Here is a 71,714-nt window from a genome sequence, read left to right as displayed (position 1 = left end):
CTAAACCAATACCTGAGCCACTAACCAGCATTTTGCTGACTGCTTCAGAGCCAGAAGTACTCCACACATGATGGCCCAGCGTATTGATCTATACTACAGAAAGTATGGCAAGGATCCAGCTTTGGTTCATGTCAGGACTTCTAGGCTTGGAACTGATAAAATGAAATCTGACAACCTACAAAGGCCAGGAGAGGGCATCAGAGCCCCTGAAACTGGAGGTAGGTGTGGTTGTTATACACCACGTGAACGGGTGCTAGAGACCAAAATCTGGTCCTTTGTAAGAGCAGCCAGTGCTCTTAACCGCCAAGCCATCTCTCCAACCCCAGTCTTACAGTCCTTTGTCATAGGAGGCCGCTGTCCCATATGCTGTAGTGTAGCTGACAGCTGTGGGTTCTGCCCTGTACATGCCAGCAGTATTTCTGTCTTCTGACAAATAAAAATGTCTCCAGTCTTTTGCCAAGGGCCTTCCAGCTGTGAACTACTGCACTGGATAAGCCTTCCCTTCTGATCTTATCTTTTCAGACACAAACTACATTGGTTCAAAAAAAAAAGTTTGCATGGTGCACCCCTCCCCCACCTCATTCACTGCCTTGAATCCAAAGGGCTGCTGAGATTTGCCTTGGGATAGGATCTATTTTCGTTCTCTCCGATCGTGATCAAAGCCATCTTACTGTGGCCTCACTGTGGCTGTGCAGTGGATCAAGCACCACACAGTTACCCAGGAGCCTGTGCAGGCAGCTTCTCCCTCAGCACGTGCAGCAGGCTCTCCTCTAGAGGATCACATGACTGCCAATGTCTCATCATCCTTTCCCATTTACAAAGTCAGCGCTGGGGACTGAAGCCAAGGGCTTGCGCAGGCTACACCTCCAGTCCTGTTTTCTTGTTTATTTGTTGAGGCAGGGTGTCACTCTTGGTCTTGAACTTATCATCCTCCTGTCTCTACTTTCCTAGTGCTGGGGTCAGAAGGATGAACCACCACATGCAGCTAAGGACTGCATAGTCTTTAAATAAAATTTTACTGTCAGCCCACCCAGGCAACAGAGAGGAAAGCCCCTGGTGCAGAATCCCCGACCAGCATTGACCTTAAAAAAGTCAGTCTTCATGCCAAGGGCAGTTCCCTCGTGTGCTTTATAAAGCTGTTCCTCCCCATCTCCTTTCTTCAGAGTTTCATTTCCCCTGGTGACATCCGGCCCTCCCGTTACTCTCTTACCCTTGATATTCTCTTGCCATCTCCATACACGGACCCACTTTGGCTCCGTGGAGCCCCGGGGCAGTGGCTCACTGGAGTCTCTTGCAGCCTCTGCCCTCACCAGCTGGTAACTGCAAAGGCTCCACCAGTTCCCAAGCACCTTCCATGACCCTTCAGGTGTGATTCCTACCATACCTAACACTGAGCAGGAGGAGGTAGGATGATGGAACAAAAGAAAATGGGGGTATCAGGGGGCTGAAGGCTGCTCACTGAGAAACGTCCACGGAAGGCCTGTAGGATTGCTGGCCCCACGCACTTTTGTGACCCTTTCAAGTGGGAAGCCTATTCTATTCCAGTAGCTGGAAAGGCTACCCTTTTTTTGTTGCATTGTTCCTGCAAGGGCCAAGCCCAGTTTTTATCTGACAGACTGAAGAGTGCTTTACCCCACCCCTCTTTGTTGTCATGCAAATGTTTTGCTAATAGCATCATTTTCTTCCTCCAGTAGAATTGTCTTTGAGAGGGACCTATTTCTACAGACCCTCCCCATTCTGAAGAGATCTGCTTTGATGGCAATTTTTCTTTCTTCAGTGAAAATGCTATCTCCTGCCTGGCAGCTCAGCCCTTGCTTTCCACCAGCCTGCTGCAGTCACTGGTTGGAGACTGTCCCGCTTTAGCTTGGCATAAACACTTCCTGGAGACCCAAGTCTTCACACACAGCTCCATCTCATCCCCTGACCATCTATCTCACCAGCCTGATGTGGGTGGGAGCTTGAAGCTACACTGTATGGGAGCTAAGTGGCCCTGCCCACAGGAAGAGCACCAGAGAAATTTACATCCATACTGGAAAAGGCATCCTGCCTGTCCCTTTGTCCCTTTGTTCCTTTGTCCTTCCATTGCTTTCCCATGGGATTTCTCTTGCCAAGGTCTTGGGCAATTGAAAGTGGACCTCCCTGCAGCACATTCTCTTTATCTGGTTGACCTCTCTCCTTCCTTCCTTGGCATCCTGAATAGTATCACGTTCTCACCTACACCCAAGTCTGCAGGTTTCTTACAAGATTGGGTGAAATTCGGATCTGCCTAAGGTTTGAGACATACTCAGGAGAGAGGGAAAGGTGAAGATACAGAAAGACAAAAAGATGGCTGGAAATAGACAGCCCTGCAGGAGATCCAGAACGTGGTTGCCATGAGCAGGAATAAGGGTCTTCAGAGATGTGAAGGCCAGGAGGAAGGTGGGAGTGGTGTGGACAAGCTGGACACAGGACAGTAGGAGCATTTTAAGATCCTCATCTGGCTCAGTGGAAGGCAAAGTGACACGGGGCTTTGGGTCAGGCATTGATCAGTGGTACTTGGTGACCCCAAGTTGGGTGGAGGCTCTGCTGTTGGTGGAGTGAAGTCTGGGGACATGGAGATCGTGTTTTGGGCCAACAGAATGAAGTACAAACTAATGGCCAATGGTATCTAGACTGGGCAAGAGGGAAGGAGAGCAAAAGAGATGAGGAGACACAGATTGAGTGTTTGACAAGAAAACCAAGAGCTAAATATTTATGGTCTAGATTTGAGGTTGAAGTACGATTCTAAATTTTCACATTGAACAAGTAAAACCTTCCTTTAGAAGCCCTGCCCCAAGAACAACTCTTGAGTGACCTGGGCCCTAAGTTGTTCCATATCCTGTCTCTAATGACCCTCCCAGCCACTGAGTGCCAAGCTCCACTTGGCTTTGCATCCCTCATCCCTCCCTGGATGTCTTGCATGGTTTTGCTCCACTGCCAGGTGATAGCTTTACTTGTTCCCAGCACCAATTCAGCCTTTCCGGCCTGGTATGACATCTTTAGATGCCTCAGGTAAGCCCTCTCTCCATCACCCTCTTTCCTCAGAGCACACTATTGATATCCAGCTGACTGTGAGTGAGAAATGCAGGAGCCTTATGGACGTGAAAGTGTTTTCATGGAGAAGAGCAGTTCTCAACCTGTGGGTCAAGACCCCATTGGAGTTGAACTACTCTTTCACAGGGGTCAGATAGATATATCTTATGATTCATAACTGTAGCAAAATTACAGTTATGAAGTGGCAACGGAAATAACTTTATGGTGGTGGGGGTGGGGGTGGGGGTGGGGTCACCACAACAGGATGGACTGTATTACAGGGTCGAAACATTAGAAAGGTTGAGGACCACTGATATAGAAGATGTCAGCCATTGGGATGAAGAGGAAACAGGAAGGCAAGTTTGAAATGACTGTGGGGACCATAGAGAGTGTCTTCTCCTCCTAGAAGACTCTCCTGGAGGCCAGGCAGGAACGTAAACATGCAAAGTAGCCAGGACCATGTACAGCTGCTGTTTTAACTGCTGTCCATTAGGAAGAAAGTCTTCCCTGTGTGTAAGCATGAAGTACTTGAAACCCATGTAGAACCCTGTCTTTCCATGTGGCAGTTTGAAAGCTCAAAATTTTATACCAAAGTCTAATCTAACACAAACCATGAGGTCTGTCAATGGGGTTATCCTACTAATAACCTTCTGTCCATCTTCTTTCCCATCTGTCCATTCAACACTATTTTTATTACACATACACAGTATCGCACCTATTAATTACATATGCAGTATTACACCTATTCTCCTGTTTCTACTATTTCTTTCTTCAATTTACTTGTTATTTATTTTATTATAAAAATGAATGGGTGAAGATGGAGTTCCCACCATGCATTGGGCTTTGGGTTAAGCACTGTTCATATTATGTCCATATCTCATTTAATCTTCACGAGTACCCTTATCAGCCAGGTGCTGTGAGTAGCCTAGACATGAAAACTATGAAGCACAGAAAGGTTAGGTTGTTTGCTCAATATCACACAGCGAGGAAATGGAGGAGCTGGGAATTGAACCCTAGTGTATCTGTTTTGTTCCTAGACGTTGGATTCCCAAAACCGCTACCTTCTACTACTCACTCTACTTATTGGCTGACATAGTAAGGAATAAACAGGACTCTTTTGTCCTGGTCCTCAGAGCAGGCGTTGACATCCTTGAGGCACACAGCTACCTCCTTTCTCTGTCTGACTCTGCTGCTTTTGGCTGAACACCATGGCAACCCGAGGTAACCTCCGGCCTTCTGGCCCACATTCTTGCCATGCTTGCCAGACCACTATGTCTCAGTTATACAGATTACATCATTATCCCGGTCTTGAGCGGAGAAGTCAGAATACCTTCCCTTTATGTGTAAACCTTTCCGTTTGTCTGTCTGTCAACACGAGCTTTTCTTTCACTTTCTTGCACCTCTTCTCCATTCAGGTCTGCTGTAACTTCCCATGTTTCTTCTGGAGCCTGCTTTCCCTTTGGACTTGGAAAACCCAAGGCCACCTTGGACTTGACAACCATGCCACCCCCCAGCCCCATTCACTTGGTCCTCCAGCCCATATCTGAAGATATTCTTCCTTTTCTCTGGGATACAGGATCCCCTTTCTGAGATTGCCTGCTTATTGAGAAATTGGAAATATTCTCTATTCATAGACGCAGTGACCATCTCTTTTCTTGTCCTTCCTTCTCAAAGATCTAACCCTCTTCCTGGCAGGCTTGGTCTAGTGACATCCGATCAGGCTCACACAGGCAACAGAAGAAGAGCAGTGTGCTGGATTATTGTGCCGGATTACTACATGCTCGGGGCAAGGAGTGGGATGCCTTCTGGGTACCACTTTGCAGATCCTCTCTGAGTGATGGGTGGTTATTTCTTCCTCAGCTCTCCAGTGTTCTGTTCCTCTCCTCTGGTAGGAAAAAGCTTATGTTCTCAAAAAAGTTCCTTTCCATGCCAAAGAGCCCTTCTCAGCCGCTCTGTTCCACTTCTAAACTGAGGACAACTGCCTCGGTGGGAAGGGAAGCAACCAGGAGACCAAGACTGAGGACAGGACTCTGAGGTCTAGCTATATGCTTTGAGCAGTCACCCTGAGCCAGAAGTTCCCATGTTAAATGTGAGAGACAATTCAACATTGCAACGTAAAGTGACTTAGACTCTAGTCTTGGATCTCTAGTCTCTAAGCCCATGCCACAAAGTCTTCCCAACCTTGACTCCTAAGGGGTGGATGCTAAAATGTACAAACAAGTCGGTTTCTGAATTGAAGCAGCTTTAGTGAGAAGGTGGAGGTCGAGGTGTGGGACTGCCTGGCTGTCCCCTCCCTCCTCGGGGACAGTCTCAAGTATCTCAACCTTCAAAGCACAATGCAAATGCCATTTCAACACCTCACTTCCACCTCCCACTCAGGCACCACTTTTAACTCCCTTCTATATAGAAATTCTAAAATCCCACTAGACTGGGGCCTGTTACAGTGTAACTGAGCAGTTTAAAAGTCAACTGATGCATTACTAACAAGTGTATAGGAAACAAGTGAAATGCCACATTCTTAACAAGTATATAGGAAACAAGTGAAATGCCACATTCTTAACAAGTGTATAGGAAACATTTACATAAACAGTATCCTTTCAAGCATTCCAAATGCCCTCTGTGATTGTAGGTTTTAAATGTCAACTGGCCCCAAACCAGAAAGCTCTCAGAAGAATATCTCTGTTGAGGAGTGATCTAGAACAGGTTGGCCTGTGAGCATTTCTGGAGGCGGGAGGATTGTTTTTGAATGTTGACAGAGGTGGGAAGACCGAGCCTGAATATGGGAGGGGCAATTTCACAGGCTGGACCTGTGTTAAGAGCAAGGAAAGCAGGCGGGGCGTGGTGGCACATGCCTTTAATCCCAGCACTTGGGAGGCAGAGGCAGGTGAATTTATGAGTTCAAGGCCAGCCTGGTCTACAGAGTGAGTTCCAGGACAGCCAGGGCTACACAGAGAAACTCTGTCTCAAAGAACAAAACAAAACAAAACAGAGCAAGGAAAGCTAGCTGAGCAGAAGCAACAGCATTAGGCAGCGTGGGTGCGTTCTTTTCTTATTGCTCAGCTGTGGATGTGATGTGACAACTGCTTCACTCCTGCCTTAACTTCCCCTAAACTAAACAAAGCCCTGAATCCCCTAAGTTGCTCTTGATTAGTTTTTTTTTTATTATAGCAACAGAAAATGAAACAAAGATAACCTCTTTCCAAATGTGTATGTGTATATAGCATTTATAATGGTTCTCAGTAGGTTTTTATTTGTTTCTTGAGCTTTCTTCACAGCGGGAAGAGATACATTCCTATATGCCAAAGTCAAAGGTTAAGTTTGAGTAAGGACTGGATATGAGCGAGGGCACTTTTGACTTCAAGAGACAGTAAACCTGACAGAGCGATCGAGCCATATGGATGGCTCCCATCGATTTCAGAGTCCAGAGTTGATTTACAGATTGCAAAATGTCACCATGGACATAAAGCTTCCTATTTTCTCAGCCACCTTCTTCATGCTGGCCTTCTCCTTGTATGTTTTACCTCGTGCCTCTAATATATGATTGCCCTAGATATAGAGCCTCTCATGCAAAGAACCCAGTGAGAAGGAAAACGAAACAAAAAAGACACCAACCCTCTCTTTCCCCATAGACTTGCTCAGCCAGAAGGGAAATCCTCAGGGGAGCCCTTTACAAACCTTGCGTTGTTTTTGCTAGTGTAGCACTAGATGTGTTTTACCTCTAGTCCAATCATAAGCAAAGGAGTCAGAGGTATTGCAGCCCTAGGTGGCTAATGGGTAGATAACAGCATCAGCCACAACAGTGTGATCACAATGCAGGTTTATATAGAGCAAAGACTGGGATTAGTGGAAACATACAGCCTTCGAATGTAGACTAGAGGGATGTTTTATTCATGAGCTAGGAAATCAAACAGAAATGCATGGAGATGTGCTTAGAAGGCATATGTAGCTCAGTTGGCAGTCCCTGGGCATGTTTATGAGCCACTTTGAGCAAGTGAGACTTTCAATCACAAAAACAAAGAAATTGACCATTGATGGCTAGATCATATGCAGAGTCCTCTAGAGAGCAGAATTACCATGATTGCAATGGTGGAACGGTAAGGGCATCTGCTTGGTGTCCATTCTTTGGGGGAGGGGGGCCTCTACCTGACTCCTCCTTTTGCCCAAATGAAGCTCTGTTTTTGCCGATCCCATGACTTCAAATGTGTAGCTTCTAGACTGGGCCTGTCATCCTCCTCTGGCCCAACGGATTCTCTCTTCAAAGCATGTGAGTGGAAACAGACAAATGCAATCCAATTTCATCTTCAGCCACACTTACACGAAGAATCCTTAGAAGTTCCTGTTATTGAGGCTCTGAATTTGCAGCCATTCCTGGAACTTACATTTTCAACTTTTTTTCCACTCATTGATTTAACCTGTATATCTTTCTGAGAATGCTTGGTAAACATGGCACTATTGGAATTTCTGCAGATAGAAGAACAAAGGAGAAGAAGGAGGAGGAAGAGGAAGAGGGAAAAGAGGAGAAAGAGGAGGAGGAAGAGGAGGAGGAAAAAAAGAAGAAGGAGAAGAGGAACGTCCCAGTGGAGTACACAGTCTAACGAGGGAAACTTTGATGATAAAAATGTCAATAAACTAATTACAGGCAACAGAACTACTACAGGACAATGGGCATGGTGGAAAGATGGAGCCCAGCTGGGCAGGCCTCCAGACAGAACAGTCAGGGAGAGCTCTAAGCTAGCCTGGCTCCAGCAACCTTCCTGTCTTAGTTTTTCCATTTCTGTGAAAAGACACCATGACTCTTATAAGGGACAACATTTAACTGGGGCTGGCTTACAGGTTGAGAGATGCTGTCTGTTATCATCATGGCAGGAAGCATGGCGGCATCCAGGCAAGCATAGCAATATCTGAGAGTTCTACATCTTGATCTAAAGGCAGACAAGACTAGCCTCCAGGCAGCTAGGAGGAGAGCCTCCAAGCCCACCTCTACAATGACACACTTTCTCCAACAAGGGCACACCTCCTAATAGTGCTACTCCCTGGACCAAGCATATTCAAACCACCATGCTTTCCTTCTTACTTTTTAAAGCCAAGGCCAGTTTCTTTTGCGTGCAACTCAACCCTCTTAACAGTCGCATCGGACAAAAGAGAATCATCAAGAAACAATGGCCTCCAAACCACAAGCCTTTCTTATTCCACATCCACACACCCAATCTCTTGATCACCAGTGTGATTTGCCCATGTCTTAGACAGGGTTTCTATTGCTGGGATGAAAAAGCGTGACCAAAAAGGAAAGTTGAGGAGTTAAGAGTTTATTTGGCTTACACTTTCACATTGCTATTCATCACTGAAGGAAGTCAGAACAGGAAGTCCAAACAGGGCAGGGACCTGGAGGCAGGAGCTGATGCAGAAGCCATGGAGGAGTGCTGATTACTAGCTTGCTCATCGTGGCTTGCTCAGCCTGTTTTATTATAGAACCCAGGACCACCAGCCCAGGGACGGCCCCACCCACAACAGTCTGGGCCCTCCCAGACTGATCACTAATTGAGAAAATGCTTTACAGCTAGATCTGAAGGTATTTCCTCAACTGAGGTCTCCTTCTCTCTGACACAAGACTAGCTTGCGTCAAGTTGACACACAAAGCCAGCCAGTATAACCAAGAACCCTGAGAACATATTAATAGACCTGGGCCACCGATCTAAGGGAAAGGTGTACTGGGATAAAGATGGGAGTTGTCTGCCTTGTCATGGCCGACTAACGACAGAGCTTTCCCGTATAAATCTGACTTGTCTGAGGCAGAGCAGCATGAGTCAGTTCTTCCAAGGCTCTGATGTCATCCCTGGATGAGATGATAGCTCCAGACAGACACAGCTGACCAGCCAGAGCTTGTGCGAGGCAGTGTAGCAAGGTGCCACCTCCTGGAACAGCTGCCCTGGGGAGTCTGCATATCTTACCCATCATCTTTTAATTCTGGGAGCTAAATATGAAGTCATATAAACCTCATCACAGTAAGAAGGAAAAACTAGACCCAAGGTGTGGCCCACAGGCCTGGCTAGAGGTTACACAACCTTTTCGCATTTGGTACCTGCCTGAGACTCAGATGGGCAACTCAGACCCAGCCTGGGTGAAGAGCCTGTGTATTTTCATTTGGGGGGCCTTGACAATGAGCCCAGCTATTGTCGTGGGACAAAACACTTTTTTTTTTCTTTTTTTCTTGAGACAGGGTTTCTCTGTGTAGCCCTGGCTGTCCTGGAACTCACTCTGTAGACCAGGGTGGCCTCGAACTCAGAGATCCACTTGCCTCTCCCTCCCAAGTGCTGGGATTAAAGGCGTGCACCACCACTACCCGGCTGGGACAAAACACTTTAAGATAAAATGTTTTGTTAGTTTAAACCCATGATGGCCAGTACGTTGCACTCTGGAATAGATGGGGCAGGAAAGACAGGTTTGAATGGAATGGCAAGGATCTTGGTGTCTTGTAATAGAATGTGGACTTGTTCTTGGGAACTGGGTGGTACAGAGGATCTCAAAGCAAAGGAAGTTAGGTGATCTGAGCCTGGATTTGGTGGTGGAGAGAAACTGTTGGTGGAATCAAAGCAGAATCAGAAGGTCTAAAATGAACCAGGTAAGAAATGACAAGAGCTCTATTCGTGAATAGATTAAGGTAGGCATCCTGGCAGAACAAGGACAAGGACAAGGACAAGGACCTACTCTGTGGGTGGTCAGATAGATGAGAACAGGGGAAACCAGAGAAGCACAGTGTGGGTGATAAGAACTGAGGAATCGGGTGACGGATGCAGGGTTAGCCTATGCTAGTCCCCAGAAGCCTATGCTAGTCCTGAGCATTGGTAGACTGTCTACCTAGATCTGTGACTCTGAACTTACTCCGCAGAACCGGAAGAGAAGGAGACGGTGCTTCCCCCCGCTCTCCTGAGAACAAGTGGTGGAACTGAAAGCTGCACAACAGAAAATGAGAAATTCATCATTGTGGGGATGACCGATGGGGCAGAGCAGGGGGAGACAGGAGGCAGTAAGAATGACAGAAGGGCTCATAAAAGAAAGCGAGAACTAGACACGGGCAAGAGAAGCCACACAGGATGAAGGAAGGTGTGGAACATGGAAGGGGAGAGGGGAACATGGGGAGTGTAGAAAGTGCATTTGCTTGGGACAGCAAGGAATGCCATGTCAGCCCTCCCTCCCACCTGTCTCCTAGAACTGCTTGCCTTGGTCCTGTGTGTGCAGAGGGGTTTTTTAGGACAAGGAGACTGACTGGATGGAGTCAATGAGGGTCTCATTAAAAAAAAAAAAAAAAAAAAAAAAGACTGATTCCACCCTGAAAAGGTCTGTGGGCTAGCACGGAGGGTGTACACAAATCAAACCTCCTAGTTTTTTTTTACTGTCTTCCTTGTCACCTTGCTTTCCATTTCCGGGTCAAAGGGCAGAACTTCCTGTCTGAACTGTAAAGCCTCTGTCATCTTCACTTTGTCCCCGCCTCGATGGAGATGCAGACAAACAATAGGGCCTTGTGAACAGCCACAGGCATGTTGAAAAACTCTGACTGCCTTTCAAAAGTCTGTCCCGGGAAACAGAGGGGAGGGCGAGGGGCTTAGCTTTATCCTGGAAGACTGAATCTCATCGGCTCTGAAATGGTATTTTCTAACTAAATTCATAAAAGTAAGGGAAATGTCTAATCAGGTGAGGAAGCAAAGTTGGCTGGAAATGGAAAAAAGAGCTCATCACAAAGACTGAAATGCTATATTTGAAAAACTGCATGCATATACACATGTCAGCCTCCTGGCTGTCACATCCCATCTGTGACTACTGGGTTCTTCCAAACTGACTCCGGGACTTTCTAGGTTAGCTGAGACCCAGGGCTGTGCAAATATACTCTGCAGGGGAAAAAAAATTACTTTTGTTCCTACTCTCCTGGTGCTTAAATGTCTCCAGAACAGGGCAAGTAGGTCCTGAATCTAGGAAGGGGGCAATGTGTTCAAACTCCATTCTCAGGACATAGTTTGCTCCTCTTAATGTCAGGACTGATGTACAAACAAGAGACAGTCCTGTTGAAACCAGTTCCTGTATGCCTCTTGCTAGCTCGGTAGCAATTATTTCCTGCAGTGTTCCCCTCTCCTTTGTTTCTGCCCCAAGCAAGCACAAAGCATCGCAGACATGAGTCAACAGGTATTTATGGAGCGCCTACTGCACGCTACACAATGGTACCAGCCATTGGCATGAACAGATTTTACCCAAGTCACCAACCTTTATGAGACCCAGTTTTCTAGTCTCTAAGGTGAGAATAACACACCCTGCATATAAATGCATGTGGAGTTTGGTGAGGGATGAGAAGGGAGAACTCAGCTGCCTGAAAGACTGCATCATGGTTGCCCCTGGCAGGAGGATGTCCATCAGGAAGTCTCCCAGCCTGGATGGCCCAACCTGGCTTTGGTGGATCTCCACAAGGGTTGAGAGCAACCCCAGCCCCATCAACCTCAGGCTGAACTCCTATGCTTTCCATCTGAGCTGTAGCCCATGATACTAGGAGGCTCAACAGATATATTTATGCTCTAACCAGAATGCTTATTAGTGGGAAGGGAAGCTAGATTCAAAGATGTTCAAAATGTAAAATCATGGCGGGCCAACAGTGAGAGCTCATGTTGGTAGTTGACAGTTCACAAACTGTTTATGGTTCACATTGGGATGGCAAGTCTTTCCATCAATACTGACAGTATGACATATACTGGAGATGTCAAGAGTATCTATCCCTTGTCACCAATCAATAAGGTCTCAAAAGAGAAAGAACTTACATTTTTTTATTCATGGAATTTACATTTAAAAAATATGTTTTCATCCTTTTATGGTTTAAAAATCCGTTTGATACCAGGGAAAGGCTAAAAGGTCTAGCTGTGAAGGTCAGATAGACCAGGCTTGAGTCCTGGTCTCCATTTCAAGTTGTGTGTATCAGATGTGGTGTATGCCTCTGTGAGCCCCAGCTTCCTCATCTGCGCACTGGGGAAATAATATTTACATTGCAAAGTCACTAGGAGGATCTGACTTGTAAAGGATGCAGAGTGATGACTAACCTGTGCTGAATGAATAATAACCATTTTCAGCTTTGAGTTGTCTTCCTCTAAATACCCCTCATTAGGCCTGAGCCGCCTCTGTTAGGTTTCTGTCACCAGTCATTCGGAACAATGTTTTGCAGTATGGCACACTTGAGCGATCCCTTCGAGATATTTTTAATGAGAATGAAACATTTAAAGGGTAGATTTAAATTGTATGTTGCTCCAAATTCTTTAATCATAAAATTATAACTAAACTCTTACGCAACTGGGAAACCCTACACTGAATTTAAAAAATGAAACGAGCTGGAACCCTCTCTGCGTGACCAGCACAGCTTCTGCATCAGGGCAAGAGTGTGAATTGGTGTTGACCCTGACCACAAGGCGGCTAAACTCTGACCTCTCGGGTGGCTGCCCATCTGCATGTGACCATCTGCTTTTCTTGTTATTCTGTGATGTCACTTGGCTTTTGCAGGCATCACTTGTGAGTCACCCAGGAACTAAGGCCACCCATAATCCTTCCACATAAGCCTTGGGTGATGGAAGTGGCACAATTTTGTCCCAACAAGATGATAAATACAAACCCAGACTTGGCCATGAAAATCTCTCAGTGTCTCTCTGTTCTTGGGATAGGTAATGGTTGCTGTGATGAGTGAGCATGATCAAAAGTAACTTGGGGAGGAAAGAGTTCACTTGGCTTATGAGTTACAGTCCACCATGGAGAGAACTCAAGGCAGGAACCTGAAAGCAGAGGCCATGGAGGAACATTGCTTACTGGCTTGGTCCCCATGGCTTGCTTGCTCAGCCTGCTGTCTTATACAACCCAGTATATGCCCCTGCCTAGGCTTGATGTTTCCCTCAGTGACCCTCCTCCATCAGACATCAATCAAGAAAATGGAGCCAGGCAATGATGGCACAAACCTTTAATCCCAACACGTGGGAGGCAAAGGCAGGTGGATTTCTGTGTTCGAGGCCAACCTGGTCTGCAGAGTGAGTTCCAGGACAGCCAGGGCTACACAGAGAAACCCTGTCTGGAAAAACCAAAAAGAAAAAAGAAAAGAAAAAGAAAATGCTCCACAGATTTGGCTGCAGGCCAATCGTTGTCAGTCAAATATTGACAAATAGTTACCTGGCACAGATCATTTTAAGCGGCACAGGCTGGAACAATACACCCTTTTTTAACACTGTCGCCAGAATGTAAACACAAAACCCCACCGAATGTTATAATGATCCTCCATCCTAGAGACCTACATGGACCTGCAAACTCAGTGTAGGCGAAGGGATCTGAGTGTGGTACCATGCATGGGCCTTGCCATTAGGCAGTCTGGGTTCAAATCCATCACCCGGCACCTGAGTGATGGTGGAGGAGTTCAGTTTCTCAACATACGCACACTGAGCATTTACTTTTCCATTACTGCGGAGAGAGCTGGGTAGAGGGCAGCAAAGTGACTGTGGCCATAGGGATTCCATTCTGAAGTCCAGCGAGGCAAGGCACTTGAGCACCTCCCTAAATCTATGCTGCTGTCGATGTAAAAAGGATAGGATACTAATTGGCTGAACGAGTTTGCTTTGACCACAAAGACATGGCAAGCCCTCATGGGTCAGGCCTGCCTGGCTCATGGACTCAGGCCAGTGCTCACAACAGGCCCATACTAAGAATGGCAGTCCACTGCACAGCAGAGGATAAAGGTGTGGGGTGGGGGTCTGCAGAAGGAGACGTCTCTATCCTTTATCCTATCATAGGTGGGGAAGCTAACTTATGTAGATACAGCATAGCCTGGGCTTGTTTACCCACGAGCTTGTGCTGGGTCCAGCCATTACGTCTCTTCTAGACATCAGCAGATGGGAGAATGGGGTTGAAGTACTTCTGCTGGCCTTGTAAGAGGCGATAATGACTTTCTCTCTCTCTCTCTCTCTCTCTCTCTCTCTCTCTCTCTCTCTCTCTCTCTCTATCTCTATCTCTCTCTCTATCTCTCTCTCTTTCTTTTTAGAGACAATGTTTTGTAACTGAGGGCTTTTCCCCACACACACCAGTTCCCAAATAATAACCCTGAGACTTATTTATGAATAAATACCTAGATCATATGCTTGGTTTGTTCCCTGACTGGCTTGAACCTTATATGTAAATGTAAACTTATATGTAAATAAATCCCATGTATTCTATTCTATTCTATTCTATTCTATTCTATTCTATTCTATTCTATTCTATTCTATTCTATTCTATTCTATTCTATTCTATTCTATTCTATGTCTGCACGTGGCTGGTTACCTCTCCTCAGTTTCATATGTCTACCTCCTCAGAGTCCGGGTGGTATATCTAATTCCCTCCTCTGACTCTCCCAGAATTCATCTCTCTCTGTCGAATGTCCTGCCTTCTAATCCTGCCTCAACTCATTGGCCATCCGATTTTTATTGACAAGTGATGCTGGGAGAGATTGTCTTTACAATGTCCCTTGTATTCCAGGCTGTCCTGAACACTCATTATGGCATTGATGACCTTGAACTTCTGACCTACTGGCTTCTACTCCTCAAGCTCTGGGACTACAGGTATGTACCATTACTCTCAGTTTAAGCAGTGCTTGTGGTGTAGTTTGGGGGACCAGAAGGCAAACCCAAGGGCTTTTATTTTTAACTTGCTAGACAAGCACTCTACCCACTACTCACTAGCCACACCGCATACAGAATTGGTTCTTGTTGGATAAAGTTAAATTTGTCTGTAATCAGCATTCCATGGATGGTGGGACATACTGAGGAACACAATCTTTCCAGGGTCTTACTAGAATGTGCAGCCATACTCTTACCTCTTGTGATTGGCAGCTCCAGCTGCACGCTTCCCAGAGGTGTTTCCTCCCAAGGGGCTCCATTCATTTCAGAGACCTTGACCCCAGATTATGAGAGGACACTGGTAGGTATGGAGGCTCCAGACCTCTCAGCTGAGTCCAAGGGCAGTACAGTCCACACAGCTCTGTGCATGCTGTATTCAGAACACAGTTGTGTGCTTGTAATAAAATCAGGTGCTGCCCATCCTCCTCCTGTGGCTTGCTTCTCCTCCTCCTCATGTTCATCTCTTGGAAGCTTTATTGCCCAGGTGACCTGACCTCTAAGCACAATGGGATCTCCTTCTCTTCTGTGGTGGTTTGACTGAGAAGGGTCCCCATAGCCTCTTAGGTTTGAATACTTTGCCCTCATTTAGTGGAACTGTTTAGAAAGGATTAGGAGGTGTGGCCTTATTGGAGGAGGTGTGTCATTGGAGTTTCAAAAGACAGGCCAGGCCCAGTCTCTCTCTCTCTCTCTCTCTCTCTCTCTCTTTCTCTCTCTCTCTCTCTCTCTCTCTGCCTGCTGCCTGCCCATCAGGATGTTAACTTCTCAGCTACTACTCCTGTGCCATGCCTGTCTGCTTCCTGCCATGATGAACACAGACCAGCCCTCTAAAACTGTAAGCAAGCCCCAAACTAAATGCTTTCTTTTATAAATGTCGCCTTGGTCTTAGTTAGTGTCTCTTCACAGCAATAGATTACTAAGACCACCTTCCAATAACATATGGCCAAAGCATCTAGCATCTAGATTGGCAATCTTCAACCTTCCTAATGCTGCAAACCCTTTAATACAGTTCCTACTGTTGTAGTGACCCCCAACCACAAAATCGTTTTGTTGCTAAGTCATAACTGTAATTTTGCTACTGTTATGAATCATTATTATCTGATATGTGACCTATGTTAAAGGATCATTCAACCCCCAAAAGGGTCACAACCCACAGGCTGAGAACCACTGGTCTAGATCAATAGACCATGTGGATATTTGAATGTGCTGCCAGATCTGGAGAGAGAGACAGAGACAGAGACAAAGAGAGACAGAGACACAGAGACACACAGAGAGACAAAGAGAGGGGAGGGAGAGACAGAGACACAGAGACAGAGAAAGACAGAGACACAAGACAGAGAGAGGGAGAGAGAGAGAGACAAAGAGAGACAGAGACACACAGAGAGACAAAGAGAGGGGGAGGGAGAGGGAGAGACACAGAGACAGAGAAAGACAGAGACACAAGACAGAGAGAGGGAGAGAGAGAGAGAGAGCTGAATGGGATGAATGTCTTGGGCTGCTATAACAAAGCAACTCAAACTACAGCAGTTTAATGACAGAACTTTATTTTCTGTTGGCTCTGAAAGCTGAGAAGCCTAAGATTAAAGCACGAGTATGGCTGGTGTCTTCTGAAGGAAGTGCCTCCCGACTCACAGTCGCTGCCACTGTGCTATCCACGTATGCAGCTCTCTCTCTATGCATGTGTATCTGTGATGTCCCTCTCTGGGTACATATCCCTATATGCACCCATGACATCCTTCTGTACAGCCAAACTTCCTCCTTCTGCACAGATATAATTGTTTCCTCTCGTTTTAGCACAAAGCTACTGTGATGGTTAATCTCGGTTGTCAACTCAACAGGATTTAGAATCTCCATGGGAACAAATTTGTCTGGCCATGTCAGTGAGGGATTTTTCTGGAGTAGGTAGAAAGATCCATCCTAACTGTAGATGACACAGTGCCCGGGCTGGGGTTCCAGGCTAGATAAGAAGGACAGAGGTAGCTGAGCAGCAGTGTTCATCTCCCTCTGCTTCCTGACTGTGGATGTGAGAGCAGCGGCTTCCTGTTCCTGCTACCATACTGTTCTTGCCATCGAAGACTATATTCTCTGGGGCTATGAGCCAAAATAAATGGATTTTCTCAGATATTTTGTTGCATCAATGAGAAAGTAACTCATGTATCTACCCTAAAGCCTTCATGGTCATTGCTCCTCTTCACCGTAGAGGACCTGCCTCATTCTCTATTCCGCCAGCCTTTCCCTTTCCTCCCCTTTATGCATTTTCAAGAAGATCCCATATCAGTTCCTCTATGATCCGGGCTTCTGTGCAAAAATGCATGAGCTTTGGCTTTTGGCTCTGTGGTGCCAGCACAACAAGATGGGACATAGAGATACAATGAGAAAATCAACTTCTTGGTTAATTAACATATCAAACTGAGGCCAGCGCAAGGCTAGGCAGAACTGGTGTCTGATGACGTGGGACACAATCAGGACAATTCATTCAGCCATTATTGTCACGAAAATCCAGGTTAGAGCATCACTCGGAGTCTGCGATCTGAGGAAAAAACATGCAGGCCTCTCGTGTCAGCTGAGCAGGAAATGCCCCTGTCTCGATCCAATAGCTTAGTCAACTGTCATCTGAACAGATAGCCAACTGGCCACATGGCTACTAAACACTTGACATGTGACAAATGCAACTCACCAGTAGAGATTCTAAGTTTTATTTAACTTTAACACAAAAAAATGTTTAAATACAAATATAGCTACTGAAAAGATCACTGGGCAACATAGACTTAGTTGATTTTTTTTGTAGTAGCAATAGAGATGGTGTATATTCATTCTAAATAATTGAATATTTCCCACTAATTACTTAGCCTTGGCCTGAGGCCAGCTATGTTCATCCACCTTGGACAAAGAGCACCTCTCCAGTTCCTGCACACAAATTAAAACGCCAGCATCTGGGATGCTCAGGTGTGGGGTTTCACCTTTCCCAGCTTTCTGCACTGGAAAGACATCCAGAGGTGTAGCCATTCTCCAGCAACCTTAGCTTGCAGCATGCCCTCGGGCAAATTTTACGTGCCATTTTAAATACATACTCACAGATAAACATATGTATTGAAATATAATGAATTGGTTTTTTGTTTTTGTTTTGTTTTTTTCTCCCTTTTGTTTGGTTTGGTTTTGGTTTTACGTGCACCGATGCAGATTTCCACACTACTGTAAGCCCGTCCAGATGCTGCGAGCCACTCCACACGCAGCCAGCTTGGGAACTGCACGCTCCACTACACCCTCCAAGGTGCCAAACCCTGTGGAAGTCCAAGCAGGAAAATTAGGCGTTTTTACTAGCGATGCCTTAATGGTATGCCCACTAGAAATATGTACCTTGGCACAAGTGGGCCTCCTGGCCCCTGTCAACTTCTTTCTGCTGCTGGAGTTGGCATGGCAGCCCTGGAAAACAGGCACGCTTGCCTTTACGTTCAGCATGAATCGCCAGTTCTGTGTCGGAGCGGAGCCTGCCTCAGATGTCTGCAGATATAACAGACAGACAGCACATTTCCCATGTCCATCTTTCCCCAGGGGCCAGAAGAGGGTTGAAAATAACTCCCGAAGTTGCTGTGAGTTTTCCTCTCCACCCCTCCCCCCCTCCAAATATATACTATCTTGGGAGTAGCACACTTTTAAAAGTCTCTCACAGAGCTTTCCAAATATTCGTAGCAAATATGCATGTGTCTTGAAGGTGAGTCCGGCCAAGGTGGCAAGTTAATGAAATCAGATGGTGTGTGTGTGTGTGTGTGTGTGTGTGTGTGTGTGTGTTTTGAACACTTTTCTGAGTCCCCAGCACTCACAGAGTCGGATACAAGCTTATTCATTCATACTGGAAAACTAGGCCCTTTGTGGTCTGGGTCCTGGCTGCACCGACAATCTTGTCGCCTCTGCTCCCGTTCCTGTGCCCCAGCAGTACTGAGTGAGTGAGAGCATGCGCAGTTTCCCCCTTTGCTTTCTGTATCATGGCCAATCCAGAAGGTCTCTGACTCATGCCTGTTCTGGATCAGTTCCCCCCAAACACCCAGGACAGCAGGTACCTGCTGCAGGTGACTTTCTCTTCCCTCTCCGAGTAGGATGCCCCACCCCCCTGCCCTGTGCTCTCGGTGCCCTCTACCCTATATATTCCAATGCATTCCATATGTCTTTGTTTACTATATTCTGTTACTTTGCCCAGCTTCCCTTTCTGTTGGCCTTTGAAATTCTTAAGAGCTAAGTCTGTACCTCTTTTTTTTTTTCCTGAACACTCAGAACCAACTGACATGCGGGGCTTATACCCGTCAATCAAAACAATTCATGAGGGCTGGAGAGACGGCTCAGTGGTTAAGGGCACTGACTGCTCTTTCAGGGGTCTGGAGTTCAAATTCCCAGCAACCACATGGTGGCTCACAACCATCTGTAATGGGATCCGATGCCCTCTTCTGGTGTGTCTGAAGACAGCTACAGTGTACCCATATACATAAAATAAACAAATAAACAAGCAAAAAGGTTCATGAATTAGTTGAGACAAACAGGATGCACGTGGGATGGGAGAACACTGGCGTTTCCCATACCGCCTAATCTCATCTCAAAGGGTTTTTTTTTTGGGGGGGGGGCGGGTCTGGATCAATCTGGCATTGGACAGGATTGGTATCTGTCTATTTAATGAAAACTATGCCAGGTACTTCAGAGACACCTCATGCCAAGGCTCAGTGAATGAAGGAAACTGTCGCAAGGGATTGAGAGCAGCAGAAGAAAGGCAGTCACCATGTGTGTGGATATTTGTTGAGGTCCTGTCTCTGAACTCTGATCCTAAAAGGTGGCCTGAGCCAGGCCACCTCTTGCTCTCTGGTTATGCCCAGTCTCATTCAGACTCCCCTGTCTCGGCAGGAACTTCACTCTCCTGCTTTTACGTGACATGTTGCTGATAAAATTCGTGTGTCTGTCCTCTTGTAGGTAAAGGAGACCTCTCCATCTTTGTCTCCATCTCTGTCCCTCCATCCTTCTCTCCATCCTTCCTTCTCTCCCTCCTCCTTCCCTCCCTTCCCTTTCTCCTCTCCCCTCTTCTTTGTCTCTTCTCTCCACTCTCAGTTCAAAGACACAAAAAGAGAAGTCCTGTTGAATACACAGCATCACCACAGGCACCCAGCGTGGCCTGCTGACAGCCCAGTGCAGGCCCCTCAGTGCAAGCGGAATCTCCCAGCACCCTGACCAGGGACTTCCCAGCCTCTAGAACTGCAAGACTTCAGTACTTGTCCATCAGCCCATCTAGTCTAAGTGCTTTGTAGCCTCTGGAGCTGAGACACGATCCCCTACCCGCCACTCTCCACTAGCCACCAGAGTCGTTTTATTATTATTATTATTATTATTATTATTATTATTATTATTATTATTATTATTATTATTATTATTATTATAAAACCACATTGAGACATTTTACCTCCTCATGGAGTTCAACATTGAAAACAACTCATGCTTCTTTGCTGCCTATAAAACCTTGTGATCTGGCTGCCGCCAGATTTCTAGACTCTCCCTCTTGGGACACTCTTCAAACTCTAGGCATATCACCCCCTGCACACTGAAACCCTATGTGTCACTGCCCAAATGTGTGTGTGTGTGTGTCTGTGTGTGTGTGTGTGTGTGTGATCCTGCAGCCTTCTGGATGTCTGGCCCTTCCAAGGTGTTTTCTGACTGGCTACTGTGTGCAAAGTCCCTACAATGCCACCAGCCACCCATCTAATGGCTGTCTGGTTTTCTTCATAGCATTTTTAAGACCTGATACCCTACTGTCTTGCATCCTATCCTCTGATTTCTCATTTCGACTGAGAACAGGAACTTGGCCTGGGTATTTGCCTTTCTATCATTGACACGGGACAGGCCCTGCTCAGCTCTCATCAGTTCTGAGTGACTACACATGCTAGTAGCTGGAGAGGTAAGATGCTCCACCTCTCCTGGTTTGTTTTTCCCCTCTTTCAAGAAAGAGTAATGGCTGGGCATGTTCCCAAACAGTCCTTTTTATGCATTTGCATATCACAGATTGGGGAATGATCAATGACTTCTAAGATTCTGACGTACCTGGAGTGAGTAGACTCATAATTAGTTTCTTTGAAGTACCAGTGAGTCAGAGAGTGTGCTAGCTCCTACTCGGAGCCACAGCAAAGTCTTTATGGATGAATGCAAGGGCAACAGTGTTTAACGGAGTCTTCAAATGGGAGGTGCAAAAAGATGAGACACAAAGGGATGTTGTGGGTGGTGACAGCATCCCACAGGCCTACACTTCGCCTCTCTCCCTCTTCAGCTGATACCTTAAAAAACGCTAGGTTACCTACCTGAAAAGTATACCTAGCCTTGTTCGAAGGGGAGGGGAATTACTGTTGGTGGGAGACAGGAGAGGGTGTGAGGGGATGGGTAGATCAAAATATATTATATACATGTAGGGAAGTGCCATAATGAGGCAGATTGTGTGTAAATATATGCTAATAAAAAGCATTTGAAAAGGTACATCTAGTATTGCCTACCTACCCACTTCGTGTGCTGAAAAGATGGATGGAATTTCTTGAAACATTGAGCCTTATATAAGGAACATATAAGACAGATGTTAATTTAGGAAAGCATTGTCTAAGGGAATCTGGAATTTTCTTCAGCTTTTGAAAGAGAACTAGGCTCAGAAGCAGAGACCTAGGTCTGAGCTTAGATTCTAAAGCTGAAAAGTGGCATGACTTTGGGTAGGAACCTTAAAGATCATTGAATCTGCTTTCGTCCTCCTTGTTAAGGGGATGCTACTCCGCCCATCTTAGAGCCTGTATCTCAGTGGCTCTCTGGGAAGGCTTCAGACTGTAAGCCACCATGTATTGTGCTTTGGTTCTGCGAATACCGTTGAGACAGACTCTCTACAGAATACAAGGACAAGAGGATGTCAAAAGCTATTAATTCATACTCTTGCACATGGTGTGTGTGTGTGTGTGTGTGTGTGTGGTACATGTGTGCTCATGCATGCATGTGAGTGTGCACATGTACATATATATTCATATACATGCATATGGGTGTGTGTACATGTAAAGGCTGACTTTGGAGTTAGGTGGCTTAGGTTCAAGTTGTGCGGGTGAACTAGAATTTATTTCAGTTCTTCGTAAAACTGGTTAAGTACCAGCCCTCAGGGTTATTTAGGCAGTGGTTCTGAGCCTCAATAATGCTACAACCCTTCAATACAGTTCCTTATGTTGTGGTGACCCCCAATCATAAAATTATTTCATTGCTACTTCATAACTGTGCCTTTGTTATGAATTATAATTTAAATATGTTTTAGAGATAGAAGTTTGTCTAAGGGGTCACAACCCACAGGTTGAGAAGCACTGGTTTAGAGGATTGTATATAAATGTCATCTGGCTGACATGTGATATATATTTTCTATGACTATTAAGTTACTCCTCTGAAAAAAAAAATCACTGGTCTTATCCACACTGTTCAAGGAGTCTTGCTTCTTTCCAGTTTCTACTCAGTACCATTCTGGAATCACCCAGACCTTTCCAGTTCTTCTCGCCATCATACACAATTATACAGGACATGGCTAAGGAGTATTCTGCTAAGTGCCAGGAGTGCACTGCACAGCAGTGGGGTGAAGTCCTGACTAGGTCACACATCACACAGACAAGCAGTAGTCATTCTGATGTTCAAGGACCCCCGTTGCAAAGTATAACCCTTGGACTTCCTTGCTGTAGCTGTGAGCTGGAATAGAAGGTCAGATTTGAGTCTGTGCAGCAAAGCTGAGGAGCTGTGTGGACTTAACTGGCACCAGGCTGTAAGATGAGTCACTGAACAAAGACGTTGTTACCATAAAGATTTGCCTGTGGACAGTTAAATTACATTATTGTAATTTGCCAAAAATACCTTGTGTCGGTTAGGAGAGACTGAGTCATGCTATGATGAGAGATCACCCCACCTCCGGCCTATGAACGCACAACGGTGTCTAACCACGGTACACTGATGGCTTGTTTCCTCTGCTATTCTTGCTGTTCTTGGTGTAGGTGTTGGAGATTGAATCAATGGCCTGGCTTGTGGGAGGCAAGCATCCCATCACTCAGCTCCCATTCCAGTCATGCATATGTGTAGATGTGTGTTCACATTTGCGTCAACTTTGAGATAAGATCTTCATGTGTAGCCCAGGATAGCCTCAAATCCAAAATTCTCCTGCCTTAAGCATCTGGGTGCCAGGGAACACGCACATACCCCCCCCCCCGCCCACACACACACACCACTGTACCTGGCAGCTTTACCCCATAGAACTTTCATTTCTTGTTCATGCTTCCTGTTCACTGGACATTGGTTGGAAAGGGAGGGTATGGGCATGTGGCGGCTCTGGTCAATGTTTATGAACAGTCACTGAGGTATGTAGGCTGGTAGCACCATTCCCACTTACAGAATTGCTGATTTCATGCCAGAGGGGGAAATGACATCCCTAGATCTTGTGTTGGCTACTACATGCTTTAGCTTGTGAGCAACACCCTTGACTATAGACAACTCATTAACCACAAGTATCCATTTTGATCTCAGTCAACCTTCCAAAGGAGGCCAGAAAAATGTGATCACACCAAGAGGAAGAGAGAAAAAAAAAACAACAACAAAAAACAATTGCCAAATATTCCCACTGCTCACTTCTATCCCATTATGTACTAATGAAACTGATTCTTAGAAAACCCAGTGACAATTAAGAGAGCAGAGCTAGGTGATGCTGTGGTAGCCAGTGTGGGCCAAAGACAAAGTTTGGGAATTCTTCAAAAGCCGTCTGGTTCAATAGGGCGATCCTTCTTCCCTTGAGGACATCTTCCTTCTATCCAATTATTTACTTATCCTTTTGCAATTTCTTGGATCAAAGTCTTGCCTTTTATTCTCTCTTATTCCCTTCCCCTATTCTGCCAAATCCCTTCTCCTTCTCCAACCCACTCCTCCTTTCATGTCTTTGTGCATGCGGCCCACTGCATTAGGATTCCTGCATGAGAGGTAGGTTATCTGTTTGAGTTGGGCCTGTGCATCAGAAGCAGCACCATTAATGACTATTACCAATCCCCTTCCCTTACAACTACATAGAGCTCTTCTGGAGGGTGGGGCCTTATAAGGCTCCTTTTTTTTTGGTTTTTAGAGACAGGGTTTCTCTGTATAGTCCTGGCTGTCCTGGAACTCACTCTGTAGACCAGGCAGGCCTCTAACTCAGAAATCTGCCTGCCTCTGCCTCCCAAATGCTGGGATTAAAAGCATGCATTTTAAAGCACTAATTGCCGTTCTTGAGCTCTATCGCCCATTCTGCCTACCTCCTCTTCCACAATGTTCCCTAAGTCTTACAGTAGTAGTAGAGATGCCCCATTTAGGTTGAATGACTGCTGGACCAACTGGTGGAAGAAACATTCTATACTACACTGCTTCTCTGCAACCACAAACCTCTAGCTACCATAATTTACCATATAACCATCTATATCCTAGTAATGAATCCTTGGTCCTCAGTCATGCTTCATCCATTTTAGCCAGCATTCAATCCAAAGAAAGGCTACCGTAGTGGAAGCTCATGTGCCTCTCAGTTCCTTACTGGACCTGACCTGAGAGCTTTACAGAAAACACAGTCTTGCTGACACGGTAGAGGGCGGGCTCTGGCTCTGCTAAGAAGTCAGTTTTCATTGCTTTAACTATGGGGTTGCCTTTAGGTCTCAACCCATTCCCTGTGGTCAAGATGTAAAACTCTCAGCTCCTTCTCTGGCACCACAGGCTTAGATTTCTTAAAACCTACTTTAATAAGGGTTCTCAAATGCTTCAACGCCCCTTCTAGCCCACGGTCCAAAGGTGTGGAACCAAGAAAGGCAGCCTGTTTTCTGGGTGAGCTAGGTTTAAACCCTGGAGACCCAGCAGGTGTTCCTGCAAGGGACAGAAGGCCCATTTGCCATGCTCCTACACACTGAGCTCCTGACACTAGGCCCCAGCTCCATAATTCTGTGGCCATCAGTCATGTAGGGCAATGCCTCAAGTCTCTGGTATTCTGTCTGGACTCCACCCCCACAGTTACCTGGCAACAGCCAGGCAGGCCTGGCCCACTATAAAAGGGGATATTTGCCCCCTCCTCCCTCTCTTGCTCTTACTCTTGCCTTTCCCTCCCTTGCTCCCCCAAACCCCTCTATGCATTCCCTTCCCCTATCTCTCCACATAGCCATGGCTGGCTTCTGATTCTCTACTCTCTCCTTCTCTCTGCCTTTCTCTTTACCTCTACTACCCTCTTAGCTCCCCTTCCTGCCATGACAATAAAAACCTTAAAACCATGGACTGTCTCTTCTCATCAGGATCCACCATGCTGGAGCAATGGAGCAGGTCTTCCTCTAAAGAGCCACATCTAACCTCCCACAAGGAGGCCTCTCTGCCTCTGGAGACATGGCTTCCGCTGAGCAAGCCAAGCAGTCCCGGGCTAGAGCCAGCCCGGTGCCCTCCCCCCAGCTCTTCCACGTCATCCAGCAGCATCTGGGGTGTCCAAGAGCCTGAGAACCTGTCGTACTCGGCCTCCGTGCAGACCCGGGGACCCTGAGCCAATTCTGGCAGTTCTGCAGGGACCTCAGACTATGATTTCCTACCTTCAGCAGGGTCTTGTGGCCTCTTACAGCCCAACACCTTCCTGGCGGTGGAGTGGGGTGTATGCAGTCCTGCCTTGCCCAATGGCCTGAGCCCTGGGCTGGACATGGGACCCATTTTAACCCACACAAAGATAGGGGAGAAAAAAATGGTAAATAGGACAAGGGGATATAAATCTGTTTAGAAGTAGTTCTTTGGGGGTGATTCCAATCTCTGTCAGGATACCAACAGTCCAGTTCAAAAGTGTCACTAAACACAAATCAGTAATGGTAGCATGATCCAGCAGAAACCACCAGGCCTCCACCAAATTGGCACTAGTCACCAGGAGTGACAAGGACCGGCCAGAAAGCTAAGAGTTTTCTGCTCTGCCTTTCAACGAAGCAAAGACCGATAAAGCATGGCACAGCTAGCCTTGCAAACAGCCTGTCACTGTCAGTATATCCTATAGACACACTCTCCAAATATCTTGTGTCTTCCCAAGAGGTTCCCAAAGAAACCTCTCTGGTGAGGTCTGAGAGCTACACTAATCTATGTGTCTAGGAAGAGATAGGGTGCCATTATGAGGATGGTGCACCATGAAAGGAACCCCTCCCCCCACCCCCAATACACACAGGAAAGTTATGTAACTATTCAGGATTTCTTTTTAAAGTAAAAAGCAAACATGAGAGATTGCATGCAATAATAAAAACTTCTGAGTTTGAGCATCTAGTCTCTAGGATTAATTCTTAGGGAAACTCATTAAGTGGACCCTTTGGCCAGGAAGTCCTGGGGAGAGGATCCTAGAAGACATATGGGAGAAGTTGAGGAGAACCAAACCATGGTGGAGATTGTTCTTCATGGAAAGTCAAGAGAATTTGGGGCGGCATTCTCTGTTATTTAATGGAAGTTCGTTTGGTGAGCTTGTAGTTTAAAGAAAGCTACAGGTTAAAAAAGAGGACCAGTCCTTGTATCCTGACCCTTTGCGATCTGCCACACTTAGAACAACAGTAAACACAGGAAAGCTTGCTTATTGGACACCGAGACTTCGGAATGAGAGCGGTGTTACTCAGCCACAGATGGTCCACAGGGATGGCTGAAGTGGTGGTGAGTTTGTGCCTTCTGATTGGTCAGCATACACAAGCTTGGCTTCACATGCAAAATCATTAAAGACATTGTATGAATTGTTTTTTTAGACTCTGTGTATTAGGCATATATGAAACAAATAAATTTAAAGTTTCTTTTCTGGGATAACATTATATACATAAATGTTCCAAATTATAAAGGGATCAAAAAGATCCCAAATCAGAAACACTTCTGATCTCAAGCATTTTGGTTAAGAGAGATCCAGTTATTTATTCATTTATGTATTTATGTATTTATTTCATATGAGTACACTGTAGCTGTCTTCAGACACACAGGACTGGAAGAGGGTGTCAGATCCCATTACAGATGGCTGTGAGCAACCCACCATGTAGTTGCTGGGAATTGAACTCAGAACAGTCAGTGCTCTTAGCCTTTGAACCATCTCTCCAGCCCAAATATTCAACTTCTAATATGGTGCCATGTCTCATCCCAGGTAGGTGATCTCTTTATGGTGCAAACACTGTGTGGCCCCTGGGCCTCCATTTTAACTGTAACTCACTCTGTCTTAGGCAAGATGGAGGAGTTCAGTTGGCTAGACACTTGGGGTCTGAGGGATATGGAACTGAAGTGCTAACGATGAAGGTGGTAGTTAAGTCACTGAGTCTAAGATCTCAGTAAAGAATGGAGATTCAGCCTGCCAAATATCCTGACCCTGGGAGTTTTGAGGTCAGTGTTTAAGGCGAGGGATATGGAGATATAGAAAATTGAAAGTGGCCAAGATGAGTATTAATGTCACAGTTAAGTGACAGGCTAGGAATGCAACACATGTTAGAATAATACATGGGAAGACAGCTAGGTCAGTTCAGTGGGAAATAATTCATGGTCTTCAGTAAGGAAGATCAGGGTGGGACTGAGTTTTAACAGGGGTGGGGCTTGAGGGAGCCCATTCTGCCTTCAAAGGCGAATACAAAGAACTTTTCCTTCCCCGTCATTAAGTTGTCAGATGTCCAAGAGTGCCAGCTTCCGCTGGGATTTGCAAGGATCTCAAGACACTGCACTTTGGGGTTGACCAGATTGTAGACGTCCAGTCAACGAGTAGCCATATCTGGGGACAAGGGTAGTTGTCATCCTTGCTAAATAGTCATTGAGAAGAGTGCTACCAGATATCCTAGGCAGTCCTGGCCAGATGCCATAGGACAAGGCAGTGGCATGGCTCCCAGGCACAAGTGACCACTTCGCCTGGAGGTGAAATGTCATGCACTGCCTTGGACTTGATTCTTTCCTCTACCTCCACCTCCACCTCCACCTCCTCCTCCTCCTCCACCTCCACCTCCACCTCCACCTCCACCTCCACCTCCACCTCCACCTCCACCTCCACCTCCACCTCCACCTCCACCTCCACCTCCACCTCCACCTCCTCCTCCACCTCCTCCTCCTCCTCCTCCTCTTCCTCCTCCTCCTCCTCCTCCTCCTCCTCCTCATTCTCTTCCTTTTCCTCTTCTTTCTCTGTTTTGTTTTTGGGGATTTTGTTTGTTTTACTTTGTTTGTTTGTTTGGTTGGTTGGTTGGTTGGTTGGTTTGGTTTGGTTTGGTTTGGTTTTAGAGACAGGGTTTTTCTGTGCAGCCCTGGCTGTCCTAGAACTCACTCTATAGACCAGACTGGCTTTGAACTCAGACCTTTGCTTATCCATGACATTTCTGCCAACTGTTCTGTCTTTCCTGTGGGTCTTTTCAACTTCCTTGATAGACAATGCTTTTGAAACACAAAAGTTAGGGAGAGTCTCTTCCTGGTTGGTTGTTTTGGTTTGGTTTGGTTTGGTTTGGTTTGGTTTGGTTTGGTTTTTTTTTTGTTTTGTTTTGTTGTTGTTTGTTGTTGTTGTTTTTCAAGGCAGGGTTTCTCTGTGTAGTCCTGGCTGTCCTGGAACTCACTCTGTAGACCAGGCTGGCCCCGAACTCAGAAATTTGCCTGCCTCTGCCTCCCAAGTGCTGGGATTAAAGGCGTGTTCCACCACTGCCTGGCCTCCTGGCTGTTTTTTAAAACCTGTTTATTATAATCTCCTTTCTCTGAGCCGATCAACACAGAAAAGCCCTGCTGTCTCAGGTTGTAAGGAAGCAGCAAGCAGGAAAAGAAACTTTAGGGTTTGGGAGCAAGTATGGCCCAGACAACAGAGTTTTTCTTTCAAGGACTTAACTCTTGAGCAAAGAAATAACTGCTTCCACATTGTCTATCACTATGGCATAGAGACACTACAGAGGAGACCTTTGGCAAGTTCTTCAGGAACATCAAATGGGTACCCTAGACTAAACTTGGGGGTAGGAAGGTCTCATCATACATAGTCAAGGGTGTGGACCTGCAGAGAAGTCCACCAACAAGGTCATCCTACAGAGCCTGAGAGGAAGGAAGCTGGAAGGTTTCTCCCAGCCTACAAATATCCTTTCTCAGTGTGAGAGCCCAAGCATCAAGCAGCCTGAGCACTGGAAAATGAGACCGGAGCATAGGCTCTTTGATCAGAGGAGGAGCTGTGGGCTGAGGCTGACATGGCTTGGCAAAATCACAGCTACTGTTGAGTGGAATGATACTGCTTTCTGACTCTGGTGGTGTTGAAGGTAATAAGTGGAATGACTTGTGTCATGACTCTACCGAGGAGTGGCTTCCCAGGGTCTAAGCCTGTGCGCCAAGATGAAGCAATTTTGAGTAGTGAGGCCCCTCTGCTCATGAAATATAATAAAGCTCTATGTAACTCCTGTGTTTAGGGTTTACATGTGAAATGACTGCCTCTCTTAAAATGTTATCATCTGGGGGGGTCACTTCCATAGGACACAGAGCACCTGAACAGAGCCTCTATCCCATCAGATCAACTTCAGAGACTGAGCCTGTTTAAGTAGAAGGTCGGGGGTTGGCCACAATCACCAGAATTCTTAAGATATGTCTGTGGCTTCTGTGTCCCACACCAACATTCAACCTACCCTGCCAGGCAGTTGTAAGTGGGAACTGCTAGTTTATGTGAACTCCAGGCAAAGGAGTTTCCTTCCTCCAAGGGCCTGTGCATTTCCATGAGGCAGAGAGCAGTGGTCACACCCAAAGATCTCCACTTAAAACGGGCTCATTTTCGATCCTGAGGGTCCACCTTTGTGTAAATGTAGGGCACGTTCATTTCAGGGTAAACCTTGTGGTGGTAGGGGATACATCTGAAAAACAGAATAGAATCCGTTTTTCTCCCCAGAGGGACAGGCAGGGGGACTCTCACTTCCTGTCAGTTCAATGAAAAACAATGATGGGGGGGGGGGTGAAAGGGGAGGAAAAAAAAAAGAAATGGAGCCCTCCCTTTTGTGTCTGGCCTTCGACATGAACTCCTGATAAGATCCTGGAAAACAAGCAACATTTCTAACAGCCTGTTTGCCCTCTTCAGCTGAGAAAACAGCAAGAGCCAAATCGAGGGACAGGGGCGACCTCTATTGTGAACGTGGCCAGGCGGACTTTTTGTCGCCAAATGGCAAAGCCCGAATGACTGAGATAAGGAATATAATAACATTTTCACATGAACCTTGCATTCTTACCTCTTCTATAGGAAAGGAAGGATATCCCTGCAGGAAGGAGGAAGTGGGGCCCTGCCCATGTCCGACCGCAGCGCAGGGACTGCATTGTCCAGGCCTTCGTGGTGACTCAGGAAGAGGGTACGGAAGTTTCGACAGGAAAACAGAGAAAAGTTCAAACGTAAACAGCGTCCAAAAAAAATTTACCAATAGCACACTAGATTTCCTCTCTGGGCCTTCCTGTGTTTCAGAGCATCTCTGGGCTGGCAGATTTTAATCTCGGCTTCTGTTCACCTTGGTAACCTCCAGCAGGGCGACCATACTGTTTCCCTCCTCAGTAAGTCAAGAGGATGTGTTTGCTATGGCAATGGAAACAAAAACAACCCCTTTCCATAGACTGTATCCTGCCTGGCCAGGCCGGACTCTGTTCTTTCTTTTCCATTGGTCATTTCTGGGGAGGGTAGGAGCTTGCCCTGATCTGCATGTGGTAATTGGCAGCTTGTGGTTAGCAGGGCTTAAGCAAGCCCAGTGCTCAGTGCCCCCCTTCTCAAGGCAAGGGTTTAGTTGGGCTGCCCAGTTTAGCCTAGGGATGGGTTTTGAGTTTCACTCCTAAGGGCATTTGGGGAGTTGAACCTGGTCCTTCCCAAAAGTTCCAGAGGGGTTGTGATTTCCTTCCCCACACCCTGTATTCTGTGCTCCCAAGGGACGCTGCATGGTGACTCTGGGTTTAAAGTTAGGAAAATCGAGGCTATAACAGAAAGAAACAGTCCCACTGCTGAATCTGAAGTTTAGCAACAACAACAACAACAACAACAACAACAACAAGACACAAAAGACAGTGGCTTCAGAGTCTCCTGCCCTCCGTTCAGTCCCAACCCTTTGTATGGAACCAAAATGGCTCTCTTAGGGGAGCTGGGAAGATGGATGACAGGAGAGAGGGGGAGGGAGGGAAAGGGAGAGGAAGAGAGGGAGAGGGGGAGAGGGGGGAGAGGGGGAGGAGAGGGAGGGGGAGAGAGAGGAGAAGAGGGAGGGGGAGAGGGAGGGGGAGAGGGAGGGGGAGAGGGAGGGGGAGAGGGAGGGGGAGAGGGAGGGGGAGAGGGAGGGGGAGAGGGAGGGGGAGAGATGCTATATGCTGTCAGACTCCCTGCTGAGTGCTAAGGTCCGTGCAAGGGCAAATCTTAAACAGAGGGAGTTTCTCTCTGCTTTCCCAGACACTGAAAGCCTTACAACAGTAGCTAAGAACTGCAAAGGCACTTCTAAAGTGGTCTTAGCGGGGGCTGCTAGGCACTACAAGGAACACTGGTAACCTCTGAGATAGACCTGGTCACACATTTCAGGAACAGTTACAGGTAATAGACATACTTCTCTCATGCTGCGGTTATGGGAAATTAAAGAACCCTCTGTCCACTCAAAACTGCTCTTAAGCTCAAGTGTCTTTCACAGTCCCTCCATGGAAGAGTTCCAAGTGGGCTGCTATAGCGTTTTAAGGGATATCTTTTTCTGAACTGCCTTTTCCAGAATAAACGACCACCATAATGTTCAACCAGGGACCAATTCTTCACTTACGTATGCAAAGCAAACTGTGGCTTGTTCTTTAGATATGCTTCTCACTACAGAAAGCTTTTGTGTGTACCTCTGGGGGATGGGAGAATAGTGCATAGAAACCCCAGGTGCACCAACAGGGTGACCTCGAGTTATAAAGCTGGTTTCAAGCTGTTTGAGATGGATTGAGGAAGTTCAGCTGAGAGCAAGGCCTGCATCCTTAGAAAATAGGACACAAAGATCAAAGATCATATTCCTGCCCCTTATGTATAGTGAACAACTGTTGATTCCATCCATCCATCCATCCATCCATCCATCCATCCATCCATCCATCCATCCATCCACCCACCCACTCATTCATCCACCCACCTATCCATCCATCCATCCATCCATCCATCCACCCATCCACCCATCCACCTATCCAACTATCCATCCATTCATCCATTCACACATATCTTTTATTGAGATATTGGGCACTGAATTAAGTTTTAAGGACAATTGAGGAGGGCTTAAATATAATTTAGCAGCTAGTGGCAAGGCATTGGCCCCACATCAGAAAGGACCCTGGAGACCTCATGGACATACTGTAGGCAATTTCTGTCAGATGGTGGCTCTGTGTCACTTGGGGGCATTTTAATATGACAGTAACCATCACAGCTGTGTGGCAGCATGACAGCCCACTACACCTTGAGTTCAGTGGTGTATAATGCACAGATTCCAGCTCTGAGAGCTGACATTCGAGGTTGGCACCTCTCAATCAGAAGCCACTGCCAGGGAGAACTATATGCATCTTAGGTTGATTGGTGCTGGTCCTACAGAGGCCAAGGAGGGTCTTAGTTCTGTAAGAGAGAGCAGCATGGGTAGAGGGACTGACTGTTGCCTTCAACTTGGACAAGAGTTTTGTTGAGAATGACAAGCAGAAGAGAGACTGCTCTGGGATTCTGAGCTCTGTTCCACATGGCTCAACAGGAGGTCACTTCTGCCAGGAGAAGCAGGCCTGCCATACTCTGAAACCAGTGGGCTTTGCTTTTGAGTGGGAGACCTTCAAAGCATCCAAGCAGACACTTGGCTTCTTCTGAGCTCCAGCATCTCATCTAACACCAAGACCACATTCTTTTCTGTCTGCACAGAGACTACCTCATTTGGCTCTCCATCAGTCTTCCCATAGTACCTTTCCAGAAGCAGAATCGTGGATCTGTGGATCTGAGGCCTTTCCAGCCAACTCCTCGGTACCTGCTACCCTGTTTAAGCCCCTAACGTGCTATTCCTACTCTCCCCTCAGCCTGCAGTGTCTCCCCTTCTGCCATCTGTGGCACCCCCACAGTCACTCAACAAATTCTTAGGAGCCACTTATCTCGGCCAGGGAACAGGACATCTGCTGAAGGCACAGCAACAGCCAAGATAGACATGACCCTGAATTTAAAGGGACACTGCCCTGGCGATAACAAGAAGGGTCAAGATGTAGTCTGTTCTCTCAAGAGTTTTGTCTTAAGTAATTCTATTTCAATGCATTACATAGATGCTGGGATATAATTTATTGAGGCTGTTTGTATTTGTTTAAATACATTTATCACTAAAACCTTGAACATATATGAAGCCCATAGGCCTTAGTATGTTCACATGACCCAGACTGTCTTTCCGGTGGGGAAAATGTCAGAAACAGTATGGCCTCAGGGCCCTCAAGACCAAGTTTTCAACACAAAGGGGATTTATTTTCCACAGAGGGACAGAAGGCAGGAAATAGAGACAAAGGCAGGAGATAGAGGATGAAGGAAAAGGGGAAGGGAACAAAGGAGACAGGGCAGGGATATTTGTTTGGGGGAGGACTGCCTCTGGATAGAGAGGAGACAGATGCGACCCACAGGAAAATGGTGTATTATAAAGGTAAAGGGGAAACTCCACGTTAGGATGAGGTCTTTAATTTTAATTGTGAATGCTAGTAATGTTAATAATTATCTCTTTATATGTATTTTTTAAATTAAATATAATTCAATTATTTAGCATAATTATGTTAAAACATAATTATTGATTCTTTGTGAATTTCCTATCATGTACCTCAACCCCATTCATTTCTCAGTTCTTAGTTATCTGCCCTCCACCTTTATAACCTCTCCAACAAAACAAAAATAAACAAACAAAAAACCAAAAAACCAAAAAAATAACCTCCTTGCCATGGAAGCTGCTGTCTGCCATGTGTCATGGTGTGTCACATAGTCTACCCTTTTGCCCACATAGTTTTCCTTGCAAACGTTCACTGTAATGAGTCATGGGTCTGGCTTGAGGCCTCTTCTGCTACACCATCAATCCTGGACCCTCGCTGGGACTCCTCTCTGCTTTCCTGCTGTTGCTGTGTGTCATGGAGATCCTACAGCTTTGGCTCAGCACAACTGACCCAAACAGGGCTTTTGATAGCTGGACCTTGGTAGCCAGCCTCAGGAGGAGGAGGAAGTAGCCAAATAAGGGAATAAACCTTGGTAACTAGCCAGCTCTAGGAATATAATTTAACGGTTTTTAGCAAGGCAGGGGGGTGGGGGAAGGGCTAGGCCTTCCAGAGCCCTGCTTGCCACTCTTGAGCTGGTCAGAGTCCCTTCAGAAAGGTCACCCGGGCTCATGCCTTTTGACTAATGGTAGAGCCGGTAGTATTACCTGGGGGGTGGGGGTGGGGAGAGGGGGAATGCCAGGTTTTAGGTCACAGGCTCTCTCATTTATTATAACAATTCAAGAGGCAGATGAATATCACCCCCATTGTACAGATATGGAAACTAAGGCTCAGAGAGGATAATAGTCTAAGAAAAACAAAACTTTTATTCGTTAAATAAGCAACTGATTTGACATTGTTGCTCCCAGGGGTGGGGGGTGGGGTGGGGGTGGGGTGGGGGGTGGCTTTAAATAAGATATTTAACAACTGGTTTGGTGTAGATACTAAATACCCAGACAGGTGCCAGGCCAGGCTACCAAGTCTGAGGTCCCCCAGGGGAGGCTAGATGATTAGTGTAACCCAGTCAACAGCAGAGCGGGCCAAGATGGCACGGAGCTAGTACTTTGCTATTCGAAGGACTAGCCTTGCTTATACAGCCCCGCCAGGCCTCATGGAAACCCTTCCTGTTGGCAGGCTGTGTGACTAGTGAGACAGTGTGCCTATTACTAAACTGGAGACTTATTAAGGGTCACTGTGACCTTTACAGACCATTACACATGTCTGTGTGCTTTGGTAAAAGGCTGAGATGGTGAGTCTGATTTTCTACACTGCCTTTGGTTATTCAAACCTTTCTTTCCTGATTCTAGACCAGGGCAGTAAAATCATGTTTTACTTAGTCCACGCAGAAGCGTCTCATTTTAAAGTATAATAGGTCGTGTATGAATGAGTGTGTGTGTGTGTGTAAGTGTATGTGTGTGAGTTTTAGGGTGAATGTTTGAGTGTATAAGTGTGTATGTGAGTGTGTGTATGAGAGTGAGACTAAGTGTATGTGTGTATGAGTGTGAGTGTACGTGAGTATGAGTGTGAGTGTTTGTATAAAAGTAGTGTGTATGAGTATATAAGTAGATGAGTGTGAGTGTGGATGAGTGTGTATTTGTGAGTATATGTGAGTGTGACTGTGTATGGGGGAGTGGATGTGAGTTTAAGTGTGTGAATGTGTATGAGTGTGAATGTGAATGTGAGTAAGTGTGTAACTGTTTGGAGGTATGGGTGTGAATTTGTGGGTGTGAGTTTGAGTGTGTGAGTGTGTCTGTAACTGTGTGTGTGAGTGTAAGTGTATGAGTGTGAGTATATGGGTGTGTGACTGTGTGTGAGTGTGACTGTGTATGGGTGTGTGTGTGAGTTTGAGTGTGTGAGCGTGAATGTGTGAATGTGTATGTGACTGTGTGTGTGAGTCTAGGTGTGTAAGTGTGAGTATATGTGTGTGTGAGAGAGAGACTGTGTATGGGTGTGTGTGAGTGTGTGTGAGTGTGTGACTATGTGAGTGGTGAGTTTGAGTGTGTGAGCGTGAATGTGTGAGTGTGATTGTGTGTGTGAGTCTAAGTGTGCATAAGTGTGAGTGTGTGTGTGTCTGTGAGTATGTCAGGGAGTATATATTTTCATGCTGACTTCCTCATCCTTCATCTAGGACCTACAATGAAAGTAGTATGATTTATGATCTTTTCCATTCTACAGAGGAGAAAAACTAAGACACAGAGAGTCTCATCTTCTGCTCACAGTCACAGGTAGAGGCAGACTCTCAACTACCCAGCCTTGCTCCAGAGTAATAGCTACTGACTAAAGCATGGTTTGAAATCTTTGCTGGCACTGAAAAACAAACAAACAAACAGGAGAGGAAAGACTGAAAAATGAATGGACAGATTTTTTTAGCTTGTCCTGATTTAAAAAAAAAAATCTGTAAGTAGCCATGAGTTTATGTTTGCCAAGGCAAATGTCAGCTCATTTCTCAGGCTTTCCCCAGTCTCCACTATTCCCTGCTGCCTCACAACAGCAAGGCAGCATGGCAATTTCTGCTTCCCAAGCATGTCACTGTTCTGCCGCCTGCTCCTGTCACTTATCTGTCACTCACCTGGGCCCAGTGGACATTTGTGATGCCTGTGGTTCCTCTGTTAGACAATTCATAAAAAAACGGTACGTATCTAGGTCAAAAACTAGACTGGCAAGCAGAAGGCAAAAATCAGTGGCTGGGGCCGTGTGTGTGTGTGTGTGTGTGTGTGTGTGTGTGTGTGTGTGTGTGTATAAGTAACATAATCATGATACATCACACACACTTGTGAAAAAGCCAATAAATGCATTATTGCATATGTAAGAGATCTCTGTGTGGGCTCGGTCCCCAAGACCAAGTTCTCAACCCAAAGGAAATTTATTTGCTCCAGAGGGACAGACAATAGAGACAGAGAATAAGAGGCAAAGACAGGAGATGGAGGATGAGGGAGAAGGGGAAGGGAACAAGGGAGATGAAGAAGGGGTATTTATCCATGGGAACAAAGGACTGCCTCTGGTTAGAGAGGAGACCAACATGGCACATAGGAAAATGGTGGCTTCTAAAGGAGAACTCTGTGTTAGAATAAAGTGTTTGATTTTAGTTAGGTGAGCCAAAGCGGGGTTTTGATTGCTGGGCTTCAATACTCTGATTGCTGGACCTTGGTGGCCAGCCTCAGGAGGAGGATGTGACTAAATAAGAGACTAGACAATGGTGGCTAGCTCTAGGAATGTAATCTGGAGGTTTTTAGCAAGGAAGAAGAAATGGGGGAGAAGGGCAAAGCCTGCCTGAGCCTTGCTTGCCCTGTTCAAGCTGGCCAGAGTCCCTTGAGGTATAACTAACATATGCTAATAAAGAGAAGTCATAGCCCACCCTAACTTCTCTCTCTCTCTCTCTCTCTCTCTCTCTCTCTCTCTCTCTCTCTCTCTCTCTCTCTCTCTCTCTCTCTCTCTCTTTAAGATTGTGTGTGTGTGTGCTCTATCTGCATGTACACCTGTGTACCAGAAGAAGGCAAGAGCCTTAGATCCCATTATAGATGGTCATGGGCCACGATGTGGTTGCTGGGAATTGAACTCAGCACCTCTGGAAGAGCAGCCAGTGCTCTTAACCGCTGAACCATCTGTCCAGCCCCAACTTTTCTTTCCTAGACAAGTGTGAAAAAGCATTATGGTTACTCTGACAACACATGTTTTTAGGAGTCCAGAAGCGCATGGCAGGAGGCAGGTGGGCTCACTTCCCTTGTGAGCCTGTACTAAGACGGAATGAAAGGAGAATGGCCAGAAGCAAGTGAGGTAAAGCCATCGTGGACAAGTTAAAGCTTCAGCACAGAGTGTCTGATTCACCTCGAACCTGAACTGTGTTCAGATATGAAATTTACACTTGGAGGAAAAAAAGGTGTTCTGGTCATTAAATGAAATTCTTTACCATTTCCTACAAACATCCAGCATTGTGAAAACATTATTATAAGCCAGTTGGATTCTCTTTATAACTCCACTGGAATTTTTGCTTTAGATGGGAGCCGGCAGCTGAGCGGCCCCACTGAAGACCCGATCCTTTTCTTGTGCAGCCCTGCAGGAAGCGTTCTGGAAACTCCTTTTAGGAGCTAATTGCCAAAGCCAGTGTGCGAGCCACCTTTCCTAAGACTTTTATATGGTTTTATTTTCAAACATGATTTTGATCCAAAATAGAAACCCTCACCTTTCCCAACATTATCCAAACGATACCACGGTTACAAAATGGAATTCATCAGAGAACAATTATCTACTTGTACTGAGAAAATCATTAGCAACACTCTTCAAAGGTGGGCCTTGCGTGTCTCAACAACAATAAATCATTGAAGTAAGAACAGTCCCCAAGGTGACCTTGAATGAGCCACTACTGATTTGCCTGTTTAGGCGGGTTTGTTTAAGGAATCTACAAAGGGAGTTCTGAATATGTGTGCTACTTTTTGAAGAATTGTGTGTTTACATATGAGCAAATTGTAGGCATGTACACTAAAGTATGAATTATAGTTCTTTCTGCGTGGTACCATTACATATGAGTTTTAAGGTTTTTTTTTTTTTTACCAATGTTAATTCAAAAGAACGCAGTGCTGATTGTCACTGGGTTAAAAACATTAAGAACATGGTAGGTAGGCTCTTTACAATTTTGTATATAATGACAGGGTATAGGGTTTTTTTTAAACAATAAAAAGTTATTTCTGCTCTAAAAATGGTACAATTCTATATCCATCTGCCAAGTTAAAAAAAAACAAACAAAAAATAAGGATGAAGAGGGTCTATTTTTGTCACCTGACCTATTGAGGTAACCAGTTTTCTTGGAACACCCCAAATTCTGCTCTTAGAGCCACAGCCAGATGAAATCTCTCTCTCTCTCTCTCTCTCTCTCTCTCTGTATATATATATATATATATATATATATATATATATAGTTTGTTTGTTTTTGTTTTTTTGAAGACAGTTTCTCTGTATAGTCCTGGCTGTCCTGGAATTCACTTTGTAGACCAGGCTTGCCTCGAACTCAGAAATCTGCCTGTCTCTGCCTCCCAAATGCTGGGATTAAAGGCGTGTGCCACCACTGCCTGGCGCCAGATGAGATCTCAAGCAAGCAGCCATCCACAAATGCAGTGACTTGGAAAAGAGTAACAAAAAACAGAAAGTGGGGAGGCTGGAGGTATAAGGTCCAAACCTGCCATTTTTGGTGCCTTTGAACACAAATGAAGATAGTTTAGCTGTCCTGGGCCTGGGGTTTTCATTTATTCCATGTTTGCTTATTTGCTTTACCCTCACCATCACCGGACGCCAAAGGCAGATAAAAAAATAGGAATGGATTCCTCGTGTTTCTGCAAACCAGAAAAACCACTATGAATGTGCCAGTGTATCATGTAGGTCTTCTTGTTACATGACATCACTGCACAAAGAGAGAGGTGGGCGGAGCAAGGTGCTTCTTCAAGAACCTACTTTGGCAATTAAAAGAAAAAAAAATCCACCCATGAGCACAGAGCCCTCACAACCTGATCACTTCAGGAAAGTTCAGACTCTCAAAGGTATTGGCAGGGAACCAGATTCCTATCACAAACCTTAAAGGCTGTGTTGAAACCCGTAGCAGCTCCTTCTCCTGAATAAAGGAGCTGTACTAAGTAGTCCCTGGCAACCTTGACATTCAGTGGCTCCGTAAACTCATCCGAGTAAATCGTGAGACAAAATATACTGTTAGTTGTGAAGTAGGTGGTGTGACCAAGAGGCCTGCAGATTGCCAAATAGGAGCTTGGCTGCAAGTGGAGGTGGCTCCCCTCCCCCCGCCAACCCTGACCCTGGAGTAGATAGGTCCAGAGAAGGTGGATGCCAGGTAGGAAACAGAGGTCATTACTCAGCTGTTAGGGTCAATCTTAAAAGACAGGCTTTGTGAAGAAGAAAAACTACTGTGTACGAGCTGTTGCTGGTCACGGGGGAGGGGGAGAGGAAACATGGGGAGCGGGAGGTGGCGGTGGTTAGCTTGCCTTTCTATAGGGAGAGGAAAGAATGTGGTCTCTTGCAGCAGAGACTGTAGTATATGTAATTCAGCAGATGGGAGTCTAAGGGAAAGGGAAACAAAGGCATAAGTTAGAAGCGCGCATCGTTCAGGTCCCTTGAGCAAGCCTCGGGGATTGGGGAGTGTCCAGGTAGCAGTGGGGAGATGAGCTGAGCTCTGCCCTTCCAGGCATCCCATAAACCCATGCGGCATCCACAGTCCAGTCTCTCTAACAAGAAGAGTCTTGGATTGCTTTGTTTCCTCTGGGCCTACACGTGGTCTGTAGGAGACAAAGAAGTTCCTCTAGCTCGATAGTTCTCAACCTTCCTGTTGCTGTGACCCTTTGATATAGTTCCTCATGCTGTGGTGAGCCCCCCTGGCCCAACACACACACCCCTTAAAAATCATTTTGTTGCTACTTCATAACTGCAATTTTGCTACTGTTACGAATCATAATATAAATATCTGTGTTTTCTGATGCTCTCAGGTGACCTCTCCCTCAACCTTCCAAGAGGGTCCACTCAATCCTCCAGGGGGTCATGACTCACAGGTTGAGAAACACTGCTCTAGATACTCTCTCAAGCCATCTGAAGATGCAGGCTTGAAAGCTGGTGGGTCAAGAATGTGGTTACCACTCACTCCCTCGCTCTTGGGTGTGACTGCTCAGCTGAAGGTTAGACGCCAAGCTGGTCCCACACTTCCCAGAGGCAGATACTGTTCTTAGGGGCTCCAAGGCCAAAACGGCTAAGCTGCAGGTCAGTCTGGGGCAAGGCAGGAGAAAGTGCTGAGCTGTCCCAGAGCAGAAGCAGAGGTGACCACTCCCAGCCCACACAAGCCCTGCCCAAAGCTCTGTCGGCCACCCTTTGACCCTGCAGCTAGAGGCCCCTCCCTGGAGCCTGAGGAGGGAGGGAAGCCAGGAAGTAACGGTGATAGCAATTTTCATCTTTGAATTAGCTGATTATTTGGGGGGGAAACAGATTGTTTTAAACAGGAAGAGGCCGATACCTTCTAATAGCGAGTTTAAGTTTCTCCCACCCCAGCACAATCATAGCAAAAATGGAAGATGGGGAGCCCAATTTTAGAAAATGAGAAAAATCAGATAAGTTAGTAAGCCAACTTGAGCTGTGGTTCAAACATTCCCCCTTTTCACTAAGTATAAAAGTATGACTGCCATTAATCCTATGAAGAAAAGGTCTCTGGAGCTTTAAATGCATTTAATCAGGGCACATACATAGACTGGCAGACAGCCCTCAGGGACAGCTTCTGGCAGGAAGTGGTGTTAGAACTGTGGGTTGAAGGAGGGGTTAGATCGGCATGGGAAAACAAAATAAAACAAAACCCAACCCCTGGAAGGGAGAGGACCTGTCCACTGGAGGTTAGATGGGCTAGAGGGCCTGGAAGGGCCAGCGAGTTGTCTCAGAAGAAAGGTTGGGGTCAGGTATTGAGGGCGTTCTTACCTAGTTCTCTCACCACAGTCAAATGGATTGGAAAACAGCAACCAGGAGAGTGAATTTCCCCAGCTGGAATCATAATGAGACACTCAGATGCAGCAAATATGACAGAGGGAGAGAATGGGAACCAAGGCAGCTATAGACCAACAGTGCTGACCACCCCTGCCAAATCCCACAACCTCCTTGGCCACCAGGTATTCCGGGGCCCAGACAGTCTCCCCAGAGCTCCACAAGGATGGCTTAGCAGTAGGGTTGTCCTTGTGTTGGGGAGTCAAAAGACACAGCAGGAGGAGGTTGGTGTGCTCCTGGTCAGTTCTGGAGACCTCAGAGTATGACATATGGATTCTGTGGGGGCTCTGGACATGAAGTGGCGTCTCTAAGACACCTCGTCGCTGTGTAGAGAGTTTTGTAATGGTGCCAGAGCAGAGAGAACTGAGCCTAGACGATGTAGAACGGTTGGCCTCCTTCTCTCTTCAGCCAGGCTCCTGCTCTAAGTTGCCAATATTCCTGTCAAGAATATCATAATCTCTCACCATGTCTTTGCACTCTTCATTTTATTTTCTTGACATTTAAAAAAAAAGAAACAATTTGCTTATTTTTATTTTATATGCATTTGTGCTTTGCCTGCACCTATGTCTGTAAGGGGGTGTCAGATCCCCTGGAACTGGAGTTATAGACAGTCGTCAACTGTCCTTTGGGTAGTGGGTATTAAACCCAGGTCCTCTGGAAGAGGACCAGCACCCAGTTAGCACCTGTCAGGTGAGCTTATTAACAAGTGGATGAATGTGTGGATGTCTCTCTTATTAAAGACAGAGCAAGGCAGCCAGGCAGTGGTAGCGCATGGTTTAAATCCCAGCACTTGGAAAGCAGAGGCAGGTGGATCTCTGAGTTTGAGGCCAGTCTGGTCTACAGAGGGAGTTCCAGGACAGCCAAGGCTACACAGAGAGAAACCTTGTCTCAAGAAACAACAAGCAAATAAAAAACAATTATAAAATATAGGGATGACTATAAACGTAAATGTGAGCAATATGTGCTTAGCACTGGGGCTGCTGACAGATATAAGGCAAGATGTTCAGGGGCGTTCTGCCTGCAGCCCCCTTATGGAGATAAACGTAATAGAAATAACCTCGAGGGAAACTCTAGAAGACATTCGGCAGCCTCAGTAAAGCATGTCGACTGTGCTTGGGAAATTGGAAATATCCCTTAGATCCAAATTTAGCTCAACCATTAGTTCTGATATGGATTTAACTTTGAGTGTTTCTCCAAAGACTCAGATATTAGGAGTCTTGCCCTTGTGGTGGTGCTCTTGGGAGATGCTGGAACTGCAAGGAGTTTGAAATAGTAAAAAGAGTTGTAAGGAAATTGACAGGGATTGAGTGGCCCTGGCCCCTTCCATCTCCTCTCCTTGGCTCCCTAGCTATGTGCTGAGGAAGTTCTACTGCATACTTCCAATGATGTGTTGGCTTGCCACAGGCCCCTAAGTAACAGGGCCAACCAACTAACCGCAGACTGCTGTTGTGGATGGCCTTGATGCTGTTTATATTTTGATGTTAATTCTGCTTTCCCAGGAGAGGTTGTCTGGAAGGAGGAATGAGTCATGAACTCAGGTGACTTCTTGTGATCCTTCCTCTAATGAATAAAAAAACAAAAAAACAAAAAACAAAAAACAACCAATCACTGAGCTAGTAGGCGGGACTTCAGGGTTGGATGGGGGAAGAGAGGAGGCAGGAGAGAGATAGGGGCTTTTGGACAGGGACATGGAGAGGACAAGATGTAGCTACTAGTGTCTCCCAGTTGCAATGGCGGACCAGCCAGGATTCACCACCGGAGGATTTAGATTTAATATGGCTTACAAGATTAGGATTCTAGTCATTACGCCAAAGATGGAGTTACAATTGTTTCTAAACTAAGTTTGTGTGGTAGGGCAGCAGGCACCAAGGCATGAGTTTGCCAGATGTGTACCACAAAAGGCTATGGGAGTTTTGAAGCATGGGGCTGGTATGGTAGGGACCCACCAGTGGGAACTTAGTGAGCTGGGTGGAGAGATTTTGGAGTCACTGAGTCATAGAGTCTCCACGGGATGAGAACAGGCCAGGCAGCCCGCCAGGGCAGAGAGTAGCGCTGGTATAGCGCAGGATGGTGACATTAATATTTCCCACAACAGACTGCAACCTGGAAAACTGTGAGAATAAAAAGTATGACTTTTCTTCTTATGAGTTGACTGCTTCAGGTAGTTTGTTAAACTCTTAGTGTTCCATTGCTGTGAAGAGACACCATGACCACAGCAACTCTTATAAAGGAAAACATTTCACTGGGGCTGACTTACAGTTCAGAGGTTTAGTTCATTGTCAGCATGGCAGGAAGCATGGTGGCACGCAGGCAGAAACGGTGCTGGAGACATTTTGGAAGTTTTTATATCTGGATCAGCATGCAGCAGGAAGACAGAGTGACACTGGGCCCTGCATGAACTTCTGAAACCTCTAAGCCCATCCCTCGTGACATACTACCTCCAACAAGACCACACCTACTCCAACAAGACCACACCTACTCCAAAAGACCACACCCACTCCAACAAGGCCACACCCCCGATATTGCCACTCTCTCTGAGTCTATGGGGGTCATTTTCATTCAAACCTCCACAGTTATAATGACAGATGAAAATTAACTAACACGAGTTCAAGAAACAATAAATGTGGACTTTTACTGTTATATAACACTCTGGACACAGAAAGATGAGCATACTTGGTCCTTGCCCTCAGGAAACACAGCTTTATAAGGGACCCAACCACAGAAACACTGAATTAACATATAAGCTGATTAGTGTGGGAGAAGCCAGAAGAATCACTCAGAACAGCTCTAAGTAGGGATGTATTGGCTTTTCCTGAAGACGGTGAGACCGACTTTGTAGAAGAGCTGGCATCTCATGAGGCCCTGAAACAGAACAGGATTTTAAAAAAGATTTGTTTATTTTTAAATTATGTGTATGTGTGTGCATCTGCAAATGTGTGTTTGTGCATAGGAGTGTGATGCCCTCAGAGGCTAGAAAAGTGGGTCCGATCCCCCTAGAGCTGGAGTTTCAGATGGTTGCAAGCCATCCAGTGTAGGAGCTGAAGCTGAAACTCTAAGAGGCAATTCAGTTGAGCAGATCACTGTAGGGTTTATCGTACCTCAGAAACTTGCTCTACATCTTCCAGGATGTTCAACAGACATATTGTATGAAGAGGAAAAAAAAAAGAAAACACATCACTAAAGCTCTATTTAGTGAAATGCCTACAATAGAACTCCATGAAATGAGATTTGGCTGTAAATCCAGCCATGGCTTGGTAGAAGAATTCCTTGGAATTGGAACCCCCATTCCAACTCAGGAGATTCATAGAATCAAAATGCTGCAGCCAGCCTTGGCAATAGGGCTCTGGTGTTCTGTTCCAAGTCTGTATGTGTACCATATGGCTAAGCAGAAGGAGAAATCCTGAGATGGGAAATGGCTCAATGGACTGGCTTGGTCACTGGGCTGGGACAAAGAGTTAAGAGATTATGCAGGAAGAAGTCCTGGAAGATACACTGGACTGAAGGGTAGGACACCTGACATTGATTCTCTATGAACTTGACAAACCTATGTATGCCTTGGTCATAGTAACTTCACCTATGCTTATTTTTGACTGCATGAGCCTCAAGGCCTTGGTAGGAGACCACAATGATGACCACAGATTCACCCACCGTTGCTTGTTTGTCCATCTTTGCTACACAGTTTTGCTTTTTTCCTATCAAGAGGTGGAATATCTCAAGAGGAAGGGAGTCCCTTTAAATCATGTCTAGTCCGATGACATGATGTGATGCAAAGAATGTAGAACAAGTGGCGCTTTGTTTGACTCTCAGCCCATGGTTCACAACCCTGTTGGGGTTGAATGGCCCTTTCACAGGGGCCACCAAAGACCGTTGGAAAAACATAGATTTATGTTATGATTCATAGCAGTAGCAAAATTACGGTTATGAAGTAGCAATGGAAATAATTTTATGGTTGGGGTCACCACAACATGAGGAACTGTATCGAAGGGTCTCGAGTTAGGAAGGTTGAGAACCACTGCTCTAAGCAGTCAGAGGTTCTGTCTACAAGGACTTCTATGATGAGGCTGTGGCTGTGACATCAAGCCTCAACTCGTCTCCTTGAGATTGAAAGATCAGGAAAAGAAGGTTCAGACTACAGCCAGCGCCAACCACTGGGTGTGGGAGAGACCACCGGGGTTTATCCAACCGCAGTTAATTGACCCGATGAACACTGGGAAGTCAGTAATCTGTACACAGTCAGCAGCACAGCCGCTCAACTGGGCCCAGTCAACATTGCTGAGTCATGAGCAATAAAATGGCTGACATGTTAATCCACAGGTTTTAGGTCTTTGATAGCCAACACTGTGAAGCCAATTTATTGTCCTTAGAGGAATTGGACTGAGTGACGTTTATGTTGGGTTCGGCTTTGATGCAAAGAACTGAGACAAGGGTTAAGTGAAGCTTCAGTCTTCTCACCCTTGACCTTTAATACTTTCAACACTATTAAGTGGACCAACTAGAGCAGCAGGTTCTCAACCTGTGGGTCCAGACCCCCTCTGAGCAGTGTCAAATGACTCTTTCACAGGGGTCACCTAATGAAAATAATTTTATGGTTGTGGGCAGGGTCACCCTAACATGAGGAACCGGATTAATGGGTTTCAGCATTAGGAAGTTTGAGAACTACTGCTCTAGAGTTTAAACCACTGCTATTTCCCACTGTAAGACAATTCAAATGCTCCCAACAAAAGACTCAAAGCCGTAGTCAATGAAATGAAAATTGCAATAGGTTAACAGGGAGAAGTCCACAACGGATTTATTAATGAAATGTGTACATGTACAAAAACCATATAGAATATAAATGCCCAGGTTCAATGACAGAGCATTAGCTTAGCGTGTATAAGGCCTTGGGTTGGAGGCCCAGTGCCAAAAAGGAAGAGCCAAAAACAATAAATACTCAAAGATGACATCAAACAGTAGGAGCTTAGGTGCCATTCTGTACAGGACAAAGGGAAATGGGGGCGCTGTGGGCACTTTAGATGGGTAGCAAAGGCTTGTTAGAGAAAATGAGCTAGCGTGAAGAGCAGATAATACCACAGAACAAAGTTCTCTGGTCTGGGTGTGCGGTCTGAGTGCCCTAAATTTACTCCCTTAATGAGTAAATTGGCAGATTGAAGATGGCTGTGTTTCTCTTTGGTAGGTCTGGTCCTTTGTGGATGACAGACTCTCAGGGAAAACAACTTCTTGCTTAGGAAAAGAGGATGGAGAGAGAGGAGGTTTGTGTGTGTGTGAGGGGGTGTGGGGGACAAGTCAGAGAGACACTGGGGCTGTTTCTGTAACATATTAAAGTGTCCAGTGCCATCTATCTTGCCTCCTACCTCTCAGCTGCAAGGACTGCAGCTTGTACCACCAACACCTGGCTGGAGTGTCACTTGCTCAAGCACCTTGAGGTTGGAGGACAGCGAGAACCACAGGAAATAATTTACATGACTCCTTAGTGCCCCCTCTCGAGTCACTGAGTTTTAAGTTCCCAAGCTCTGCTCGTCCCGTGGGACACTCATTCATCCTCACTGGTCAGTGGGCGGCTACTGTGTGCCAGGTCCTGTATGGGACACACGGTGTCAAAGGGAAGGGGTGAACTAGGCCAGGGGTGACAGAATTTTGGCATTCTATGTGGAAAGGGACTCACTTATCCTCACCATCTTTCTGGCAATAGCTCATATACTCCAGGGTTTCCTCAGACGTGGCCCCACCCTAAAGGCTCAGAATTTCAGACCTACCAGAACTTTGTTTCCTCCCAACACTATTTGTATAGGCAGCATGGGAGAACACCAGCCCCACAGACAACAGTCAGGGGTCACACCAATCCTGTCCCCACGATGAGAGTAAGGGGTCCTTGCTCTGGAGACTTCATGGGGTCTGGGTATTTTGGGGGGACCTGAACCTGAGCCAGAACTGAATTGGAGCCTTGGACGTGGCTTTGGCCAATGGAGTCCAAGGCTTTGGTAACGCAGACATAGCATCCTTTAGGGGGAGGGTAGGTGCTGTAGGTAAGCCTAGGAAGTGTATAGCTTTTCCTTTTACAGGGGAAGAGGTTGGGCCTGAGAAAGACAATAGAAGTTACTGCTGGAACCAGAACCCTGGTCTTTACATTCATGTCTTCTGTTGTGATATAGCACAAAATGGCAAAAGGAAAAGAAAATAGATGTAGGAAAAATAAATAAATAAAACTCCAAACCCTGGATTTTAATTTCAGCCTCTTTATTCCTTAACTGTGTGACCTTTAATTAAAAACTTTTATCTGTGCTCCTGGCTGAAGTAAAGCAGGATTAATAATATTAAATATCAGTGGAGTTCATCTATTGCATGGAACTATTAGACTGCTATTAGACATATTTCCCAATAATGATACCTTTTACTCCTTCAGTACCTACCCATGGCTTTTACTCAAGGAAGGGCTAGGAATGCCGTATCACCAAGGCTCACACTCTTAAGAACATTCCTTGACCCTTTCTAAGAGGACATGTCTCTAGTTCACTCCATCATCTCTTGCCATCTCTTTGCATGGAATCTCTTTGGGTCCTTGAACCCTTACTAAGGGTGATAGCAGGAATAAAGAAATGACAGATGCTCGGGACACAGGAAAGCTGGGGTTGGGTGATCTCAGCTCTCAGATAGAGAAGCCCAGGAGCTCAGAGTTTTATTGTGTACAGTTGAATGAGGACAATTGCATAGAGGTGGGGTTAGGGTATCTCAGTAGGGGCAGTGTCTGCAGGGGAGCAGTCCTCAGACCATAAACATAAACTTGTGTGTGTGTGTGTGTGTGTGTGTGTGTGTGTGTGTATGTGTGTGTGACTATGGAGGATAACTTTCTGCACACAGTATCATATCCACATATGGACCAGGAAAGGCCTTGCCATTTTTTGTGGGTCAAAGGCACTGGGACCCTTGACATAGCCCATGCCCGTGTCAAACAATACATGGTCACTCAGAATTCTACTAACTCCTTACAATTTTCTGTCTTCAGGTCCCTCGCAGTGGCTTATGGGGTAAATTAACTTAAGGCAGTGAAATAGCACTGTATCAGCCCAGCATCCTTACCTGTAAACCTCAGGCAGCCCACTGCGTGGCCTTCCTTATCACCTTCATCTTCCTACTGTCACTCATCTATGTCTCAGGTACGTAAGAGGCCTTGAGACAGCTTTATAACATCACTTAGCCAACATATGTGGCCATGGGAACTCGATACCTGCCTTCCCCAAACAGTCTTCAGATTTTCCTTTTTCTTTTTCAAATTGGTCTGTTTGTCTGTCTGCCCCTCCTCTCTTTCTGTCTGTATGTGTGTGTGTGTTCCCATGTGTGTGCAGGTGCATTTCTGTATGAGTGTGTTGAGGCCCAAACTTAGCACCAGGTGACCTCCTCCACACCTTCCCACCTCATATTCAGGTAAGGACTCTCCACCTCCTCCTGGCTGGGTGAGCAGCAAATGCATACCCAGTTTTTACATTGATTCTGGGGATCCCCACTCTACTCCTCATTCTGAGGTTCCTCCCTCCCTCTTTTGTAGTTATTCCCAAATTACAAGAAGACCGATTCTGCAACGTCAATGTAAAGAAAATGCTCTCACCTCATCTCTGTGCTGGGCCCCAAAGAGCAGGGCCTGCCTCTATCTACTAAGTCTCACCGGTAGTAGCTTCTTCACTTTGGATCTCTTCTCCCTTGGCTCCTGCCACCATGGATAACTGAGCCAGCCCAAGCAGGCTACTGCAGAGGGAGGATTCCATCAGCCTGCTTGTGATTTCGACTTTTTCTGTGCTCAGAAGCCCGTCATCTGGAGTTCTCCCTGCCAGCCTGGTCGGCCTGAGATCTTCCTGAACCATCCTAAATAACTGCTGAGTGTCGAGGATCTTTTAAATGCGACAGGACACCAAATTTCTAACCCCTTAACTTTTTCCATCATTAAAGTGTTGGTCTTGAAACTTCAAACCAGACTTTCCCCATCTTTGCCTTGAACCCACAGCATGACATCCTGCCTTCTAAGGTATTTCCTGAGCTTCCGGTAATTGGAGAGAGAAGGGGGATTGGGGGGGGGGGGCGGGACTGCAGTTTCCTGTAAAGCCTGGTCCAACACCTTCCAGGATCAAAACAAAAGAGAAAAATCCTCCATTTTCTTGTCTTACGCATCTAAAATCCAAACCAGCTGTTAGTGCAGGTCGTGAAGGCAATGCTATCGAGTGCTGAGCCCTCTTGTGATTTTCTGGGCTTACCACACTTATGTCATCTAGGAAGTGATTTTGGCTAGTCCAGGCAGGTTCTCTATTGTCCTGGACACAGTGGCAGTGATTCACAGCTAAGGGACTTGCAAAACTCTATTACTGTGTCTTTCCTCCTTCCTTCTTTCTAATGATACAGATGGGGGCAGGGTGTCTTCGAGTGCAGAGTACTAATTCACTCAAACATTTAATAATTTGAAATTACTTCAGTTCTCTCATTAGCCGTTCTCCCTCGGAAGATGGTTCATACGTGTACCACTTCATCTGCGGTAAAACATCTTGCACCATCCCTATTTTTATAAACTCTAGGTTAATACAACAACAATGGAATTAGCACGGCCAGGGAGGTGGCTGGCTGTGTAAAAAGAGAGAAGGGTGAGCCAGTAAAAGTGGTTGCTATGTAAGCCCAACAACCTGAGTTAATCCCTGGAAATCATGGAAAAGGTTGAATACCATGGCATGTCCTGTAATCCTGACACTCCTTTAGTAAGATGGAATGCAGAGACAGGAGAATCTGCCAGAATATCATAGGACATTGAGCCTGGAGTATTCAGAGCCATAGGAGATTCTACAAGAGAGACCCTGACTCTAGACGAGGTTGAAGGAGAGAACTGACTCTTAACATGTCTAAACTACACATATGCGCACACTTGCACAAACACACAGCAAATAAATACAAAGGCTAAATTATCACTTTCTTGAATAGGTGATAAGGTTATGGATTCACATAGATTCCTAGGAGAGTGATTCGTGTAAATAACGCAAAGCTATAACAGAATCAACCTAACAATTTCTCTTTCAGATGGATTATTCAGTTGAAGAAGTCATCCTTGGGTATTTGTGCTGAAATGGACTGAAAACAGAAGTCAAAACATCATCCTAGTTAACAAGAAATTATTCTGGTACACACAGGAAGGTGTAATTGAGAATGTCATTTCCAAGCTGATCATATCACACAATTCCAGTCAATTGTGAGTCTAATCCTTTGCTGGTTTCTGGATCTGATGCTCTGCTTTAACTTCTGTTTGTTTTGCATCTATCTATGTATCTATGTATCTAAGTATCTATGTATGTATGTATGTATGTATCTATCATCTATCTATTTGTTGAAACAAAGTCTGGCTCTACAGCCCAGGCTCATGATCTACCTGCCTCTGGATAGAGTGAGGATTTGGGTTTCTTTAAAACAAAACAAAACAAAACCCACAAAAATAGGAATGTGGTTTTGTTTTAATCCTGGGAGCAGGATATCAGGCTGCTTCAGAATGACCATAGCAGCTGACTATGATTTGCCTCGTGCTTTAGCAGGGCTGTGATTTTGCCAGCTGAAGATAGTTTCTGCGATTGTGTGGTATTGTATGTTGTTGGGATTTCTGGGGACTTTTCAGAGGGTACATAAATGCTAGGATACTGGGTGTCATGGTTGGTTGCTGTTGGTTGAATTTTGTTAAGTAGTCCATGCACAAAGAAGCAACAATAACAAGGAGAAATTAGATATCCTGATGGTAAAGATCAAACTTGCCTCAAGGAACTGGACACCCCTAATCATCAGGAAGTAGTCTAATGATAATGTCCCACCTTTCTGACCTCTGACCTTATTCAGGGATCTCTTTCCTTTCCTCTCTATCCTTTTTTTTTTTTCTCATATCTAGTGTTAGGGGGGTTGAGAGGGTGGACTGAAAAAGAACCCACAAAGTGGCAAAAAGATATCTACATTTGGCTTCCTGGGTCTGGGCATTAAAACTGTGTACCATACATCGAGCTCTGCTCTACATTTGTTTTGATGCAGGTAAGATGTTTCGGATAAGCACAGCGGGAGGAGACACATTATGAACTTGGGATCACTACAGTGAACTTGAGTGTGAATGGCTGCATCACACATCACAACTGGCAGCAGAGTGTGAACAGGAGGCTAACAAACTCCCAGATGTGATGGATACTATCTACAAGAGCAAAAATAAGTCACATTTCCCTCTCCAAGAATCTAACCCATGGGGCAGAGACGAATTTTTAATTAAAGAACTTGACCTGTAAAAACAAATTGTTCAACTGGTCCCTGCCAGGTCCAAACAAGAGGAATTAAATGAAGCATAGTTCTTGATTTACATTGACAATGAAATTCGTGGATGTGAAGGTTGTCAGAGATGCTAAGATTTTCATCTGACAAGACAAAGGCCTTCTGCGGAACAAGGGAGACAGTTTAAAAGGCAAGCCACGGTCAGCATGGTGGTGTACACTCCTTATCCCAGCATGGAGGCAGAAGAATCAGAAATCCAAGGTGAACTTGGGCTGTGTAGCCAGAACCTATCTCAAAAATCAAAAAGCAGCTGGGTGTGGTGGCACACACCTTTAATCCCAGCACTCACAAGGCAGAGGCAGGTGGATCTCTGGGTTCCAGGCTAGCCTGGTTTATAGCCCAGGAAAGCGAGAGGCTACACAGAGAAACCCTGTCTCAAAACTGCTCCCTCACCCCAAAGCAAACATGAGACATAAAGCAATTCAGAACACCCACCCAAAACAACAACAATGAAAAAGGATGCTTAATTTCATTTGTCTAAACCAGTGGTAGACAAATGCCTTCTACAAAGAACCAGAAAGAAAATACTTTGGCTTGTACAGACCATATAGTCTCTGTCACAGCTTTTAATCCATCCCAATGCAGAACAAACACAATGTCAGACAATGTACAAATGAATAAGCATGTCTATCTCCCAATAAAACTTTATGGATGCTGAAATCGAATTTTATGTAACATGCACAGGTTACAAAATGTTACTCTTTAAAAGTTTTGTTTTCAGCCATTTAAAAATATAAATTCTTGGGCTTGGGATCAAGCCCTGTACATAGATAAGCAAATGGTTATCTAATATGCACAAAGCCTGGGACTTGATCCTTAGCATCACAAAAATAAATAAAAGTAAATAAATTCTTAGTATTCCCAGTAGCCCAGAGATGGAGACAACTCAAATGCCCATCAACAGTGGGTGCCTCTATACATGCTTTGCCTTGGCCTGAAGGACATTGTGCTAAGTGGAATAAGCCAGTCGAGGACAGACAGATATTGTATGGCTCTGTTTCCGTGAAGCATCTCATCACATTCATAGAAGCAAGAAGTAGAATGAGACTTACCAAAGGCTTGGGGCAGGGTAGGGTTGGAGGGTGAAGGTTAGTTACTGGTTACAGAATTACAGTTTTACAAGATGAATGCTTCCTAACAAAGCATGCAGGCTTCACACAACTGAAGTAGACATTTTAAACGGGTACATTTTACTGCTGTATTTTCAAAGCTACAATTGAAAGAGGTGAATTCTTCCACTTAAGCCTGGCAAATTTGGTTATTCTTTTTTCCTTTTTTCAAACTATAATTACTAAAAGAGAGTCTTCTTCGCTACACAGAAACAGGCAGTAGACTCCCGAGACAGTCCAAATCCATGCTTCGAAGCGTCCCTAGCAAACCCTCTAACCACAAGGAGTGGGAAGGCCAGCTCCTGAGAGGCCACCCACCAGTCTGTGAAACGCCTGTGAACACACTTTCAAATGGAATTCACCAACATTTTTAAACCCTAGTCCGTAATGCATGCTGTTTTAATGCAAACTTGGCTCTCACTGCTCTAAAAGAAAAAAATCGGTAGAAACTGTTGCTTGTTCAAGCTCAGTGCCGGAAGGGTCCTTCAGTGAACACTTTCCCCAGAGTGGGCTGCCTTTCCATCGGTCCGTTTGGATGTCCATTCCCAAACACTAACCCCCCCGAGGCACCCCAAATAACTTAAGCCTCTTCAAAGTAACAATGACTAGCCACTTTGTGGTTTCTCTCCAGAATGACCAATGCTCAAGTGGCCAGTATTTACCTGTTCTGTTCTAATTGTTTTAGGTTGATTTCTTTTCCTAACCCTAACTCTAACCCTGCTTTCTTATCTACCTTTTCTTTTTCCTTTTTTTTTTTTTTTTTTTTTTTTTTAGTGCTGGAGATTGAACTCATGGCTTTGTACAAGAGAGGCAAGTAATTTACCCCCAAGCTAAATCTCTAACGAGACCTGACCATCTGATTTCTAGAGCTTGCTTTCTGAGTGGCTGTATAGGAACGCCACCTCCCAATCTCCCCCAAGAGAGTGGGGTACCACTTACAAATGACGAACCTTTCTTGACACAACCTCCCCTGAAACCCACAGTTCACCTGATGGCTCACTCCTGATGATAATTCGTGATTACAGGTACCCACCTGTATAGCTTCACACGGAGCAGTTCATGGCTGGCCCCCCAAAATCTTGTTCTGACTACTCATCCCTTCCTGTCCCCAACCCCTGGTGACCAGAACTTTCTCACTGCGCCAATAGTTCTGCCTTTTCTGGGAGAGGTGGGATCATACAGCACGTAGCCCCTTCAGATTAGCTTCTCCCAAGTGGATACTTTCTAAAATAAAAAGCAACATGTATTCCTAAGTGTGGGAGCTTCCGAGTTGGATGATAAATCTAAATCCACACTCTGCATTCAGTTCACATGGACAGCTGGATCATATAGGGACACAGTCTGAGTTTTGCTGAGTGACTGGAGAAGCCAACTAGGGATTTTAAATGATAATCTCCAAAGTGGAAAATTAGCTGTGGAAAATCAGGGTTTGATAGACAGCCCCCTTTCCCATAATTCCTCCTTCTGTTTCACATCTTACCTTGGTCCCCCTCCCTCCTCTCCCCACCACCATTGTCTCTTCTCAGAGCACGGGCAAGCCTGGTCCTCAGTGTATAACCAGCAGGTTATACACATCAGTGATTAAGCAAAAATGCTGCCCTTGTTTAACAAGGTGTTCTGACAGGCACCTGCAGATGTGCGTGTGTGGGGTGGGTATTAACATCCCTGAATTCAATCTAGAACCTTTAATAGTAACCAGATACTCAGAAACAAGCAATCTTTCAGAGAGATAGCAAATGCTAATGGGGGGGGGGCAAGGAAATGTCAGAATGTTGTCCTGCTGACCTGGAGACTTGGCCATTGGTCTGGGATAAGTACGCTGTGGCTAGTTTGCAAAGCACCCCTTACTCTCAACGCGATTCTGTTATTGGGGCTTCCAATCACACCAGACACATTGAGGTGAGGGCTTAAGGGTTACAATTAGGGCTTTAATGAGCCATGTACTCTCATGCCAAACGTTCAAGATTGAAAACTACTGGTCAGAAAGCCCCAAAGGCAGGGGACTGGAAGGTTCTGGAAGGCTGGGGCTGGAGGAACTGTATACAGGGTTTGTTAATAAGAGACCCATTCCCTCCTGCATCCTCCGAGCAATGCCCAACTCTCCAATCAGATCCTGGCCATTGTCCTCAGGGGCGGGGAGTCCAGTCTTGAAACCACAGGGTACCCCTTCCCCTGTCTCAAGCCACCTGGAGCGCCTAAGCAGTGCCTGTCTAAAGCCACTTCACTCATCTCTTTTCTAAGACACAAGGCTCCTAGTTTGTGGCTCTTAAGAAAGTATTCCCAAAAGAGGATCCCAACTCTAAAACTGCCTCCAAATTATTACTATTAATATTAATTATAGTGCTGCTGTTAAATATGCCCCGACAGTAACTCTATCCGACAGCATCTTAGGAAGACTCCATCTCCCTTTGTGCACGCTTATGTTTTTCACCCTCATCTCCTCTGGTCCGCAATAAAAGCAGCCCGGTTCCCAGAGCATCCAAAGTCCTGAACCCCACTCGCCATCCCTCCTGTCCCTAAACTCTTCTTCTATGCCTATGGTAGAGAAAAGCTCGCTTAGGGACCTCCCTTTCGGGGCACCATTAGCAGGGCACGAACCCAGGGTGATGCCAAACTTAGGAACCCGAGGGCTCAGGAGCCGACGGAGCCCCCGCCGAGTGGAGAGACGGCGGCCTGGCCGGCGGGTCCCCAGGCTCCTCCCCTGGGGTGGCCGAGCAGGAAGCGGGGCGGGCACGGCGCGGGGGCGCGCGGGGCGTGCGGGCGGGCGCGGGGCCCGGCGCCGGGGGTATGCGCGGGTCTGGGCGGGCAGCCCCGGCGCACAGCCGCGGCCCGGGCGCACGGCGCGGGGCGGAAAAGCCTGTTTACACAGACTGCACACCGCCTGGGGAATAATGCAGTAAAGGAAGTGAGCAGGCTCGGCCTGACTGCTCCAACTTCCTGCTCTCACACACACCAGAGGAGGGGGGGGGGGGAGAAAAAAAAAAAGAGGAGCGAGAGAAAGAAAAAAAAAAGAGGGGGGAAAATCAGGATCTCATTACAAGAGCAACAGACCGTCTGCAGACGCCTGTCAGCATGGAAAGTCGGGGGCTTTCGCCCGGTTCCTCCTAGAAATCTCCCCAAGAAGACTCCCAAACGCTCCCCCACGTCTGGGTAGGTTGCAGGACTGTTTGCCTGTTGCTCCAGCGCTTGCAAAGTTTTCTTCGGGCTATTTTTTTTTTTTAATTTTTCCTCTTTTTTTTTTTTCTCCTTTCTCCTTCTTTCTTTTCTTTGGCTGGTGGGGGTGGGGTTGTGGGCGCTGTGGGGTGAGTTGTAGACTGCGTTGGGGGAGGATGGGGGTGCGTCCCCGCGGGGGAGGATGCTGTGCGTCGCCACCGCCACCGCCACCGGCGCCACCCCGGGAGCTCGTGCTCGGGCCTGGGGTCTGCACTGCGAAGCCCGGAGGAGACACCCTGAGTGCAAACTCCTGTATCCCTGCAGCGAGGCTCCGGGGCTCTGGGATTAGGGATAGTGGTCGAAGCGGGCTGCGTGGCTGGAGGCTGGATTGTCACTGACCTCCAGCCGGGGTTGCGGTCCGGATCCCTTCAGGATGGGCACCGAGGCGCGAGTGTTCGGATTCAGGGGAGAGCACAGGGGTGGAGAGGGAGCGGAGGACTTGGGCCATGGAGATGTGGGGCCCGGGGCTACGTCCACTCTCTCTGGGCAGGTGACCCCCGCCCAGGTCACCGCCCCAGGCGCACGCCCAGTCTAATGGACATTTAAAAGCCGGCCGAGTCGGCTAGTCCAGATTCGGATTGGGGAGATGGGCCAGGCAAGGGATGAACTTGAAACTCTCAGCTCTTTAACTTCCAACTGCCTGCTGGCCTGTAATGTTACTGGAACTTTTTTTTAAGGGGGGGGGGCTTGAAATTGGGAGGCGGGAGCTAAAAATATTAAATGGTCTCTGTTTTGTTACGACCGAATCATTCCGAGGATAAGCTGCAGTTACGCGGCGGGTGGGGGTGGAAGCAAGAAAGGCTATTTCAGAAACTGCAAAAGGGGCTTTTTAGAAGGAAAAAAAAAAAGAGTGTCGGGAGAGTTTCTGGCTTGTCTGGAAACGGCAAGACTAATTGCCGTGCGCTTCCGCTTTGAAACTGGCTGCAGACAGCATCTTGAAAATGACTCACTGAGGAGCTCACAAAGAAACTGCGGCTTGCTGCTGCTTCTCAGGTTTATGTATTTGTGCCTTTTACAGTTTCCTTTGTAGTGTTTGAGGGTCCCCCGCCCCTTCCCTGCCGGCCCCCTCCAGCCCTCCCCATCTCGAAAGCCCCTCGCCGTCCTATAACTCCCTGCAGTGCTCTGCCGGAGGTGGGGAGGGGGGGGCAGTTGGGGGGGGGGCGTATGGGGGGGGGAAGCCGAGTTGTTTTTGGAGTTGGCTGGGGAGAGGGTTAAAGGGATTCTGCTGCTGCAGGGGGAAAAATGTTCCTTGAATTTTCCACTGGCTGCTGCAGGAAGAGAGAGCCCTTTAGTCATTGCTAAGTAATGTCTGCACACACACACACACACACACACACACACACCCCGACTAATCGCATTGGGAGTTTCCGCTACTCCGCACAGGAGGGGTTTTGTGCGAGCCACTGTCTGCCTGCAGACTTATTGACTTAGAGGTGCCTTCTCCACCCCTGCCAGTCTTTCTAGGGCACACTCTCAAAAAACTTGGCAGTCCCTTTGGCCATTTTGGGTCTCAGTCATGCTTTCCTGGGGGGCGGGGCTGGGAGAGGGAGAGAGAGAGAGTTGTATGTATGTTCTGTTTTGTTCTCTGATGTTCAATCAACTCTTACACAAACACACATGCCTGCCCATCCTCTCCCATCTGTTCCTCTGCTTTGTAGGGGTTGGGAAGGGGGACATGGCTGGGGGGGGGGGGGTAGGTCAGGTCAGGCTGGGAAACCTAGCATGTTCCAGGCATCTATCAGTGAGAACCTAAATCAATTTATGAGCCCTATTGCCCACCAAAATATCCACTGGTCTCCTTCCTTCTCTCCCATCCTGTGGCACACATTTATTTGGAAAAGGGTCAGTTACGGGTTTGAATTTATGAGGATTATAAAATTACAGATTGTGTTAGGAGGGTATGTAGGTCAGACAGTTAAGGAGACTGTCCATAAGTGTACTAAGAGCTTCCAGTAATGAGTGCTTGCAAAACCCCCAGAGCATGAAAAGGGATGGCCTTTCAATGCCAGATATAGAGCAGGCTCTCTCTCTCTCTCTCTCTCTCTCTCTCTCTCTCTCTCTCTCTCTCTCTCTCTCTCTCTCTCTCTCTCCTTTTAAATGTTGACTAGAAATGTGTAGAGTTACTAAAAAGGACAAAGAATTTCAGAGAACCCCACTGAAAGCACAGGGCTTCTTTCTTGCCGAGGACATGGTGCCTCTCGTGAGGACTTCCAAGATGTTACCAAGACTTCTCCTTTGGCAAATCTGTCCTAAAAAACAACCCAGCCAGCCCACCCTAGGTGAGTCAGTGGGCCAGACTTCCAAGATGCCCCTCAAACGTTTCCTAGGGCTAAATGGGTGGTCAGTAAACTGCTGGTGTTGAGTGTTCAGTAGGACCACAAAACTTCAGCTGATGGGGAAACCTTCCAGGTGCTACCATCATCCTGCAGGAGGATTCCAGAAGGTTGTGAACACTTCCTTCTAACCCAGTGCTTCTCAACCTAACAGTGCAACCCTGGAATACAGTTCCTTATGTTGTGATGAACCCCCAACCATGATATTATTTTTTGTTACTACTTCATAACTGTAATTTTTGCTGCTGTTATGAATCATAATGTTAATATCCGATATGCGGGATTATCTAATATGTGACTCCCCCAGACGGTCTCGACTCACAGGTTGAGAACCAGGTTCTGAACAGAAGGAGGGTATCAGAGTCCAAGTTGTTGAAGAATCCTGAGATCTGCTTCTGTGGTTTTCAACCAGGAATAATTTTGCTTCCTACAAGGAACACCTGTAGGGGTGCTAAGTCCACCTGGCAGAAACCAGGGATGCTGGTATTCAACCACCAGTGTCCCAGACAGCTCCCCATCGATAATCTGCAAGTCTCCCGTGCTTACGCCAAGCAGTTATTTCACCTTAATGATGAGGATGATAAACTCTCTCAGGCATTCATTCAACAAACGGACATTAAAGTCTTCAGTGGTCCCTTTGACAACATACTCTTTATGTCTGTCTCTGTCTTTTTCTCTCTCTTGATCCCCATCCCCATCCTCCAACTGTCTTCTTTTCTGTGCCATTGAATGATAGAATGGCAGATGCTGACATTGTGATGATATAACTTTCATGAGTTGAATCTTTGAACTTCCCTCAGCACCGAGTCTTCACACAGCCAGAGCCGATGCTCTTTAGATGGGAAGAGCCCTGTTGGGATGGGGAGAGTCCTTGAATTTTGACGATACCTAAGCATTTACTTAAAACCTCCCCCTTTGTCTCCTTCTGAAAGAAACCAATTAATTCAAAACTGCTAATATACAGTAAATGCAACCCTGAGGTCATACATTAAAATTTATGCTTGTCATAACTTTTTGGAACTTAAATCTCTTCCTGAAATTGGTTTTAAAGGACTTCCAAGCAGTGTGTATAATTTAAAATCTTCCTTCCCAGCGCTCAGATATGGGACTTTGTGCGTTCTATGCTACCAAACTATATTTATATAGATAGCTTTGTCAGATGTCACAGAAACATAACCTACTGGCAAGCCCAAGGCACTTAATTAAAGAATTACCCACAGATATGACTTCCTGGAGTAGTCTTTTGTTTTAAAGGTGAGTTGCCCCTTACTAATAGAGAGTTTGGGTCCTTGACATGCCTAGGCAATGGCAGGATCCTCTTTGCTTCCCAGACCTCAGACTCCTCCTCGTGCATAAAAAGCAATGTGTTCTCTGTCTGTTTGATTCTGTGCTAGCGGCCCCTTCCCTAGACCTCCTTAACTCACCTGTGTTCATGAGCAAAGGCCCTGATGTGCACCATGTGGCTTCGAATGTTACAGGCAGACATTTTTCTTTCTTTCTTTTTTTTTTTTTTTGTTTTTTGTTTTTTTCTTTTTCGAGACAGGGTTTCTCTGTGTAGCCCTGGATGTCCTGGAACTCACTCTGTAGACCAGGCTGGCCTTGAACTCAGAAATCCGCCTGCCTCTGCCTCTCAAGTGCTAGGATTAAAGGTGTGCGCCACCACCGCCCGGCTTCTGGCAGACATTTTTCATGTAGTAGTTGGCAAAGCTCCTCTTGGCTTTCGCAGGGTGACTTAGAGCCGGTTACAACCACACCAGTCACGAGATGTCTTCTCAAGGCTACTTTTTCTGTTTTTCTTGGTTGTGAAGAGTATCACAAATTACTCTAGGAAAACAAAGAAAGCCACAACGACAACAATAAACATCTCCCCCAAACTCCACTGATAACATTTTGTTGTATATTTTTGTAGTCTTTGTAAAATGTGCCTTGTGTACACAGATGTGCAGGAACATGTGTGCTCGATCGCTCGGAAGGTTTTATTTAGAGTCACGTCTTACTTTTTAAAAGAGTGCATTTTCACCCAGCACCCCCACAGAGTGCAGTTTAATGATGACGGCTGAGATTCCAAGTTGCCAGACAGTGAGCTTATGTTTATGGAGGGTGACATGATTTCGGATGAACTGGTTTGGGGTTTTGTCGTTTGGAATATCTTAAGAATGCTGCCCTCTTGAAAGACTGGGGTTCCTGTGTGCTGTGAAATTTGGGATTTTGATGAGTTTCTGTATGATTTAAGAATGAGTCATGATTGGCAGTGGAGTATCGAGCTGTAGTAACAGGAAGTGAGGGCACACTACACATCAGAGCAGAAAGCTAGAAAAGGGGAGAGAATGGACGTTAAACTGGAAAAAATATACCCTAGGCTGAGCTAGCTGTGGAGGGGAAGAAGGGTTCTCGTAGACAATCTTTGTTTCTTGCTATATCTCCACTTTCCAAACTTTTGCTGTTTTAAATTTGTTTTTGTTTTTTTCAAGCTCAATATTACTATAGCCTGTGGCCAGTTTGAATCGAGGTCATTCAGCTTTTTGACTGACACCATGGCAGGAATACCATGACCACTGTCGTTCTGCCACTGAGGGCTTAGCACTAGCAAATTAAATTACCCCTGTGTTTGTGTGTTTAGCTCTCCACGAACGGATCCTGAAGGCCCCCAAAGATGGAGGCCTGTTCTGCCTTTTAATTAACAGCTCTTCAAATATTTAACTCTCTCTGTGATTCTTTTCCATGACCAGAATTAGAAAAGCCTTGTATTCATTCCTGGAAATTCACACAAATGTCAGGAGCTTTAGAATAAACTCTGCCAGTGGTCACTTCAGCCAAATGTGACTTGTGCTGTCACTAGGAATGGACTCTGGCCACTTTACTGATGTGTAGCAATTTACATTTTTCTGGGGAGAATTACTAACCTGCTTTAAAAGTTAAGTAGGATTCATTTATAACTTAGCTGAGAGTTTTACTTGTGTATTTTAAAAGTAATAAAGATGATTGGTTCTGGTACCCTATTTGAGTTTTGAGTCAAACTAAATGAACTTACACACTCTAAGCGGCTCAAAGGCTTTTAGTATTTTTGAGTCTGTTTGAAGCTGGTGGAGCCACGTGCTCCCATTTAGATCTGATAGGAATCACGGGGTAGGTGTAAAATACAATTATCTAGATTTATTTTCTCAAGACTGGTTAGGTTAGGACTCTCAGCAACAGAAAGCAAAACGAACCAACCAAACAGCCAAACAACCAATCAACCAACCAACCAACCAAAAAACAATGTAAGAACCTTGCCATCATGTTTGACCTTAACGAAAGAGAACAGGTATGGCTGAGCACATTGTGTATGCACATCTGTGGCTCCAGCACTTGGGCCATAGAGGCAGGCTAACCTCTATGAGTCTGAGGCCATCCTGGGCTACATAGTGTCTCAAATGTAATAAACAAACAAACAAACAAACAAACAAGGTCATTAACTTACATACATTTTAACACAGAGATCTTGAGTATAATTTTATACAACCATGTATCTACCTCCTCTGAATGAAGAATATTTATGTTTCCATCACTTCAGAATATCCCCCCCCCCAGTATTATTTTTTATTCCAGTGGGGACAGTGTCATGATTCTGCCAAGCAGATTCAAAAACTCCATAATGTCTTGATAAAATGCCGCACCACTTTTATTTGATTGGCCAAGCATAAACCAGTAGGATATGTGGAATTCCTCATCATGCAGGAAAAGGGAGGGACATCTTCTAGTTTATTTGATGTAAGAAAAAAGTATTTTACCAATGTTATAGGAAAAATAAAAGTATTGTTTTAAAGCTAATTGGGTCCTTAGGGTATTATATTATCATTCTGTGCCTCAGTTTCCCTGGCTGGATGGTAATGGGCTGAAACGGAGGGGCTTGGTTCTCACATCCCAAGCCCTCTAGCTTTTTGGGGGAGGGCATATTTGACCTTGTGGAAATGTGCTAAGAATGTTTGCTGCCGCCTTAGGAACAAATGTGGCCGTTTAAATTCCCTTTGGATCTCACTTGTACCTGGGTTGAATTAGGAGGACCCCAAGGAGAACTGTGCCACCTGACCAGCTTCCCTGGTTTTCCCCTGAGCTTTGGGACAGAGCCACAACCTTCTGCACTTTCATTCTTGGGGGCCCAGTGACTGATGTGAGTTGGACCCTGCATACTGTTGATGTGGCCAGCCACGTCAACATGTGGTCCTTTCCTCCAGGGTTTACTGAGCCCCCTGCCACTGGGCATCCTCCTGAGAATCTGTTCTTCAGAGGATCACAATCAACAGCCATCCTTTATTAATTGTTACTCATTTTTGCTGCTTTTTAGTATACAGAGTAGTTGGTTTCACCATATCGTATTCCTGCACAGGGACCACTGTAATGTTATCACCTTCCCCTTTCCTGCCTTCCTTCATCCTCTTCACCATTAGCTGGTCCTCCCCCTAATAATTCCTCTTCTGCTTTCTTTTCTCTCTCTCCCTCTGATTAAGATCCTGCTTATGAAAGAAAACATGATATCTTGCCTGTCTCTCCATTATCTTCCCTTCCCTCCTCCTCTTTCCTTAGCTTTCTTTCAGTTCACCTGTCACAGCTGGGGAAGGGTATGCTGGCCCCAGCCTTCCCCTGGCCTCCTGAGCTTCTCCAGAAGTTTTCTTTCCAGGTTTTCTCATTACCCAAATTCTGACTCTTTGTATCCAGAGGCTAGACAGTTTTCGGTATGTATTTCTGGAGACTGGCTACTTTTCCTAATTGCCCTCTACTAACTCTTTTCCCAAACTCCAAGACCAAGGATATATGATAATACATTGTCCAGACCCAAGACCCAGGTCGCTTCCCAGCCTGAGGGATATTTGTATATGTGTGTGTGTGGCATGATACCTTCAACATCTGTGATGCTCATCCCACCCGGGGCTTGCTCTGGGTCCACATCTGGTTTTTTCATCCTTGTGTCCACCCATCACTGTGTACAACACCCATCAGTGGGTGAATTAGAAACAAAAGAAAGGGAAGAAGGCTTATCTGCAGAGCCTGGGCTGGCTAAAGGGCCACGTTGTGCATAAACCCAGCCCTTTACTAGAAAGTGCCCCCGCTGAATTACTAACAGGCAGGCCTCCTGGTTAGATGGCTGTGTCACTTGCCATAGTTTTCATTTAGACTTCCAAGAAGAGTGTATGCTCAGAAATCGGGTTTGTTTGTTAGTATTGAGGCAAACTTGGCTTTGCTGTTCAGATCAGTGTTAGACCGAGAATGGCTGGCTAACGGCTTGAAAGACTTTCCTGTGGAGCGCTTTCTTGTCAGAATTGATCAGTTCTAAAGCCACTGTAGTCCTCTCCGGAAGATTCCAGTTGACAAGCTTCTCCCAGTTGCCCTGGATAATCCATTTGGGGTCCTGCATGTTCCTTGGTTTGAAAATCTTTCTTTCCCTGGAACAGCTGCGTAAGCAGTGTTTGTAACCTTTTGAAATCAATGATGTTTCTGCTGGAGTTTAGAATAATGAAAGAGATGGGCTAAAGACCAGCTTTGGGGTCTTTTGTTTGTTTGGTTTTGTTTTTGACAGAGCAAGACTAGTTATATTAACTAGTTTCACCTGAGTTTTGCCAAAGAGCTCTTTGCTGAGGCCAGTCTGGTTTAACCAGAGTGTCTGACCAAGCAGCTAAACATCTCGCTTAAACCATGATCTTAGGAAAAAAAGTGAACAATATAACAAAACAAGTCTCAAGATTGACCCCAGGGCCGGCTCCCTAGTAGATGTGTGGATTGACCCGGAGACTGCACTGCCCACATCTGTAGCTTGTCATCTTCTAAATGTAAAAGTGTAAATGGTGTCATGGACAATCAGAGTATTCACCCAAGGAATACTGTAAGCAAAAAAAAAAAAAAAAAAAAAAAAAAAGAAAAAAAGAAAAAGAAAAAGGTGGGGTGGGGGCAGTGTGTTGATGTCGGATGACTATCTAACACTTAAAGTAATGCCATGCTTGTAGGCTTCACTGAACCAGGACTGGAGTGTACCCTTGTTATCTCCTCATCAGAGTTCGGAAGATTTGACTTTTGAGGCTGAAATATAAGCACTATGTATTGGGATTTAGTTTTAGAAATGAAGGAGCTAGGAGTGGAAGGGGAGTTTCGGGGCTGTGCATGTGTGCTTGCTTAGGTTGACAGTGGCTGCTGGAGAGAGCGTCTGGGCAGGATGTGACCTTAGAAAAAGTGACCAACCAAAAGCAACATCTCCTACACAGGTGAGCGAGCCTGCCTGGGTGGGATTTGAGCCTTCCTTCTGTACCTAGGGTGGTGCCTGAGGGAATGTTGTTTACGGAGTGAAGTTTCTCCACCCGGAAGAACCATTGTTTCAATATAGGAAATCAGGCGAGAGCCTGGATTTACTCTGTCATTTTCAGGAAAGGAGAAAGCTTAGACTCCCAATAATGCCCTGGAGTCCCATGACGAGCATGTAAAGGAAGCACCCGGACAGTGGAGTGTGAGCACGTGGGCTCCCTTAGTTTCCTTGTGTGATCATGGACTTGAACTCTTAGAATCCAGAATTCAGGAGCATTGATAAGGAAGTTATTTCTGCCAGCGCGCATCTCTGTTCTCCAAGCTTCACCTTCAGAGGCCCTTTAGACCGGAGGCCATTAGATTCCCTCTGTCTCTGTCTGTCTGTCCCTCCCTAACCCCTCTGTTTTCCTCCTCTTATCTCTTTAAAAAATGTCTTTTAGAACTGTGCCCGCAAATGCTCCTAGGTAGGAGTGCATGGTCACACCTGCACTGCATGTCCAGTGCCTTAGAGATGGTCTTGGGCAGACACCATCTTTGATGGCTGAGGCAAAGGCAATGGCCAGGCAGCCACTTGGTATCCCTAGGTCTTGCTGAGTTCACTTTATCCACCACTTTAGTTTTCCTGAACTTTGGATACGTGCATAAATAGAGTAATGCACATAATACTGAAATTGCCTTAAAGTTAGTTATTTTAATCAAATTATATACACACACACACACAACCAAGATGCTGGAATTAGGAACCAAATAGGGTGATACAAGTGTCCTGTGGTTCCTAGAAGGTTGAGAGTTGGGATAGTAAAGTCAGCTGGGAAAATGCCTGCCTAGCCACATGAAGCCCTGGGTTCTATTTCTAGCACCACATTAACTAGGCATGGTAGCTCAGGTCTATAATCCCAGCGCTCTGAAAGTGAAGGCAGGAAGATCAGATGTTCAAAATCATCCTGGGCTGAATAGTTACTCCAAGATCAGCCTGTGCTACAATGAGACCCTATCTTAAAAAGAACAATGTAGCAAGATGATAGCAGCAGCAGCAGCAGCAGCAATAAAAACAACAAAATATTAGATTTAGCATTTTGTCCTTAAAGAGCAAAAATTGTCCTGGGGGTATGGCTCAATAGTTAAAGTGCTTGACTTGCAACCAAGAAAACCTGATTTGATCCCTAGGTCCCACATAAAAACATTGGGCGTGGTTGCACTTGCTTGTAATCTTAGTGCAGGGGAGGCAGAGACAGGCCAGTCCCTGGGGCTCTCTGACCAGACAGTCCTCAGTCCAGAAAGTGGATGCCATTCCTAAGAATGACCTGAGGTTGCCCCCTGGCCTCTGGCACATGTGTGCATGTGTGTTCACGAATACTCTCAGACACAGACACACACAGATACACGCACACACAGACACTTTAAGAACTTTTTGTAGAAGATTATAAATTTGCTATGGGATTAGACTATCTCACTTTATTTTTTTTAAAGGATTATTTTCTTGAGGAAAGAGGAAATATAATCTAAATCCAGAACGTGGCTGCTATTTTTATAGCTGATATATTCATGCTGTAAAAAAAAAACAGCATCCAGTTGTGTGTGGTATTTCAGAAAGGACCAACTCCGTGGATGGCAGATGCCTGCATGTGAGTTCAAGGAGGTGAAACCACGTGGGGATGAGGACCCATGTTTGACCCTGGCGTCATCTCTTCCGTCCGGTGCTTTGGATGGAGTGAGTGGCTGGGCCGCTGGAAGCAGTTTCCAGGACACCGTTCTCTTAATGAATTTGGATGATTGATTTTTGAAAGGTTTTAAGAATAAGACACTGGAGGGGGCTTCGGTTTTGAAACCACACACTGTGTATTTTGCAACAGTCTTCTTAGAAATAAATACCAGTGTCTATCTGCCAGGCAGTGGTGGGCGCACGCCTTTGATCCCAGCACTCAGGAGGCAGAGGCAGGTGGATCTCTGAGTTAGAGGCTAACCTGGTCTATAGGACAAGTGCCAGGGCAGCCAGGGTTACACAGAGAAGCCCTGTCTTGAAAGAAAACAAAAAGCCAACCAAACAAAACAGCATCTTCCAAGAATACCAAGTTATTTTAAACCTGTCCCACTAACTGTACTAAGTCACTTACTGTTGCTTCTTCATGTGTGGTTTTAGATAAAAGGTCATGAAGAATTGAGTGGCCTCTGGCTTACTTTTACCTCAGTGCCACTGGGTTTTTACTGCTGGAAGAAATTCTCTGCATGAGAAACGATTGCTGGGTCACATCTGGCGAGACGTGATGTCCATGCCAGAACGTGCAAGAGGAACTCGTGCATGTGGGTCAGGGAAGCGGATGGGGCCGGTTGCCACCTTCCCGACTTCAGATGCAACCAACCCTCCACACATGTCCACCACATGAGCAGGCATTGACACACTGAAGACTCTAGCTGCACTGCCAAAGAGCATCCGCAGAACAGACTGAGGTACGAGCATCCGTACCTGGAATGTGCACTTCCTAAACTCTGAGAGAGCTTTGCTTTGAGCATGGTACTAGAGCTGAATGATCAGTGCGCCTCAGAGTGCGCAGGCACCTCAGAGTGCGCAGGCACCTCAGAGTGCGCAGGCACCTCAGAGTGCGCAGGCACCCAGCTCCTGGTACAGATAACCACTCTGTGAGGGGCTCTCTGTGCTTCTCAAAAATCCAAACACAATGTCTCCAGCCACCTCCTGTTCACAAACACCAGTAGCATGTAACTATGTTATATGAGAGAACTGTCTTAAGCCACAGCAGAGACTAGCTAATGTCAGCTCTACCTGCCTTCAGTCTAGACACTGGTGAGTGTTTTACTTTAGCAAAAGCAAAAGAATAATAATACTGCAAGCCCCCTGGAGCTACTGGAAAATATCGGCAGTTCTGAGGTGCTATTTAAAACCATTTTCATCTTATTCATATACTTGTAGACAGAGACAAGAATTGCCAGCTGATTTCTTTTTCTGTACCTCTTTACCTAGGTACCATTAAGAACCAAGAGCTTTAAAATAGTTGCAGTGGAGTTAGTCCCAGGAGGAAGGTTGCTATTCTAGGAGAGCTGTGTTTGTCTGAGATGGACTTCTGGTTATTCTATGATGGTGGTGGTGGTGATGGTGATGGTTGTGGTATGGTGTGTGTGTGCCTGTGTGCCTGTGTATATGCATGAGAGGGGGTGATGGGTAGAGAGACACCTGACCATTGAGAAATTGCCTTGACTTCTATGGAGTAGACAAGAAAGTTCTAAGCTTCCCTGGTAGACATGGCCTTTCCCCTTTGCCAGGGCTTCTGTGGAGGGATCTGGAAGGATGTGGTCAAGGATTCTGGCCTATTCCATTCCCTAGGAAACTGTAGACTAATGCATCACCAGCTTGAGAGGCAGATCCCCGTGAAAAGCCGTACTTTGGTGACGATAGTTAACAACATGGAGATGTTCATATGGAGACTGGTTCCAGGAGCAAGGAGAGGGCATATAACTGTCTCCGGGAATCTCTAACTGTACGTGTTAGAGGTGGCCAGACCGGGTGCATCTTGCCAGGAGAAGAGGAAGGCACTCAGATGGTTGGGTACCTACCCCTCTCTCTCTGTCTCTCAGGAAATGCCTGACGGTCTCTGCATCAGAGCTAGGACACTCAGCACAGCTGTGCAGACTTCCCATGCCCAGAATCTCCCGAGGTCCTTTAAAAAGGAAGGGCTGGTGCAGAGGCGACTCATACCCAACCACACCTGGGACCCCTTCCTTCCTAGGCTTGCACCGTGTTTCCTGACCCTGCTCAGCCTGTGTCAGGAAAAAGGAGAAAGAGGGGGCAGATGAACAGGGAGAGATCACTTGTAAGCAGGGTGCCATCCGTGGAAAGGAACAGCAGTGGGACTGAGTGACTGGACTTTTAGCTGGAGTAGCTGACGTGACCAGTTTTTCTAAGTGTTTCAGTTTGCACACACACCCCTGCCCCCCCCCACCTCCCCCCACTCCTCCCCTCCTCCACACCCCATGTTTCCACTGGGTGGTGCTGTAAGAATTCCTACCTTTTTGCCTCAGGAGTTTCCCCTTCCCAGAAAGTCGCCTCTGCAACATAATAGAAGGAAGTCCTGATTTAGAAAGGTTTCACAGTTTCATCGACACAATGAGAGAGCTGGAGGATGCTCTGGCAGGAAGCGCCCCAGTTGCTGGATGTGGAAAAACCACCATCATTGTGTGTCCTGCAGAAGTGTTCTCAGCGTGCTCGGGGCTTGTGGGTTTTTTTTTTTTTTTTTACTTCTACCAGTTGCCTCTTTAGCACAAAGAGTGTTCAAGTTTATCTGAAAGATTCCAGTTTTCTGTCTCTTAGAAGGAAGATTGCTTTGATTTTTTTTTCTTCTCGTAAAACCATCTTCAAGTATCAAAGTGAATAAACCATTCCTAATCTTAAATCAAGCATAGATGTTCCAGTGTTTCTCCCCGAATTCACAAGATTGAATTTACTAACATTATAAGCTAGAACATTTGGGGGAAAGGTCTGCCAATCCAGCCAAGGTCTCTGAAATACACGGATAGAATGCTGTGGGAAGGAGTGCTCACTGCTCTCTACGGAAGCTCAGCTCAAAGACCGCTGGCAAGATTTGAGTAAGATAAATTGTCTGTGTCTGTGTGATGGAAAGTCACCAAGGATGCTCTGGGTGCCAGGTCCCTTCCAGGGGCTGCCACACACAGGTCAGAAACTCCCAGGCTGCTGCTCTCCCCAGAAGGAACAATTCTCAGGAATCATTTCTGAGTACTATGCAAACGTCCATGGGGGGTCCGGTGGGGGATAGGTTTCCACTTCCGTCTTCAGGTTCCATAATCCTTGCGTCCACACGTCAAATAAAAGGACCAGTCCCTCCATGTCTGAGTTCTGGAATTCACAGAGGCTTATGTGCTGAGTTTTCCATTAAGAGCCAACCTCAAGCTAGGCCTGGTGACACAGGCCTGAAATCCCAGCTACTCAGAAGGCTGTGACAGGTACAAACTTGAACCTTGCAAGTTCAAGGTCAACTCAGAGTCTGTAGAGAATTCAGGATCAGCCTGCACCTTACTCAGATTTTGACTCAAAAATTTAAAAAGTGAACAGAGCTATCAACAGTTGTTGGTCCAGTGCGACTCCTAGATTCAATACCCCATTAAACAACAACAACAACAAAAATCCTCTTGGGTGAAACTGGCATGTCTGTCTTTCTCTCTGTCTCTCTATCCCTCGCCATCAATAATCAATCTGTCTGTCTGTCTATTTCTACCTCTGTTCACTGAGGGAACTGGCCAAAAGAAATGTGGCAAAATGTCTTGTACTAATTTAATTTAATTTTAGTTTTTGAGATAGGATCTCTGTGTAGCATAGGCTGTCCCAGAACTCACTCTGTAGACCAGGCTGGAACTCACTGAGATCTGCCTGCCTCTACTTCCATGTGCCAGTAGGCCCAGCTCAGATTGAGCAAACAGAACCCAGTCCAAGTGCCTGGAGTCACAGAGTGGTAAGGTCAGAAATCAAGGACACTTCCTGACTTGATCCTGCTGAGAATGTCACTTTGTCTTTTGGCTAACTCCCGTCTTGGCCACAGAGAGGTGTAGGAAGCAGGCTTCTATTCCAGCGGCTGTCAGCCTCCCTAACGCTGCGACCCTTTAATACAGCTCCTCATGTTGCAGCCACCAGCAACCACAAGATCATTTTTGTTGCTACTTCCTAGTGCTTTTGCTACCGTTAAGAATCATAATGTAAATATTTGTGTTTTTTGATGGTCTTAGGTGACCCCTTGTTAAAGAGGCTGTGGCCCACATGTTGAGAATTGCCATGCCAGCGTGACAATGTACAGTGTGATTAGGGACCTGGACTTGAGAGCAGATATTCCTGAGAGCAGATATATTGGGGGTCTGTCTGTTCTGATTACTGGGTCCACACATATTTGTCTTCATGTTTTTAAGGCACGGCTTCACAGTGGCTGAGGATGGCCGAGAGTGTAAACTTGACATGCATACTCAATGCAATAAACTCAATGATGCATGAATGACCACTGAATATTAGCATTTAAAGGGAAGGCTGCTATAGGGGTGAAAGTTTGGGGTTTAGCCTTTTTCTGGAGAAGCCCCTGAAATCTCAGCATTGGCAGAGGTGGAGAATGTAGAGAGGGGTTTCTCAGACTAGGACTCTTTTTCTTTTAAAACGATTTATTTACTTTTATTTTATGTACATTGGTGTTTTGCCTGCTTATATGCCAGTGTGAGGGTGTCAGATCAGTTGGAACTGGAGTTAGAGACAGGTGTGAGCTGCCATTGTGGGTACTGGGAATTGAACCCGGATCTTCTGCCAGAGCAGCCAGTGCTCTTAACTGCTGAGCCATCTCTGCAGCACCCCAGACCTGGAATCTTGTTTTGGAACTTAGAGATTTCCTGTAGAGCTTTACAAACCCTATTGATGTGATATGTTCCAACATACACATGTTTATATCTATATAAATAGACATATACAGAATATTTTCCCCCAAGGAGTCCCCAAAATGGTCCATGGGTCCAATACACAAGGAAGATCCTTCCCTGTGGTTGGGGTGATGTGTGTACTCACATTTTTAGATGTGTGATTATATGTCTTAGGTGGAATATATGAGCTTGTTGCTGTTTAACAGTTTTGAGCCATAAGAACAGTAATTTCATGCCCTTCCACCTAGTAGGTCCTGATGCTGTGAGGAACCGTGACTTGGACCAGCCTTCCGATGAGGCTGGCTATTTGATGAGGTGGATATTCACAGCCCCCTTTCCTGTTAGGCATCAAAGCCTGGCAAGGTAAAATTCATCAGGCAGCCTGTAAATCTCTTTACCCAGAATGACTTGGGTTGTGTCTGGTGTTAGGAAATCATCTTGAATTTTCACTGGAGGCTTGATTGGATTCATGGGATCGATTGCTTGGGAGAAGCCCAAATCCAAGGGGGCCTTCTAAGCCACAAGCCCATGGGTGTTCTTTCAGAGAGCAGCCCGGCCGGCCGTCGTGTCAAGGGTTAAAATAGAACTGACACACAGACCGAATGAAACCAGAGCTGCAGTTACAAAGTGGGACAGATGTGGGAGGGCCAGGTTTCCTGTGGCCCATTTTCCAGTTTCCTGCCTGCAACCTGCAGAAGAAGAGGAAGCTCAGCGCTAGCAAAGTCTGAGAACCCTCGGATGGGGGCTGTGCCGCCAGCCAGAAATAAGAGTCGCGGGGAGAGCCTGGACAATAAAAACAATCGCATAGAAAGTAAATGGCCAGGTTCTCTTCCAGAAATGTCTGGAAAGGAATGGCCCTTCTGTTTAAAGAAAAACACGCCCCACATCTCTGGGGCGGGGGTGGGATGGGGGTGGGGCGGCTGTACCCACCATGCAAGAACCTCTGTGCTTTATGGCTCTACAGCTCGACTCGGCTTTCAAGACATGGTCGGTTTTCTTAGAACCGTTGGTTACCTGGAGTGATTTTTCCACCCAAGCACTGTGGTTTTCTACCCCATCTCCTGGATTTATGGATACACAGAGAGGTAGCCGTAGACAGCCCAGGGGCTGCTGCCTCT

General features: G+C 46.0%; 1 protein-coding gene and 2 long non-coding RNA genes across 7 annotated transcripts in view; 1 reads left to right on the top strand and 2 right to left on the bottom strand.

Moving 5' to 3' along the window:
• Positions 1–17,385: 17,385 nt before the first annotated feature.
• Positions 17,386–30,054, bottom strand: Gm17745 (predicted gene, 17745). Its single transcript, NR_038014.2, has 3 exons — positions 29,924–30,054; positions 18,063–18,206; positions 17,386–17,986 (listed from the first exon to the last, which is right to left on the bottom strand). It is a non-coding gene; the product is annotated as a predicted gene, 17745 (long non-coding RNA).
• A 13,487-nt stretch (positions 30,055–43,541) lies between these two features.
• On the bottom strand, positions 43,542–48,862 carry Gm32688 (predicted gene, 32688). The gene is made up of 2 exons (NR_152777.1): positions 48,532–48,862; positions 43,542–43,793 (listed from the first exon to the last, which is right to left on the bottom strand). It is a non-coding gene; the product is annotated as a predicted gene, 32688 (long non-coding RNA).
• A 6,243-nt stretch (positions 48,863–55,105) lies between these two features.
• Positions 55,106–71,714, top strand: part of Elk3 (ELK3, member of ETS oncogene family) — a 63,745-nt gene continuing 47,136 nt past the window's right edge. For 4 of the 5 annotated variants that reach the window (NM_001282967.1, NM_001322265.1, NM_001322268.1 and 1 more), the window contains exon 1: positions 55,106–55,513. The gene's annotated coding sequence lies outside the window, so the exon portion shown is untranslated. Of the gene's footprint in view, positions 55,514–56,151; positions 56,570–71,714 lie in introns of those variants that run through there. The other variant, XM_030244871.1, reaches the window with a different exon arrangement.

The sequence above is a fragment of the Mus musculus genome, chromosome 10 (genome assembly GCF_000001635.26).
Source record: "Mus musculus strain C57BL/6J chromosome 10, GRCm38.p6 C57BL/6J".
NCBI lineage: Eukaryota > Metazoa > Chordata > Mammalia > Rodentia > Muridae > Mus > Mus musculus.
The sequence above is the reverse complement of the archived record's forward strand: the minus strand, read 5'-3'. Positions and strand labels throughout refer to the sequence as shown.